The sequence below is a fragment of the Rhipicephalus microplus genome, chromosome 10, assembly GCF_043290135.1.
Source record: "Rhipicephalus microplus isolate Deutch F79 chromosome 10, USDA_Rmic, whole genome shotgun sequence".
Lineage (NCBI taxonomy): Eukaryota > Metazoa > Arthropoda > Arachnida > Ixodida > Ixodidae > Rhipicephalus > Rhipicephalus microplus.
The window spans coordinates 24,042,994-24,115,082 of NC_134709.1; the positions used below are offsets into that span (position 1 = coordinate 24,042,994).

Genomic DNA, 72,089 nt, shown 5'->3' on the forward strand with positions numbered 1-72,089 from the left:
AATATACTTTATAGTACAGCATGCAAATGCAAGCTAGGAATAGCAGTTCGGTTAAGGATATTGAACTGCGCCTCTCTGTCGGGGGAATGTAGGCTGCATGCTTCATTTTTTCAATTTTTGGATGTTGAGTTTAAAGGGTGTCCACGATAAAGTGCCCTGACCCTACGTCATGTGCGCTTCTAGGATGCTTGCTTTCAAGTTTTCACGTGGCAATGGTAGACATGCCCACATATATTAGGATAACTATACGGTCAGTTTCCTTGTACGCGTTGAAAGAACCATGTCTCCTCCTTGAAACCCGTGCCTGATTTCGCATCTGTATATCTTTGGAATGCTAGAGGTTCGTATAACGTGTGGAACTTAACGTTCTAACATCACGATATGGTTATGAGGGATGTCGTGGAGGAGAACTGAAAGGTTATACCATCTGGTGTTCTCCAACGTGCATTGGCTTCGCACAGTCCGTGCGCCTCTACCATTTCGCCTCCATTGAAATGCGACAGCCGCAAACAGAGTCGAACCCGTGACCTTCAGGTCAGTCATCGAACGCCCTAACCGCCACATCACCGTGGCCGATGGGCATGCTTCAGAAGCATGCTAATTGGTTCGAACACATTTTCTCACAAATGTATTTCCACAAAGCATGGAAAGAAATTACAGCTCAAACATGGCAGGACTACGGCATTCTAAAAATTGTTCTCATGCACTAGAGAGCCCAGACCATGCGTGGTTTGGTATAAAATAAATGCCAGATGTTTACGGCATCTAACATTTTCTGTCGACGTCTCCAGGCGTCAAACTTTGCTGGAAACTACATGATGCTATTGCTTGTTTTTTAGCATGAAGAATTTATTCTTTGAAAATGCTGGCCCACTTCATTGTACGGTAGCGAAAAGGTCAATAAAATCGGCCTAAAAACCCGAGTACGGCCAACAAAAAGCAATATAAAAGAAAATTAGGCATTTCGCTTTAGTATTGTTCTGGGTTTTAAAGCAACTGAACCTCACAAGTGTGTTCGGTTATTCACCTTTCATGGCCAAACGACTCGTGCAGTTCAATAAACAAAACCATGAGCAATCAAATAAAATAATTACTTTAGTAATCACTCGCCGCTAAGCGAACGAATATTAACGGTTGTGTAGAAGGTGTCAAATTCCATCTCAATTAGCTTATCTCGCAATGGTGTTGGTTACTGACGCGTTCAATCTTTTAATATGAAGCAGTTCTTAGAGCACCAAAGGCACTTAGAGCATTTCCATCTATCTATCTATCTATCTATCTATCTGTCTATCTATCTATCCATTCATCCATCCATCCATCCATCCATCCATCCATCCATCCATCCATCCATCCATCCATCCATCCATCCATCCATCCATCCATCCATCTATTTATGTGTGGATCTCTCGTGATCGCCTCCTTAACTTCCGGTGGACCGAAATTGCTATGGGAGGAAAAGAGGGATCGATAAATATGTATGGCGAGAACAAATATTGGTCATTTTAACGCGTGAGCGTTAAGAAAAAGCTTACTATGGCAGCTCTGACACAATGAATGCAATGAATAAACATCAGGGTCTCAGGAGGAATCAACCCAAGCATTCAAACCAAAGTCAGGGCTCGAGCTCGAAGAAACAGACTTACGACTGCTACGTATAATATTTACGTCATTACTGTAACATGCTCTTCTTTTTTATAAAAGAAGCAGTTTTGCTCTTACGTGAGCACTAATATTTGGTCAGTCATACGCACGATATCCACACACCTACTCCATTACAAAAACACGTTGATCCACCTCGGAACGCTGCACTCATATCCAAAGAATGCATGCATAGAAACAACCTCACTGGCTTCGCATGAAGCCAATTTTCACAATGAGCGGGACTTGCCGAATTTGTTTATATACCAAGATAAAATCATATTGATTCACTGGAACAGAAAAAAAATGTCCGAATTCACAGAATGTCGACTTATTGAAAATATTGTTACAAGGAGACCGACTCGGAAAAGTAGACACAGATATATTTACAGCCGGTTAAGCGAGCAGCGCCAGCCACACAGATACGCTCACGCCAGTTCTGTCCACTATCGTTATGTTCTTCATCCTGTATAAATCGCTATGCCACTCGTACGTGGCATAACCCTCGGCAGAGTAAGAACCGTACCGGTGTTTTTAGGTCGTCCTTAGAAGCAGAGCTGGAGATCGTGAGCCGTGACACGTGAACATCACTCCACTGAACTGATGACGACGGAAAGATGGGGCCAATCTCATAAGTAACAGGTGTTACCTGCCGCAGTACACGATAAGGTCCAGTGTAACCACACGAAAGTTTTTTTTTCAGATGGGCCCACCAACGATGAGGAAACCGAAGTAACACAAGGGTACCCGGAGCGAAATATGCATCGCGATGCGAAACATCGTAGCGACGTCGTTGCTTGCTCTGCAACGCCGGCAGACAAGCACAGGCGAGCTGACGGGCATGGTCGGCTCGTGCAATGGTGTCACGAGCATACTCGCTAGTGGACGAGGTGCTGAAAATTATGGTGTTCAATGGTAATTTCGGCTCCTGTCCGTACAGTAGGTAGAAATGTGAAAAACTTGCTGTGTCGTGTTGGGACGAGTTGTACGCGAACGTCGCGTAAGGTAGGGCAAGATCCCAGTCTCGATAGTCCAGTGATACAGTTTATTGCAACTATATCTGTAAGAGTATGATTAAAGCGTTCCGTGAGGCCTTTGGTTTGTGGGTGGTAAGCTGTGGTCACTTTGTGCTGCGTGGAACAGGAACGGAGGATGTCGGCGACGAGTTTGGAGATAAATATACGGCCATGGTATGTGAGCAGCGGTTTTAGTGCACCGTGAATCAATATAACGTCACCTAACAGTATGTCGGCAACGTCGGTCACGCAACTCGTCGGTAGAGCTCGATTACGCCACGCTTAGCGCGTGGCGTAATCACTAGCCACGGCTATTCACTTGTTGCCTACTGTTGATTCGGGAAAAGGACCAAGCAGGTTTATAACCCAATGCAGTTAAATGGCTTCGTGAGTATGTCAATTGGTTGGAGATGGCCAGCGGGTAGGAGCGATGGTGTTTTGCGACCTTGACATAGCTTATACTCCGTGACGTATCGGCGTACCGAGCGAGCAAGGCCTGGTCAGTAGAAACGGCGCCGCACGCGCTCGTGCGTGTGAGATACGCCAAGGTGTCCTGCTGTGGACGCATAGTGAAGTTCAGCGAGGACGCTGCGCCGTAAATGCTTGGGTACGACAATAAAAAGGTCAGGCCTGTTAGGTCGAAAATTGCGGTGGTATAGGACGCCCTCTTCAAATATCTAGTGACGGACATAGGTGTCTGTTGGGGAAGACTTCATAGGGCTGATGATGTCGAACAGGAATGGATCCTTTCTCTGTTCTTTCCCAATGTGAATGAAGTCGGACACTGAGAAGATAAAGTGCACTGTGTTCGTGTTGGGGTCAGCAGGATTGTCCACAGGGTATCGGGAGAAGCCATCAGCATCCTGGTTCAGGTGGCCAGAGTTGTACGCGAGTGAGTATGAAAATTCTTGTAGGCGCAAAGACCAGCGGCCAATTGATGATTGATTGATTTGTGGGGTTTAACGTCCCAAAACCACCATTTGATTATGCGAGACGCCGTAGTGGAGGGCTCCGGAAATTTTGACCACCTGGGGTTCTTTAACGTGCACCCAAATCTGAGTACACGGGCCTACAACATTTCCGCCTCCATCGGAAATGCAGCCGCCGCAGCCGGGAATCGAACCCGCGACCTGCGGGTCAGCAGCCGAGTACCTTAGCCACTAGACCACCGCGGCGGGGCGACCAGCGGCCAAGACACTCCGAAGTATCTTTAAGGGAATTCAACCAACAGAGCACGTGGTGGTCTGTAACTATCGGAATTGGGCGTACGTATGGCCTGAACTTGGTGACCACCCACGCGAGAGCGAAACACTCGCGCTCTGTGATAGAATAATTACATTCGGGCATGAATGAGAGGCGTCTGGCGTATGCGATAACACAGTCATGACCACGTTGTGGTCGGACTAGCACTTCATGCACCGATGCCATGGCCACTTGCGTCAGTACGATTCTCGGTAGCACAATAGGGTCAAAACGGGTCAAAATCAGAGGAGTAGTAAGGTGCGCGATTAGGTTCGAGAAAACAGATGCCTCTTCGGAGCCAAGGGGACGTCTTCTTTTAAGAGCTGCGTAAGAGACCTCGCTATGTCCGCAAAATTTTTGATGAAGCGACGAAAGTAGGAACACAGTCCGGGGAAACTGCGTACATCCTTTTCATAACGTGGTACAGGAAAATTTTTGACTGCGCTGATTTTGCTGGGTCGGGTTGTATGCCGTTAGCGTCCACTAAATATCCAAGAACAGTAATTTGGTGGTGCCCAAGGTGACACTTGGATGAGTTCAGCTGGAGGCCAATACGAGGAAATATATCTAAGATGAGTAATACGCGCTCTATATGACTTTCAAATGTAGGTGGTAAAACAACGACATTGTCCAAATATCACAAGAAGGTTGACCATTTAAAGCCTCTGTGCAGCGAGTCCATCATCCATTCAAACATGGCTGGAGCGTTACAGAGGCCAAAGGGCATGATCATGAAATTAAAGAGGCCATCTGGAGTAACAAAGGACGCCTTTTCCCGATTCATGGCATCCACCTCAATCTCTCAGTGCTTAGAACGTAGGTTTTGAAGGAGAAATAGCGGGCACCATAGAAGCAGTCGAGATCACCATCTATTCGTGGCAGAGGGTACACGTCCTTTTATGTAATTTTGTTTAAATGGTGATAATCCGACACAGAAACACCATGTACCCGTTTTTCTTGCGTACTAGAACGACAGGGGATGCCCAAGGACTGCATGATGGTTCTATGATATGCTTTGCAAGCATTTCATCGACCTCAGTTTGGATAACCTGACGTTCTATCAGCGACACACGATACGGGTGCCTATGAATAGGAGGCTCAAAACCAGTGTTTATGCTGTCGCTCACTCCAGTAGCTTTCCCTATGGACGGCCTCGGAGGTCAAAAACGTCGACGTAAGACAGCAGAATGCGGTGGAGCTCTTCAGCCTGCTGCGCTGTTAGATTAGGAGCAAACATTGACCTAATTGCACTGTCGGGGCAATGAGTTGAGAGGGTCTTGGCAGAGGGGTCGGAAGAAGCGGCCACAGTAAAAACATCCATTGTGCTATCTTCTAAGGTGGAAATCAGTGCCAAAGCGATACCTTGCGGCAGCACTTGTGGTGCCCAACAGAAATTCACAGTTCTCTGCGACAGACAGGATGGTGTGCGGTAGCGTATTACCACGGCGAATGAGGACATCGGCGATGGGAGTCCCTACATAGTCGCCGTCGGGAACTGGTGGGTTTGATTCGAACCGGGTGTAGGTCAGTGTTTGAGGTGGAAGACTAGAATATCCGGCAGTGCAGAGGCGACTCGGTCGTTGTTCAGCGGGGTCTGCGATGGGCAATCGGAGATGGAGCGTACTAGCCGAGCAGTCAGTGAGGGCATAATGCGCCGACTGGAAGTCGAGGCCTAGGATGACGTCGTGCGGGCACATTTCGAGGACGGCGAACAGAACAACTGTGTGACAATTAGCGATGCTTACATGAGCGGCGCACATTCCAAAGACAGATGCAGTTCCACCGTCAGCAACATGGACAAAATGAGTCGTCGCAAGCATGATCACTTTTTTAGTTTACGGCGAAATAAGTCATTACAGAAAGTGTCCACCAGAGCAGTCACATGCACACCGTCGATTTCCACGTCAGTAGGTTACGTTTTGTCTGTATTGTCTGTAGAGAATTTTCGGTCAGTCCAACTGATGCAGCACCACCTACAGGGGCTGCAACATTTAGTTTCTGTCGGTGAACGTCGATGGTAGGTGGCAGAAGGTGGGCGTTGGGGTTGTGGAGAACGATGCTGTCATCGTTGGGTGGATGGAGATCGGGAGTAGCGGTGATCTTGATGATTCTTGATGGGCAAAATGGCCGGGGCTGGTCGCCTGACGATAAGCAGGTTGGGCATTGAAGGAGCGCCGGAACTGTTGCGCAGTAGGACCCCAATGGCTTCTGCAATGACGAGAAATGTGCCCACTATGGTGAGAAGAGAAGCATATGGGCTTGTCATCAGGTGTTCGCCATGCGGAAGGATGGCAGAACGTCGATGGAGAGTCAGACAGTGGTGGACGTGCCGACGAGAATTGTTGCCGGCAGTCCATATGGGAAGGCGTCGAAATAGACAATAGAGCCATCTGGCAATTTCCTGTCGTACAACGGCTTGAATAAATGGCAACAAAATTGATGGAGCGGAGTAAGGTGACGTTGGTGGCACTGTAGCAGGGGCAGCCGCTTCAAGTTCACGCCTGACGAGTCGTGTTAAGCCGTCACAGGTGTCGGGTGGACGATATGGATCGAGGCCCAATGACGTCGCTGCTCTATTCGAAAGATGCTGGAACTGATGGGAGATGCGCTTGTTTTCAGCATGTTAGAGTCAGTGGCATTCTCGAATTATGGCATCAACCAAAGACACATCATTGAATGCATCGTCGGCGAAACCCTTTATAATATGCGCAACTTTGTCAGACTCAGACATGTTTTCGTCAGCTTGGTGGCATAGTGCGAGGACAGCCTGAATGTAACTGATTTGGGATTCCGTGGAAGCTCGTGCGCGAATCGACAACTCATTCTTCGCAGCTGCACGACGACTCAGCACCTCCACCAAATATGTTACGAGAAGGAGACCAACTCGGGAGAGTGGACACAGATATATTTACAGCCAGTTAAGCGAGCAGCGCCAGCCACACAGATTCGCTCGGGCCAGTTCTGTCCGCTGCCCCGCCACGGGGGTCTATGGTTAAGGTACTCGGATGCTGACCCGCAGGTCGCGGGATCAAATCCCGGCTGTGGCGGCTGCATTTCCGATAGAGGTGGAAATGTTGTAGGCCCATGTGCTCAGATTTGCGTGCACGTTAAAGAACCCCAGGTGGTCGAAATTTCCGGAGCCCTCCACTACGGCGTCTCTCATAATCATATGGTGGTTTTGGGACGTTAAACCCCACAAATCAATCAATCAGTTCTGTACGCTGTCGTTCTTCTCTTTGTCCTGTAGATCGCTACGCCACTCGTACGTAGCAATACAAAGTAAACAAAGAAATGCCTTTTGCATCAATATTTTTTTATTTTCTTGATGAATACTCAAATCTTGCACGTATAGGACTAGCAGCTCTTGTTATCCTGTGACTTCTACAATGCGACCATGGCTCAAGTTCCCTTGTCTTAATAAGCCCAAAACGGGCTCTTCACCTCTTTCGTATTACGTACCGTGAACGTTAAGACATATTTTTAAAGACAGTAATCTTTCTTGGGATACTGCAGAGCAGAGATGTTGGTCTATCCATCCATCCATCCGCTTATCTGTCTGTCTGACTGTCTGGCTGTCTGGCTGTCTGTGTGTCTGGCCATCTGTCCATCCGTCCATCCGTCTGTCCGGTGGTCTGTCAGTCTGTCTGTCGGCCTTCCATCCATCCGTCCGTCCGGTGGTCTGTCTGTCTGTCTGTCTGTCTGTCTGTCTGTCTGTCTGTCTGTCTGTCTGTCTGTCTGTCTGTCTGTCTGTCTGTCTGTCTGTCTGTCTGTCTGTCTGTCTGTCTGTCTGTCTGTCTGTCTGGCCATCCGTCCGGTGGTCTGTCTGTCTGGCCATCCGTCCGTCATTTTGTCTGTCTGTCTGTCTGTCTGTCTGTCTGTCTGTCTGTCTGTCTGTCTGTCTGTCCGTCTGTCCATCCGTCCATCCGTCCGTCTCTCTGTCACACGATTATGCAACCCGGCGAAAGTTATACCCTTGCCCAACGCCCAGCCGTCTTGGTCTGGTGGCTGCGTTTATACTAGCAAACTATGTCGATCAAAAATCATTAGGCATACCTGAGGTGCAACATCAATACTTAAGTATTCGGTGCTGTATTTCCTTAAATAAAATGCATAGATAAGTAAATTTAAATAATTTGGTGTTTCTTACGCTGCGCCTGCAATGCGCCACCGTGAACGAAAAAATGGGAGATTCCTACGCTTCGCTTAGACGGCAGGGAGCTGCCACCTACCAGTGCCTCTGCGTTTTATACAAGCTTTCGTTTCCCGACATTACTACCATATCGCGTCCTTACCTCACTCAGCGCCTCCCGACAGAAGACCATAGTGTTTCGATGACATTTGCAGCGGAGGACGTATACATACGCGGCCAATTTTTTTTCGCCTATAAGATGGCTGGCATCTCATTTCTCGTTTCTCGCAACGTAGAGAGAGAGAGTTTTATGCCAGCATATGGAGCGCTGCTGAAAGCTTCTCTTGAGCAGCTTGTGCCACGTTTGAGTTTTGCTACATTGCGCGTACATTGCAGCTAGTCAGAACTAATTGACTGAGTACTCCCACCCCCTCTCCTAATACGCTCCGTCACACTCACATGAATGAAATTTCAGAGCGAAGGCATTGCATTTCTTACATAATGGACTATCTCTCCAAAAGAAACCCTAATTGGATGTGAAGCAGCAGCCGTGCGCACGGCGTTGTTCCAGTTGAAACAGATGTCGATGCTTGTGCTGGAAGAACGGTTTTAAACGAAACTCGGTGTAGCGCTTACTCGAGTAAACGTTTGTTTGAAACGCAAGAACACGACAGGCGGGTTGGGTTTCGTGAAAGATAAACGAACCGAAAGAGTGTTATCTCTCGACATGCGGTCGAGCGTTGCGGACGCGGGAGATGTTGAAGCGAGAGATAAGTCTTGCGAGCGGGCAAAGGAGCCGGCAACTGCGGGAGCTGCGGCGAGCGCACTGCCGGTGAGAGAGAGAGAGTGACGTCAGCGAGCATCTGCGAGAGAAGCGTGCGAGGGGAGCGTAACCTCAACAAGCCGCTGCAACGTGACTTACTTGGCACCACTCCAAAACCTGAGGTGAGGGGAACACGGTACGGTGCGTTCGTACGGATGCACTTACGTACGTCGTTACACACGTGAGTCAAAGAGCTCCTTCGCATCTAAAAGAAAATTATTTTTTGTTTCTTTCATCAATTGTTTTGTTTCGTTTATTATTGTGTAATAAACGTTGGAAGATGACCATTTATTACCTCCATTGGTTTGCGTTTTCAAAATCAGACTTTACTGACAAAGAACGCATTAACCGCGGACCAGATCATTGACAATCTAAGAAATACTGGGTCAACGGGTGAATTCTGTGACCAACATTAACTCGTGGGCTGCATTCTCGGTGGTGGAAGCTCAAATGCGTTATTAGTGGCAAATAAACTGGGCCTAGTGTACTTGAATTGTGCATGAATAAATGTCACGCGTTCTTCGTCGCAGTCTGCAAAACTCTGTATAAGCGTTTTTTTAGTATGATTGTTAGGTTTTATTGGTGCTAGGGTCAGACGTGGCCAAATGGTGCTAACTACATTGTTAATAAAACAACATGAAGTGAATAATGGCAAAGCATAGCACCGCCAACCAAGGGACGAAGCATGGTGCCACAAGCATGGTGCCATTAAGCAGATTGACGTATTCACTGATCCCTTAGGAGCTATTAAAGAGCTCAAAAAAGTTCACAAGGAGATGGAGACCTGCGAGGCGATTCATAAAATGAACCATAATACAGCTACTTGCGTAAAGGTACATTGCATTCAAGGCCATGCTGCTAACCCATAAAACATTGCTGCTGACCAGTAGGTGCGCTGCCCTCCGTACTCAGACCTTCCAGCTGTTCCCCTTCCACCTCAGCCCCTAAACTCACTCCATACACGTAAAATTGTTCGCCGGCAGGATACACGTGCTCGCATTCCACCATGTGTCTGCTCTCTCCCCCCTAACCTTACTAGGGCGGAGGAAGTTGTGCTTACTAGGCTTCGGGCAGGCGTGGCCCCTACACCGGACGTTATATCATCACGAAACTGGTCGCATTTACCAGTTGGGGATACGTTTCCGTGTTGTGTCACTCCAGTGACACAACCAGATGCATAACACCTTGATTTGATCGATGTGTGGGCTTGAACGTCCCAAAATCACCATATGATTATGAGAGATGCCGTAGTGGAGGGCTCCAGTAATTTCGACCGCCTTGGCTTCTTTAACGGGCATCCAAATCTGAGCACATGGGCCTACAGCATTTTCGCCTCCACCGAAAATGCGGCCGGCGCAGCCTGGATTAGATCCCGCGACCGGCGGGTCAGCAGCCGAGTATCTTAGCCACTAGGCCACCACGGCGGGGCAATGCATACCACCGTATATGGACATGTCAAGGGTTACAGCCAGAACGCTCCCGTCACCTCCTTCAAGCTGGCCTTCGCTACAGCGACACAACCGGTTACAACCGATGGATACATGACGACACATTCAACATGACGCTATATACTTCACTTCATACAAAACACCGGTCTAAAGGCACATATTTAACAAACATACTCGCAATATATTATGCCATGAGGCCAAGTCTTTGTCGCAATAAATAAAAATAGGGGAGATCAACTAGGGGACGCTCTAACACCTAACGTAAGGCACAAAACGCATGTAATATCGACACTATTAAAATGTTAAAGAGGGCTCGCCTGCACTGTACAAACGCTCACCAAATTCTAAACAACATTTAATAAAAACGTAGCGACGCACAGCATATTTTATAAATAAGGTCGAGGTCAAAGCGGTATTGAATTGTTTTTGATGTGCATCTTGTACTTTCGCCATAGGTCATTGGCCACAATGTAGAACAAAGAAGTCATGGCACATGTTTACAACCTTCCTATGGAGAAAAAACTCCACACTACGTACTATTTATTTATATCTGAAAGTGAACTTAAATTTACACGATACAATCTATCTTTCAATACATGACCTCAGAGTTTAATTAAAAGGCAACAAGCCTCCGATGTTTGTGCAACTGTATAATGGCACACTGACGTCACACAAAGAGGGGTACGATTGTAATTGTGACAATATCTGTGGTTCTCCGCAGCGAAATTATTATGAGATTTTTAGGGTGGCTTTACTGGAGAGTTTCGGCAGGGTGTCAAATTTCAATGACCTGGTGTCCTTTAACGTGCACGGATATCACACAGAACACCATTGTCTACCATTTTGCTTCCACCAGATAAGTTACCGCCGCTGATGGGACCAAACCTGTGATCCTCAGGTCGACAGCTGAGCGCAGTAACGAACCACTGATCCACCGCGGCAGACAAAGGGGCACCTTTAACACTTTAATGCCTAAATTATGACATCGGCGAAAAATGAATATTGTTTTCATTTTCTAGCTTTAACTAGCGAGTTTTAATTTCATTCCGCAGTAAAATTATCTAAAATGCAACCTCAATGCACATTTTTAGGTACGTCGCGAATTCGCGACATGCCGCAGAAGAGAGATCTTGCAACACAAAAAAAAAGGTACTTAAGGACTACGTAACATGCCTTGTGTCACTTCTTGGATGTGTACATGCCAAATAAAAAGCATATAGAAATTTTCACTTACGTCCTTCACACAAGAAAGAACAATGAAGGAAAAACTGCTACATGGGCTTCACCAAGGAGGATTTCCTTGGGCTTCACACTCTCTGCCATCAGCTACGCAACACTTAGGCCCGTATTCGCAAACCAACCTCGGCCTTACCTCACGTTTTCCTCAACTTCCTGTACTCTCTACATGCGTTATAAAAGGCATAAAAAATGGAAACATGGCGAAGGATAAGGACAAGACTGATTTATCAATACTGGTCCAATTGTTTATAATGCGCAATAAAAGTTTAAAACCGGCAAGGAAAACTCGAGAAAATCTTGAGGTTGGTTTGTGAATATGGGCCTTAGTTCTAGCACAGAATATACCTGACATTGGACGATGCGAGATTTTCATGCTGGAAGCACCGGTCCCCGTGAGCACTTGACAGCCGGCATTGAAGGCTGCCTGACTTGCTTCCTCGAAGTATTTCGGTATGTCGTGATTACGCGACACTTGGCACTAAAAGGTTTATGACAATCTTTTAATGACCACGTTATTTTTGACAAAAGTATTTACTTACAGACAGACAGACAGACAGACAGACAGACAGACAGACAGACAGACAGACAGACAGACAGACAGACAGACAGACAGACAGACAGACGGACGGACGGACGGACGGACGGACGGACGGACGGACGGACGTATGCACCGACAGACGGGTGCACGGAGGGACGCACGGTCAGACGCATAAAAGCAAGAATGAATGGACGGACGGGAGCACGGACGGACTGATGGACGCTTCGCCCCACTCATCATCATGCATTCCGTGTATATGTGACTTTTTCTTAGTTTTTTTTTTTTTCAGCCTGCATTACCACCCACACGAAATCATTCTTCCTTCAGACCGTAAAGGAGTGAAATCGTCTTCCTGCTGACGAGGTGCACTACGCCAGCCATATATCTTTCAAAACACCAATGAAAACCATCATGGACTAGTTATGCCCACCTCTCATTTAATACCCCTCACGTGCCAATTGAAGTAATAATACTTACCTAAATATATTTATTTTATTTTATTTATTTGGACAATACTGCGAACTTTGAGAGGTCCAAGCAGGAGAGGGATGTACACATCCAGAAGACATGCGTACGGATGCAAGATCGACACATGAATGTGAGGGTACATAATCAACAGGTAAGTATACAATCATTATACATTGGATGACAGCAAGGGTGAACACTCTGGCAAAACATTCCAATCGGAAACAGTTCTGGAAAAAATGAATATTTATGAATAAATTTAAAAATAATAATTATTCTTTATTGTTAATTAATTAATCAATTAATTAATTAATTATTTATTAGTCCGCTTTGGTGAAACAGTGGCTAGGGTGCTCAGCTGCTGACCGAAGGTCTTCGGTTCAATGCCGGCCGTGCAGATCACATTTCAATGAAGGTGAAATGGTAGAGGACCATGTGCTGTGCAATCTTAGTGCACGTTAGAAAAGTGACAGCATATGCACGAAGTGAATGATGACGAGTGGGTGAAGCTCCGGAGGAGCATTAATATCCCTGTACATTGTCCACTTGATCATGGAAAGACGTGACAACACGTGTGTACAGTGTATACAAAATTTTTATTGATCACAACGCACACATGTTCATAGCCATATCAATATCCAACCGGGTGTCCATATTCATATGAATATACATATGGATAATTAGATGTATATGAATATGCTTATCAGTACACATATGGGTGTCCATAGGGATATCTATATGCATATGGGTATCCATAGCGTGTCACACCGATGGACGCTGATGACTCGACGCTAAATAATTTCGCCCCTAAAAGCACTGTCGTCGTCGTCGTCGTCGTCGTCGTTGTTGTTGTTGTTAAAAGGCAGCACGTACTCCCCCACCTTTCCCACCGAGAACTACCCATCCCTTTCCAAAACAAAGTGTGGCCAACGTTCATGCTTCAGTACCACTTTACTTCTACATAGAGTGACAACGTTAATCAGCATTTCTTTCAAGCTCGTCTCTCTCCAGTCATGCTGTCAATATTTTACCAAATAAAACACGAATTTGTTCGAAGGTGCGATACCCCGTTTCGCTTTCAGGTCGTTCCCATGACCCCGCAGTTTACTGAGTTAAAATGTTTCCTGAATCGTTTAATCTTCCCCCATCCTGTTCCTGTGCGTGCGATAGCAAACGTGTAGGTCATGACTGGCTAACGTCTCTCCCTTTCCTTCTTTAGTAATAACTGTCCTGTTCTCAATAACTCGACACACTTCATTACACATGCGCTATAACCACAATTGTTTGCAATGTAAAGCCATGCCTTTAACTACCATGATTACCCCGCTTGCCATTTCTTTTTTTTTAACTTCCTACTTCCCACAACTCACTTTTAGGACTTGTAAAAATAGTAATCATGTTTCCGCCCTCATTGGAAAAATTACCGATCATCAACGTTACAGGACGAGATTTATTCAATTAACTTATTAGATGTTCCTTTGTTGTCTTGGTGCTCTCTGTATGTTTATATTTACCTGCCTTACACCATTATATGATGACACTACCTTTTATTATCTTTCAGCCGTGAAGATACAAAAATGAAACAAAGCCAAGAACGCTGTGTCATGCCGGACGCGCACCCATTATTCGCGACCTCAAAGTACCGGGAAAGCGGCGAAAATGCAAAGATGAACATGAGAGATATATATGACTGTTGTTGTTGATGTGAGAAAAAAAGACGTCCGAATTACTGCGACCTTTGTGCCTAAGGGTGTAAACAATATGGCATGGTTTAGTAGGGCGCGGCATATTCCTGTTTTTGACAAACCTAAAATTGACGTCCGTCTTGAACCCTTACTGCGATATCACGGTAGTAATTATAAGGTGGTTGTTAATTATCTACGAGAAATGGCAGCTAAGTCATTAAGGATGGATTAAAAGAAAGTGCCACGCATCAAACCGTTTCAATACTTGTCCTGAAATTTCTGAATCACACATATATTTCATAAAAGAAAATAAAGAGGTGCGATACACTGCTCCTTCACACTTTCTATTTTACTAGGCCGTGGCTGGCGCTCAAGCAAAGTTCAGCAGATAAGTTTAAACTGAACATTGACTATCAAAACTGCAAACGCCATGCTTGATCCAGCGTATCTTCTGGGCATCGGCCTTTATCAAGAAAGTTTTTGTTCGCCAATTAAAAGTAATATTCCAATAATGACATCGTTGGATAGTTTTCCAAGGCAACAGCTGGCCCTATGATTACAGCTATTTAAATGCTTGAACATTTCAAGCTCTCTCATAGAACAAATTTGTTCACTTCAATTGTACTGAGGGTTCAATACATCACTCAGAACTGTTTCCTTAGCTTAGAAATAAACCATCTCCTTACACTTGTGAACGCTTAATACAAGAAATCATTTCATAAGGAATGTGTTAGCGAAACATGTCTGCACAGTTTTTTCACACGTTGAAAATAAACTGAAAATAACGTTGAAAACAACATTGAAATTAACATTGAAAATAATATTAGTCAGGTGAACGACGTGCAAAATGTTCATTTCTAAAAGCATGGTAAGCTACGTAACGTGTGCCTACAAGCTTTAAACAGCTGGCAATTACAGAGTTACAAAGAGTTTAACATATAGACGCGAAACAGCTTTTGTTCGGGGCTGTGTGCGTCCCCGTACACAAGCCGCTGTACGCCCTCTTCCCTCCCCCTCATCCAACTTCGCTTTCTCGCACCCTTAACATACAACGCTAGACACAGCTATGCTATGCTTTACCTTCTCTCTTGCTCTTCCTCGCACTTCTCTTTCCCGCAACTTTGCTACCACTAGCTATGTTTCATTTCATTTCATTTATTTACTTTCAGGGCCCGAGGGCATTACAGAAAGGAGTGGGGTTTCACAACTAAGGCGCGCAACAATACATTCAAAGCACTTCTTGATGGGTGATGACCTTGAAGTCATTTACATCTGTGATGGAGGCGATGGCGGCGGGAAGGTGGTTCCAGTTCCTTCTTGTTCGTGGAATGAAAGAGTCATAATAAAGATTAGTTTGACTAGATGGCACACCAACTTTTAAACCATGATCCAAACGGGATGAAATGTAGGAGGGGTTTGTGAAAAGCTGTTCTTTTAAAATGGGGTTGTGATGAAATATTTTGTGAAAAAGTGAAAGCCGAGAACATTTACGACGCAACGACAGATCAGGCAAGTTTAGGGACATCTTCATTGTAGTTACGCTAGAATGGCGGGAGTAGTTAGAAAATACAAAACGAGCTGCGCGGTTTTGAATTGATTCGAGGGCGAGGATTAGAGTATGTTTGGAAGGATCCCAGATGGCGCATGCGTATTCTAATTTCGGACGTACTAGCGTTTTGTAAAGAGTTAGTTTTAGTGATGAAGGTGCAGATGAAAAATTGCGACGTAAATATCCGAGCATGCGGTTAGAGTTGTTAGTTAAATAGTCAACATGCATCTGCCAAGACAGATTATTTGTGATATGAAGACCGAGGTATTTATATGAATCGACGTGCGATAAAGAAGCGGCATGAAGACTATACGTGCACGTGTTAGCAGTATTATCGCGAAGCGAAATTCGCATGCATTTGCATTTGGACACGTTAAGACGCATGAGCCATTTATTGCACCACTCGGATAGGTTGTTAAGATCGCTTTGAAGTTTCAAGGTGTCAGCTGGGGTAGAAATTTTCAGATACAATACACAATCATCAGCAAAGAGTTTAATGGTTGAAAAAGTGATGCAGTCGGGAAGATCGTTAATGTAAATAAGAAAGAGCAACGGCCCCAGTACTGACCCTTGAGGTACGCCAGACGTTACAGCACAAGAGGGGGATAAACAGTCATTAGCGGTTACGTACTGGGTTCGGTTAGAAAGAAAGTCATTAATCCAAGAGAGAACATTAGGGTCAATGTTGAGTTTGGTAAGCTTCAGAATTAGTAAGTCGTGAGATACAGCGTCAAATGCTTTCGCAAAATCAAGAAAAATGCAGTCAGTATCGAAACCTTGATCAGCGTTAACAAACAGGTCGTTAGTAAAGGACAAAAGCTGGGTGTCGCATGACACCATCTTCCTGAAGCCGTGTTGACAGTTGTTGAAAAAGAAATTTTCTTCAAGAAAACTAACTAAATGTGAATATATTATGTGCTCTAACATTTTACATGGAATGCTTGTCAATGAAATGGGACGGTAGTTCTCCGGTGAATTAGTGTTACCTGATTTGTGAACCGGAACCACCTTGCCATTTTTCCAGTCGCCAGGTAGGGATGAACACTGCAAAGACTGATGAAAAATCTTCGAAAGAATTAGTGATGAGTACAACTCTGTACATTTCAGTATTTTGGAATTTATGGCATCAGGACCCGCAGAACAAGACATATTCAAGTTGTTGATCAGTTTTCTAACTCCTACCAAATCTATTACAATATAGTCCATAGGAAAAAAATTATGGCTAGGGGCTGTTGGAACAGAAGACGAAAAACTGCGCAGAAAAACTGAACAAAATGCATCGTTTAAAAGCTTGCAACATTCATTATTTGGAACAGGTTCGCCACAGTGTGTTAATTGCACTATCTTGTTTTTGTTACCGTTCACAAGAGACCAAAATTTTCGTGGATTGTTTCGTAGATAAGAGGGAAGAGTAACGTTAAAGTAAGCATTTTTTGCATTAGCAACTTCATGGAGGTATTCGGCGTTAGCGTTTTGGTACTCGGACCAACGGCTGGGTCTGTCTACTCTCTTGGCAGAGCGAAACAATCGCTTCTTTTTGTTGCGTAAGCGTCGAAGTGTAGCATTGAACCATGGCGAACGGGGATTAGTGCGGACATTTCTTTGTGGAACGTAACGGTCAGCTAAATATAAAAGTTTATTTCTAAAAATAGACCATTTTTCTTCTATTGATCGTTCTTCAAAGTTCGCCATGAATTCATCGACAAATCGCTCCATTTCTTCTGTAATTGACCTGGTGTCTGCTCTAGAGTAATCCCGGATGGTTTTAACACTTTTGTTAGAAGAAACACGTGCCTTTAGATTAAAGTGTAACATGGAATGATCACTTATTCCTTGAAGGTAACTAAGGGAAGTAACCAAGTCTGGCTTCTTTGTTAGGATCAAGTCTAAGGTGTTGGAACAAGTAGCTGTAGTGCGTGTGGGTTTATGTACGAGTTGGGTTAGATTGAAGTCAGAACATACGTTTATGAAGTCAACACACTCAGACGAATTTCGAGTAAGGGTTACAATATCGCTTTGTCACTTTATGTTTGGTAGGTTGAAGTCTCCCAAAAGAAATAAGGGCAAATTCGGGTAACTAATAACGACACTGTTTAAAACATCATGTAGTTCGTCTGAAAACGATGGCGAGGCGGTGGGCGACCGGTAACATGCGCAGAGAATTAAATCTTGGCTTGGCAGACAGATTCGTACACAGATAAGTTCTAGGCCGGAAGATACATTAACCACATAAGATTTCAGAGCACTGCTGACACCAATCAATACACCTCCCCCAGAACGTACGTCACGGTCGTAACGATAAATGTTGTACGATTTTAGATGCGGAAGCATCTTATACTCGCGCCTTGTAGTGCGCCGTCCGCGCCGTCCGCACCGCTTCTCGAACATTCGACAGCTGACGCGCGCGCATGCGCCGTCGCGCCGTCGCCCACCATCTGTGCCGCGCGCGCTTCTCCTTCGAGAACATTCGACAGCTGACAGCGCATGCGCCGTCGCCATCTGTGCCGCGCGCGCGCTTCTCCTTCGAGAACATTCGACAGCTGACAGCGCATGCGCCGTCGCGCTGTATATATACTCAAGGTCGGCGCTCGCTCGCTCAGTTGCCGCTCGTCCGTTGGTTTGTACTCACTCTTCACTTTACCGACCACAAAGCCATCGTCCTCAAAGTTCGTCGCAATAAATAAAACACCGCCCTTTCGCATACGTGCCGTACGTGTTCACTCATTTAACACCCCATTTCACAACCACGTTAACCAATTTAGCCATCGACCCAAGTAAGTCGCACTTTAACACCCCGTTAACCAATTATATGCTCCGCATCCTCCTCAGTGTTCCCCCGAGGGAAGCTGCGGGCAATTTTTTTTCGCATTCAAATATTTCACTGTTCTTTATTTTGGCTGACAGCCAAGTCTCTGTACAAACAATAATATCTGCTGAACATGAATCAATTGTTGAAGATAACTGCACCCGCTTGTTCATCATGCTCCGTGTATTTGTGAAAAGTACAGACACGTGCTCGACATGTGGCTGCGATGAAGATAGCCATGGATGGGGACTGGCGCGGGGAGTATGCACTGACGCGCTACCACTCGATGCATGCGACACTTGGTTAGGAGTGACGTCACAAACCTCATCGGTCGCCGCGCAGTATACGTACGTTTTCTTGTTCATTACAAGTTTGCTGCTACGCAGTGAAAAACGCTGACCGCTTGCATTGCCAAATTCAATTAGCTTCTTGCGCGACTGTCGAGTGGTTCGGCAAAAGTCCTCCCCCACTGACACGCCTGAGCTTTTAAGTTTGGTTTTTCGTGAAAGGATGCGGTCCCTCACTTTGGAAGAAGAAAACCTGACGATGATGGGTCGCATTTTTGTGGCTGAAAAAGCGCCCAGCCTATGTGCTCTCGAGATACTACCAGAAAGTTCAGAACTTTGCATTTCAAGCTGAGAGGCTAGGTTACACACGTGTGCTTCAGATTGCTCCTATGTCTCCGTTTCATTGTCAGCTATTCCATAAAAGATAAGGTTGTCCCTTCTGGACCGGTCTTCAAGCTCGTCCATCCTTGACTTCAATTCCGCATTTTCGCTTTGGACAGCGGCGGAAACAATGTTTGTTATGTCAGCGGCACATGGTCCGCGGTCAAGGGTATCGACAATTGACTCAAGAGCGTCCATCCTAGTTGCTAACTCGGAGACCGTTCGCGTCCAATTTTCTTGATTCTTTTTAAGGTCAGCAAATTGCTGCAAAACATCAGCGTAACGCGACTCCATTTTGGCGGAAAGATTGGCGATAGCTGCTAGGACTTCCGAATTAGGCCCCGGATTCGTCTCCACATCGCCGCAAAGCAGCAACTGTTTTGTTACAAGAACGCATTCACAAAACATCGCGCAAAGGACACTTGGGCACGGAAAGAGCAGCAGGCAAACGTTACTAGAACGTTTACAGTACAGCGACGGAATTTCACTAACCTGCACAACAAAAAGCAGCGGCTTGGTCAGTGACGAACACATGCCTGCCGCTCCCTCGTGCCCACTAAAGGCTGGCGTACGATGCCCGTCCTTTAAGTATAGTTGGTGTCTAGTGTTGACCATGTCGATGACGCTTGCCTGCCAAGAAAGGGCTTGAAGGCGGTTTCAAGATCCGGTTGGTGACGAAAGCATGGCTCGTCGATAATCGGCGCCGGAGGCACCAGCTGAACTTGCAGGACTGGAACAGTCGATGCGTCATGCTGTGGTAGAAGCCATGCGCCAACCAGGAAAGACTGCACAACAAAAAGCAGCGGCTTGGTCAGTGACGAACACATGCCTGCCGCTCCCTCGTGCCCACTAAAGGCTGGCGTACGATGCCCGTCCTTTAAGTAGTCGGTGTCTAGTGTTGACCATGTCGATGACGCTTGCCTGCCAAGAAAGGGCTTGAAGGCGGTTTCAAGATCCGGTTGGTGACGAAAGCATGGCTCGTCGATAATCGGCGCCGGAGGCACCAGCTGAACTTGCAGGACTGGAACAGTCGATGCGTCATGCTGTGGTAGAAGCCATGCGCCAACCAGGAAAGACTGCACAACAAAAAGCAGCGGCTTGGTCAGTGACGAACACATGCCTGCCGCTCCCTCGTGCCCACTCCTCCGTGACGTTACACGCCACTTCCTCCGTGACGTCAAGCGATGACATGGGATGACGGCACATGATGACAGCATACTCCCTCACACGTTATCCTCATTTTCCTTCCCCTCTCCCTTTCCCTACACGACTATATATATATATGCTATACAGTATTCTGCGTGCTTTATTCCATTCACAGCTACGCTATGCTTTACCCTCTCCCTTCGCTTTTCGTTTTCTCAAGGTCACTACACTTTTCCACCCCCTTACTATCTATACACGGCTATGACGCCAATTTCTCATATTTCCGAGAGAAAACATTTTTTGGTCACGTAGTTGTCTTCTGAACTTATTGGAATGTCGTTTCGATATTGTTTGTGGAAAACTTTGTTTTAAAAGCACTGCTCCTTGTTTTTATACCAAACTTTGTCTACATGATTAGTAAAGGTTTTTGTGTAAGGTGTTTGAAGCTCAGTAATATTAGTGCATTTTTACTGGCACATACGCCTCCGAGAATTCAACCAAATTGTGTTATATTTACATTTTTTTCTATTGCGATACTGTACTTTGTATGAATATCCTAGTAGTGAATACTCACTCAACAAAAGTTTTTGAGAAAAAAATATATTTTGAGACCTCTCAAGCTGGTAAAGTTTATGAAAAAAAAATAATAAATTTTGCAAAATTGTCAATTTTGTTCATATTGAGACGCGAATTGCTCCATTGAGTGGTCCAATTAAAAATCATTTTTAAAATTATATCGAAAACAAATAAACAGTTGTTTTATATGCCACATTTTATCATTACACTTTTTTGTTTTAAGGAAGAATATCATTTTTGAAATTTGCCAGTGATGGCAATGGAGAATTTTAAGGTGGCAGCTGTTTTATGACTGAATGGGAAGATAGGCGCCGATGGTAAAGTTCATAAATTATTTTCTTCCTTAAAGCAAAAAAGTAACGATAAAATTTGTTATATCAAAATAACTCTTTTTTGCTTTTGCTCTATGTATAAAGGTAATCTTTACTTGGGCCACCACATGGTGCAAATCACGTCTCATAGGAACAAAAATGATGATTTTGTGAAATTCATTATTTTTCTCGTAAATTTAGGAGCTTGGGAAGTCTCAAAATATTCTTTTCTCAAGATATACCTTTTGTGGAGTAAGTATTCACTACTCAGGTATTGATACAAAGTGCAGTATTGCAATAGAAAAAATGTGAACACAAGACATATTGGCTAAACTCTTAGAGGCGTATGTGCCAGTAAAATTGCACTAATATTACTCAGCTTCAAACACCTTACACAACAACCTTTACGCAACATATAGACTAAGTTTGGTATAGAAACAAGAAGCAGTACTTTTTAAAAAAAATTCCTCAAACAATAATACTGCAACGACATTCCGGTAAGTTTAGATAGCAACTACGTGACAAAAGCTTTTTTTTTCTTGGAAATATTCTACCGTTTCACTGTTTTCAATGCACTAAATCAGTACTTTTTTTTTTCAAGGGCACTTGCAATGGTCACTAAAATATCTAAGATGTTTGGCGTGGAATGACCCATTAGTGAATCAACAAAAGTTTGTGCATCACCATCCTATTGGTTTATGTGTGCAGTTTAACGTCCTAAAACGACCATATGATTATGAGAGACGCCTTAGTGGAAGGCTTCGGAAATTTCTACCACCTGGGGCTCTTTAACATGCACCCAAACTTGAGTGAACGGGCCTACAGCATTTTCGCCTCCATCAAGAATGCAGCCGCCGCAGCCAGGATTCGATCCCACCACGTGCGGGTCAGCAGCCGAGTGTCTTAGCCACTAGACCACCACGGCGAGGCTATCGTCATCCAATCCGATACAGATGCGCCAACCGTCATTCTAACTTCTAATTCACTGTACTCTAACCTCACAGCAAAAAAAAGGAAATAAGTAGTGTGGTTTAAAAAAAAAGGTTTCGCACCCCTTTCAAAGACGCGCATAATGCTTTTTAAGTCACTTTTGCCACAGTACGCATTTGCTCTGCGAAAAAGTGCTTTATGATTTGGAGATGCCTACTCAATACTCGCTGTCACATGACACAAAACCTTCTTTTCCCTTTATTACTCACGCATGCAGATGTCATACAATTACGAGTACTAATATGAGTGGTGGCAGTCTTTCAGAGTAATGTAGGAGGTTTCTGCGGCCTTAAAAAACAATAAAGAAAATCGTATGCCACTTTTTCTTTTCTTTTCGTCATCACCTTGAGCTTCTCTTTCACGAATCTCTCGAATTTCCGGTTCGCATGTCAAACAGTTTGACAAGCTCGGCAAATGCTATTGTGAGTTTAAGCTTTGTCTGCGTTGTGGGGCAGTTCTAGAGACTGCTTTTATTGAAACAGCTGCACTCTCGTGTATTTTGAATGAACTAGCGGATGCTGAATAATTTCTACATATATTTTTCCTTTTGCCTAATTCAGACTTATTTCTTGTACTACTGTAAATTAAGAATTTCAGGTTAAAAATGCTGCGTTTATTTTTTTTGAAACCTGCTCTAAATTTAAATGTTCTTCCTGGAAAAGCAAATATGATGCTCCAAAATATTGCTCCATATCCTAGCTTGGCTGTTGCACCTCTGCTAGCTGTAGGTGGTTACTCTTTCATTCTGCTTTTGCGTATTCATTTTATGTTCTTTGATGTTGCATTGTTTCAGGGCGACATGTTATATGTGATGCACTTAATATTTTACATCTTTACATCAACTATTCTGCATGGTTAGCATATAGTGACCCTGTAAAGTCATTGTAATTTTGCCTATTGTTTTCAATCTTGTATTAATGTTTCTCCAGTGTTCTGAATCTCTGAACACATAAGGGTTATAAAACTGTTTTAAGACTGTTTAGTCATCATATTCATTAGAATACCACTAGCCTTGCATATTATGCATAAGGCATGTCACAACACGTGCAAACTGGGGCATATCAATGTGGCAATTGCAGTGTGTTTTCATGTATTATTTCAGTATATTGGAGAATTAAGGCATGCTGCATTGCACTACTGTTCTTGCTGTTTGTACGCTTTACTGCACTGTACTTTTGTGTTGAATAGAAGCATATTGAAAACAGATTTATTTTTAAGTGCAAATAAAGGCTCTTCTGTTGTACACTGATACGCATGCCTTGGTCGTTAGAGCTCTGTGTCATTCCATTCACGTCTGATTTCCGGTCATTTTCGGCGGCCAATGGCAATCCGCTCTGCACACTCGAGAAAGGCTTTTGATCAATCTACAATTGGTATCTGAAACCTGTATGTGCTCACTGCTTAAAAAAATAAAACTTGATTTCATTTTGCACTATGGGATAACTTTGTCAACGTCGTGTTATATGTGACAGCTCATTTTGAGTGATGCCTTTGTATTCAGCTAGGATTACATGTTAAATGTGAGAGCCTTATATGCCGTGCTTCATATATGCGCCATAAAAGCAGTTCTGGGGCCAGGATTTCCCCACTGTGGCAGGAGTCACTACAATAAGACATCTGCGCCTGAAAGGTCTAGATAAAGGGTAAGCTTTCTAGTGCTTCCACGGGGGCCTACTGGAAGTGGGTAACACTTGATCTATGATATTTTTTGCATGAGTGTTGAGGCGTAATTCTGCATGAACACCCCCGCACACTTTTTGTTGTGTGGGTGTATTACACCCCTACACTACTTTTGTTGTTTGGGTTAGAGCCTCCTATATTTTTTCATGCCCGCCCAGATGCGAGCAGAGCGAGGCGCTCCACCCATACCTTCTAGTTCAAGCGCTCGTCACTACACCGCGCTGCCACCCCATACTCAGAAATTAAGCAACGTGGAATAGGTAGGCTTGCTTTAGGAGCTCACGGGAATACACCAAATCAGGGAGTACAAGGTGATATGGGATGGACATCATTTGAGGGCAGGGAAGCTAGCAGCAAGATAAAATTTGAGAAGCGATTGAGAGAAATGGGGGAAGAGCGTTGGGCTAGGAAGGTTTTCAGCTACTTGTACATGAAGAATGTCGATACAAAATGGAGGAAGCGAACCAGGAAGTTGACTGGTAAATACTTAGAAAACAGCAGGTGGCCAAACCAAAAAGAACTATCGGTTAAGAAAAAAGTGAAGGAAACGGAGACTGACATGTGGAGAATGGGCATGATTAAGAAGTCCGCACTAGAGATCTATCGAACTTTTAAGCAGGAAATTGCCAAGGAAAGGATCTATGATAATGCTCGGGGTAGTTCTCTACTGTTTGAGGCCAGGACGGGAGTACTGCGAACCAAGACATATCGGGCCAAATACGAAGGGGTCGACACAGTATGCAGTGCGTGTGGAGAGGAAAAAGAAACTGCCGAACACTTGATAATGTTCTGTAAAGGGCTTCACCCTATAGTTCAGGATGATGGCGCAGAGTTTTTCAAAGCACTGGGGTTTAGGGACCGGGAGGGCAAAATAAACTTTAAGCGGGTAGACTTAACTAGAAGGAGGTTATCTGATTGGTGGCTAAAGTCAAGGCACGAGTGAAAATTAAACTCTTCACTGCAAAGTACGAATCCTCAAACTCACTTTTTAAGGGAAAAAATAAATATAGTTTTTGGTTCATTAGGTATTACGGCTTGGTGGCGCTAGCCACCGCCCGATCTAAAGGGTACAGCCATATCCATTCATCCATCCATCCATCCATCCAGTCCAAGAGCAGACGACGCGACTACGCTGTTGCAAGCATGCTTGTGGAGAGAAACTTGTCTTCGCATTAGAGATGCAACTGTAAAATAAATGCGCAGGTTGCATTGGTGTTTGTTTATGATGTACAGCGGTGATGAGAAGAAACACAAACAGTGCGGTTCGATGTTTTCATCTCGCTGTGTCCTTGGAGGAAATAAAAAGATGCTAGAATAGTTATTTATCATGCAGGCTACAACCACTCACAAATGAACTGTGAAACAGCAGAGAATGTCGAGGTCGCATTGTTCGCGTTTCTTTCGATCCCCGCACTACATTGAAAGAAAGCAACACGAGACATATTGCGAAAACTGGACTTTTCACTTAGGACCACAGCTGTGAGATCAAGCTCACATTTTCAAGGTCTTTCGCGAGAGTGGCTTTATTTCGAAAACTTTGGTGACGCTTTGCTTGTCTGCCGCTATCAAGCCGAAATTGGTGAATATTGAGCGAAAGAACTTTGTAAGCAGTAGTTTGAGCAAATTTGCGCAAACTATTCTGAGTGTTATCATAGGTCCTTTCCTTGGCAATACCCTGCTTAACAGTTCGATAGATCTCTAGCGCAGACTTCTTAATCGTGCCAATTCTCTACATATCGGTCTCAGCTTCCTTCACCTTCTTCTTAACCGATTATTCTTTTTGGTTTTTCCTCACTGCTGCATTCCTGATACCTTTAGTCATTACGTATATTTCGTGTTCCCTTCGGTTCCCTGAAATCTAACCTATCTCCCTCATTACCACAGATGCCCATCAATCTCTGCAAATCTTCTTTGTTGTCATCCATTAGCACTATATCATCTGCGTAGATCAATGCTGGTAGTGCTCGTTCAATTACTTTTCCTTGTTTGACGAAAGAGAGGTTGAAGCCAAGTCCACTCCTCCCTAATTTTGCCTCTAATCCTTGTAGGTACATCAGGAATAACAAGGGTGACAGGGAACACCCCTGCCTAAGCCCCCGTTTTATCTTTGTGGGCTTGGACACCTATCTTTTCCATTTTATAACTACCTTCTTACTTTCATAGATATACTTTAAAAGCTTACTGACTCCATCCTCCCCACCTAGTGTGCTCAGTATTCCCCACAAGTCCTCTTGAACCACGCTATCGTACGCTCCCTTGATATCCAAAAATGCTAGCCACCGGGGCCTGTATTTATTTTCTCCTATTTCGCCGCACTGCGTCAGTGAGAACTGATTGCTTTCCAACCTCCTGTGTTTCTGAGAACCAATCTGCAGTTCCCCAAGCACCCCCTCATCTTCTATCCATGCCTGCAGTCTTCCCTTTATAATCTGCATTCCGAGCCTGTCCACCACTGATGTCACTGTTATAGGACTTTAGTTGTTTATGTCAGCTTTGTCCCCCTTTCCTTTATAGATCATGCTCATCCTGCTAAGTTTCCATCCACCGGGAACTTCACCATCGATGATTATTTTGCTTACTGCCTATCTCAAAGCCTGCTTAGACTTCGGACCTAATGTCTTTATGAGCATAATTGGAATGCCATCTGGGCCTGTTGATGTACTACTTGTAACCCTCTTCTCAGCCCTTTCCCACTCTCGTTGTGAAAATGAAGCCGTTGCGCCACTTGATCCATCTTCGTCTATTAAGATGCATAAGATACTTCTTTGTTGATATTTTTCTCTCACCCTTGTTCTTATATATTCAATCGCTTCGTCCCCTTCTAGTCTAACACCTTGAGCTGTAGTTATAAGCCTCTGCTCTAGGCTTGTCTCTTTTCTAAGGGAGTTTAGATGGCTCCAAAATGTTGCAGTTCTAATCTCTTCATTCATCAGAAGAGATGCATTCCTTCTACTGCTTAGAAAGATTTTCCATTTTCTTTCAACATCATCTATCGGTTCACCCCGCTGCTTAACATGTCTATGTTCCCTAGAGGCTTCCTGACGCTTTGCTATGGCTCTCTTAACTTCCTTATCCCTCCAACTTTTGGGTTTGTGTCTCCTTTTCCGGAGTGACTTGTCACGTGCCTTAGCAAGCTCTTGCTCGAACAGTCTAATTAGATTAGTGTGCCTCCACACTGTTTTATTATCCTCAGTGATTACTTTCTCAATTTGTTTAGAAGCTGTTTCTATTTGACTTTCTGAAGAAAATTTTTTCTGTAGTAGCTCATGTTGTCTCATTCCCGTTTTTATTGCTCTTCTAAAACTTAGCTTGACACGTTTGTGATCACTACCCAGATTTCTGGAGCCACATTCATCTATGTACATTACCCTGAGCCTATCATACATCCTATGTGACATCAGTGCATACTCTATTGTCGAATGCAGCCTTCCTATCTCCCATGATATTTGCCCTTCACATTTCTCAGTACTGTGTCAAAGTATCAAATCATGCCTTTTACACATATACATGATCATTTTGCCTGTTGGCTCAATAAACCCATCTATATCTTCTATGTGGGCATTCATATATTCTAGTATGATTATCTCGCCCTCTCTTTCTAATTCCTCAACGTCATTTCTTATACACTCTACCATTCCTTCTTTTCCTCTCTGGCCTTTACTTCCATCCACAAGTACACTAAACCAAGGAGTGTCAATTGCCCGGCTACTTTCCCTTTTAACCATAAATGTTCCGTGTGTCCCTGCTTGACTCTTTGCCAACACATAGCTTTATGTATAAATTCCCCTATTCCAGCCCCCTCTTTTTTTGTCGCCTTCTGTTCTTTTGCAATATTCCCATACGTATAGTCCGGATTGCAAGGTGGTTGCTCCATGTCCCGAAGGGGCGTCTTCACAACCCCATATACCATCAGCTCCTCCTGCATTAACTGCTCTTCTATCTCTTCCCACTTCAACCTATTATCGCCACACTTGCATGCCACCCTTGCAGCCTGATTTAGCTCGACTTTTGTGCTTACGTCGATTTCTCCTTGCATGGGCCTCACGTGGCTTGAATATTGGTTTCCCTTTAGAATCGTCGTTGGCAACACTGTAGGCCTCAGGCCTCTGGGGCCCGCGGGCGCGCATGCATGTTCCACGACAATCATGATCATATGGTGGTTTTGGGACGTCAAACCCCACATATCTATCAATCAATCAAGCTTTCCTTGGGACTGTTCGTCATTCGTTCTTCGGACGCATATATCACACAGGCACCACAATACTTTCCATCATTCCTTCGTTCGTTTGTTCACTCATTGACTCTGACTCACTGGCTTACGCGCACCTCACAAGCATCGTAGTTGCATCGCGTTGTGTTTTATTTAACGCGCATTAACATCGCACAATATATACGGACGTCTAACTATTTGTCCTCAATTTGAAATGCGACCGCCAGGGCCGGGATCTAATACAAGGCTTTACCTGCGTTACGGCAAGTGACGACGACGAAAGGCTATGACAGCCGCAACCCTTTTTAATGTTGTCTAGCGTATGGTATGGGATCTGAAGCGCTTATCAAACAATGCACAATGGAAAGATGTTATTCAATCTTTGTACATAACAATGTCTTCTTTGAAACAAGTGTGCGTCTTTCATGGTCATGACAGCATTGAAAAACATTGCACTTGCATATAACACGTGCTACATGGAACTTTAAAGGATATGAAATTTGTTTTTTTGGGTTCGTAAGAGATAAGCGTTTTTCTCTTTTTAGAAGTAGACAGAATGAGAGAGGTCTGTAAGTCTCGGTCGACTCTGAAGCAAGTAGCAATAGGGGTGGCTGTTTGATATTTTGTGAATAAGAGAGGAGGTTGTTCGCTTTAAGATTTTATGACAGCAGCGACAAACAAGTATCTTATGTTCACAATAAAAAAAACACAATGTCATTTGTTCGAGCAACACAAATGAAGCATTAGTCTTGTGTTATCTCTTAAATGGCTTTTTTACAACATTTTGCCACCGTCATCGTAGAGGTGTGGTCAGAAAGTTCACCATGCATATTTATTTTTTTATAAAGGATATGTAATTCACATTAGGCCTGAACAAAACAATGGTGTTTTATCCGGGATTTCACTAGCACTGTTCATTTACATTTTTTTGGCATTTAACTATTACAATCAACATTAAGGCAACTTCTTTTTTAAGGCATTGGAAACATTTTCTGCACCACAACATGGGGCTATGCCCGATGGCCACCGTGCATAGCACCCCTCGTCGCACGTTTCCCTCTGGTTCCCTAACACAGGCACACATATCTCACAATGTTTTGGTCACAGACAAAACAGTCCGTGTCCCCAACTTGGCAGAACAGCAGCTCCGTTGTTTCACCAAACTTCATGCAGGGGGAAAGTGGGGTAAGTTTTTTTTAGGAACGAAGTTGTTAAAGGCGTGCGTTTGTTCATCCCTTGTATGTATGTACGTGACCACTTCCATTGCAAACCGACCACTACTTTGTCCTTGCCAACATTCCAGTACGGCCCATCACCGATCCACCATTTCACTGACCATAAAGCAAATACTGTTGAGAAGTAGCTAATATGATATACAAGATGGTCGTGTATTTGTATCCAGATGCGCGTTAGAGAACCATACATATTGTACCACAATATCCATTCCTTATTTGTATGTTACCGCCTATAGTTCAACCTTTGCAAACTGCCCACTACTTCGTCCTTGCAAACATCCCACTACGCCCCATCGCCGATCCACCACTTAACCGGCCATAAAGGCGTTATAAGGAAGGGGGAATGGAAGCGACCTTTGACTACCACTTACGAATAATAAAATTTCGTGTATAAATATATACAGAGTTTGTCATGCTTTTGATGATGTAGTGGGTGATATTCGCGGATAGTTCGTGGTTTAGCGATGAAACCCCCCAGCGCTTCGCCCCTCTCATCGTCATTTACTCCGTGGATATGCTGTGTTTTTTTAATGGCAATGCATAACAAATATGGAATGTCCTAGAATGTTACATAAGTTATACGTGATTTAGTGACTCTGCTTATTATCTCTTCACTAAAATACGCACATGTCCAAACATATTCTGACTATCCGAGGCAATAGTCACGCCACATAACAACTGGACAAGATCAAATACAACGTGGCTATCTTTATACTCGAGTGTATTCGATGTTTTGCTCTCTTCCTCGTTTTTCCACGTACGGTTTCCCTTATACGCCTTTCAACCTTGACAGACCTTTGCTGCACCGCAGCAATAAGGGTAAGGGGCGCAGGGATCTATGTTGGCGGCAGCACACTTCGAGTCCTCATACCCCTGACATCTGCCAGAAAAAAAAACGAAATCATCACTCGCCATACACTCTGAATAAAAATCGAGTGATCTCATTGAGTAAGCGGATATTTTAATTGAACAAAACATTCTCACATGCTAAACTTTCAAATGATCAGTAGAGCCGTGGAAATGAGCTTCAACTCTTGCATTCTGTTTGATTCGTGCGCCGTTTGTTTCAATCACAATGACGCTTCTCACTGTTTAATTCTGAGGTGTAAACATTCTGTCGCAAGGTCTTCGTTCTGTGGGGAGGCAGTTATTGCAACACGCTTGACAGCAACGACCTCAAAGAGCATCGGAAGTGGCTTAAGGCTATACGAAAACAGCAACTTGAAAGCACCATAAAGTATAACCATGCTTATTACTACAGTTAACATAATTCTGCCAGCCCAACCACTGTACCCATCTATATAGCATCGGATACACTGAAAATAAGTCTATAAAGTCTTGGCATTTCTAAAAGAATCTCACTGAAGTTTTCTCACTGTTCATTAGGCATACAGAAAATTATTGGCTATTGTCGGAATGTCTGTCTTATATTGAGCCCTAAGACACTATTACGAATCTTTATCATCAATGTCCCGAAGGACAGATAACACTCTTGAAATGTACAATCGCACTCCCTGCTACCTGAAACACGCATAACACGTATACGAACGAACTGCCAAAATGCACATGACATTCACTCACACGTGTTTCAACAACCAAATGTTGTTAGTTTGTTTCAGGTGACTTCAACATGAAGGGACATCGTTAACTTGTATAAATGTGAGTAACGCACCAACGTCTGCTGGGTTTCAACATCTCAAAAGCTGAATATGTTCATAAGCGACGCCTTAGTGGAGTGAAACATTGACCACCTGGAGTTTTTAAACATTTACACGGGCGTCTAGTATGTCATAATAATAATAATAATAATAATAATTATAATATTAAGAAAAAGAAGAAGAAAAGAAAAAGAAGAAGAAGAAGAGAAAAAGAAAAAGAAGAAGAAAAAGAAAAAGAAAAAGAAAAAGAAAAAGAAAAAGAAAAAGAAGAAGAAAAAGAAGAAGAAAAAGAAAAAGAAAAAGAAAAAGAAAAAGAAAGAGAAAAAGAAAGAGAAAAAGAAAGAGAAAAAGAAAGAGAAGAAGAAAAAGAAAAAGAAAGAGAAGAAGAAAAAGAAGAAGAAAAAGAAGAAAAGAAGAAAAAGAAAAAGAAGAAAAGAAGAAGAAGAAGAAGAAGAAGAAGAAGAAGAAGAAGAAGAAGAAGAAGAAGAAGAAGAAGAAGAAGAAGAAGAAGAAGAAGAAGAAGAAGAAGAAGAAGAAGAAGAAGAAGAAGAAGAAGAAGAAGAAGAAGAAGAAGAAGAAGAAGAAGAAGAAGAAGAAGAAGAAGAAGAAGAAGAAGAAGAAGAAGAAGAAGAAGAAGAAGAAGAAGAAGAAGAAGAAGAAGAAGAAGAAGAAGAAGAAGAAGAAGAAGAAGAAGAAGAAGAAGAAGAAGAAGAAGAAGAAGAAGAAGAATAGTCAGCCTGGCTATTTCCACTGTAGGACAAATGCCTCTCCCATGTTCCACCAGTCAATTCCGTCCATCACCTGCTGCTGCCCCTTTATACCCGCAAACTTCCTAATCTCGTCTGCCCACCTAACTTGCTGTCTCCCTTTAACCCACTTGCTTTATCTAGTATTTCACCTCTGTCAAAATGCAGCCGCCGCGGCCGGGATTCGATCCGACAGTCTTCGAGCTCTATCAGTCGAGGGTCTTAACCACCGGACCACCTAAGCAGGGCAGTTTTAAAAAGTGTGAATGGGACCACTGTCGTGGAGCTCGTATGACCGCGATATCCACGTTGCAAGTTGCATTGAGTGCGTTTGTACATTTTCTGGTAGGTGTGTTATCTGATTAAAAGAACAGTTTTATCGCAAGCCATTACCGATAAGGGCAAGTTACTTACGTCTGTGTAACGAGCGTTCCTTCCTTGCAAACGTACCGCACGCATGGCTTCGTTGAGTTCAATTCTTGGCCGTTCTTTAACATCCTGTTGTCGTGGGTTTGACACATGACTGCGTATGGCACAATGCGTAATGATCAGTGGTCGTTTGGTCACTCTCGAGGAATATTTCTTGTTTATTTTTTTTGAGACACCATTTATATGGACACTGTCGCGTGGTCTATACCGTCGCTGTCATGGCCCGTATATATGTATATATAAAGCCACAAAGATAAAGTAATTCTATAGAAGCGTGAATTCGAACGGGTGACCTACCACCCCGCCACATGTGGTGGTAGACGGCTCGCCCATGAAATCCTTTGTCCTTCAACATAATAATGGCGGGCTATTTATATACACAATTTACCACTGGCGCACCACCAGCGATAATGCTGGTTTCTTGTTTGTTTGTTTGTTTGTTTGTTTGTTTGTTTGTTTGTTTGTTTGTTTGTTCAGCTGCGTTTTGCAGATCAGCCACCTCTAGCACAGCCATGCCCACTACGCCATTATTAATCATAATTTCTGGGTAGTAGGCCAGCGTCCACTATGTTATCTTTTGTCACTCTTCGGAGAAGCGTGGCATCGGCTGAGCGCTTGCAAGGAATTTCGTGCCAATCATTCATGCCGTGGCCGAAGACGATGAAGAATAATGCCTGAAGTCGGTATGCGCCACAGTTAATCGGTGGTCAAGAACAAGCTTTTGTAATGGGTTGTAGCATTGGACGCCCCATGCGTTGCGCTATTAGCATTGTGTGACGTCTGGTTATTTTTTTGCTGTTATGAAACCCTTTATCACTCATATCGACGCAATACCTTTCACGACATCACGCCTATCTAAGGCGAGTTCGCGAACAAGTGCCAGGCGCTGGCGTGGCTCAGTGGTAGAATACTGGGCTGGCACGCAGCGGAGCCGGGTCTCAACCTCACTGTGTCCTTGATCTTTTTAGGGGCGAAGCTCCTAAAAGTGTGGGTCTGTCAATTCCTTGTATGTATGCACGTGACCGCCTATAGTTTCAGCAATGCCAATTACACACTACTCAGTCCTTGCAAACATCCCACTACGCCCCATTACAGATCTACCACTTCACCGACCATAAAGTGAATACTGTTGAGAAGTAGCCAACATAAAATGCAAGATGGTCGTGTACTTGAATCCGGGTGCGGGTTAGAGAACCATAGATTGCCCCGCTGTGACCATCCCTTCTTTGTACGTGACCGCCTATAGTTTCATCTTTGCGAAGTACCCGCGATACTTTGTCCTTGCAAACATCTCACTACGCCCCATCGCCAATCCACCACTTCACCGGTCATAAATCCGTTATAATAAATGGGAGACGGAAGCGACATATAGCGACCACTTACGAATATTGAAAATTTCTTGTATAAATACATGCAGTGTTTGTCACGTCTTTGATGATTTAGTAGGCGATATTCGTGTGTTCACAGTTTAGCGATAAAACCCTCCAGCGCTTCGCCCCACTCATCATCATTCACTCCGTGGATATGCTGTTTTTTTTTCTTTACTGAGTTTTTTTTTAATGTCATGTGATAGTGGATACGGACACCGGCGGCCGCGGACAACTACGGCACAGCGCGTAAGCCGTGTTGTGATCTCCTATACCAGCTGTCGCAATAAAAGTGTTGCAGAACCCCTTTACGAATAACGAACTTCCCGCAAGTCACGAACGCTAACAAAAGGAAGCGTAGTAATGTTCAACTAAGCCATGCACACAGCGGTATTGGGAAGTAATATTCAAAAATGACACAAATGCTGCAAGGACTTACATTGACTTGGATTACACACGGTGTTACAGCACTTTGGCAAGGGATCATTGCGAAAGCCTATAGTGTCACAGTGATCTGGAAGTTCGGCACACCTAGAACATACCACCACGACATTTAAAATCATGATTTCACCATGCTGGAAAGGAATGCGAGTTATTTACACTTAAATGTAAATACTTCATATAGTGCTGTATTTTTGGCGGGGATTTCAGTAGAACTTAGTAAAAACAGGGTAAGTTGGTGATGCTTTTTTCTTTGTTTTTATTAAGAACGAGTTAGATACTTCGTGTAAATTGTGTTCTTTTCAAACTCGACTCTCACATGCAACATGCACTGGTTCTGCATTTTATGGCCAATGATAAATGATATTTGCCGAGGCATACCAATATCTTCTCGTCAATCCATCCCAAATGCAATGATTAGAATTTCGGCAAATAACACATGAGGAAAGTATTGTAAGCTTCTGATTCAAACGGCTAGATGCGGTAGAAATATTCAAATCAAGTTTATTCAGCTTAATTTAATAATAAAGTACTAAGTCCTGCCCGACTCTGACCGCATACACGTGTGACGTAAAAGTATGTATATCGTCTCAGAGTGCCGTGTAACATATTTCTTATAAAGCGTTTATAAAATGTAAAATGTAAAAGAGGTTGGTGTCAATGCATGGCGCCAGCTACTCCTGTGCTCTTGCACATTAATTGTCGTCGCAAAGCAGAATACAAATACAAGTTTATACAAAGGCATGTAGTTCAACACTTACGCATTCAGTCCAAGTTCTTCAGTACAAAATTCTGTCCCCGCAACACAAAACTTCACAAAAATCCAGTATTGGCGCAATTGAAATGCTCTTACAAAACAGAAAAGTTCACTAAAATATTGACATAGCCCATTATGACACTTGAAAAATTCTCCTAAATACTGTACTGTTACTGCAACAATTAGGTCTTCACAAATGATTTCCCGCCCGAACAAGAACACAAGAATGGTGTGGCCAAGCATAGCGGTTAACAATAAGTAGAACAAAATTTTGTCGGGATTTCTACTTTGTGATTGTTCTCATTTCTCCATAAAAGGCGCTACTGCACGTGCAGCGGATGTCTCTTTCTCTCTCTTTAATTTCTTTTGGCCATCGGCCCATTTCTTCACCGTACCTGCTGCTTTACGTTGTACAAACACTGAGTTGTGGACCTCATTATCCCTCCCACCTTCGACACCAAGAGTCATCATCATTATCATTCGCCTGACTATACGCCCACTGCAGGGCTATAGTATATATTCTAGGCACTATAACAGGGCCAAAACCTCTCCCATGATCTGCCAATCAACCATGCCTTGTGCTTTCTGCTGCAATGGTATACCTGCAAACTATTTGATCTCACCGGCCCACCTAACTTTCTCTCTCCCCTTCGTGCGCTTGCCTTCGCTGGGAATCTAGTCTGCGATCCTTGATGATCAGCGGTTATCCTGCCTTCGCGCTACGTGCCCGGCCCCCAACACTTCCTTCTTAATTTCTACCATGATGTCCTTAACATGTGTTTGTTCCCTGACCCATTCTGCTCTCTTCTTGTCTCTTAAGGTTACCTCTATCATTTTCCTCTCCATCACTCATTGCGTCGTCCTTAATTTAAGCTGAACCCGAAGGCTTACGAGGGTAAGCCTTCTAATTTCTGCTTCGTATGTAGGTACCGGTAAGATTCAGCCGTTATATACCTTGCTCTTGAGGGTGAGTGGCAGATTACTATTCGTGGTCTGAGAGTGCGTGCCGAATACGATGCATCCCATTCTTATTCGTCTAGTTATATCGCTTTCATGTTGGCTCCGTGGTTACTATACCTGTACTAAGTAGACATATTCCTTCACATATCATAAGTTTGGGATGAATGCGTCTTCTATAGGTTTGAATGTTCAAAACCAAGTCCTGGGATATACGCACGTGCAATACCTAAACTTGCAATTAGTTACCGATATCGGTAACTAATCCCTATGAGTATAAATTTTGTTTATGTTTCATCACCACAGTTTTATGCAGCACATTCACGAGTTTGTATGTCTGTTCAATTATGGCATCTCCACGCGGCTCAATGCTCAAACTATATTAAAGATTACCATGTGAACCACTTTACGCACGTACTACAAATAGGGCAACGACAACAGTTCGTAAACCGTTTTCGTAGCCCGTTGGTTGGTCGCTTTGGAGTTTCACACTCCTTACTGCATCTCGTAAGAAATACAAAAAGCTTCGAATACGTCTCGCATTACACATATATGTTTTTGCTGTTCATTTACAACGCAATGAACACAATTAATGCGTAACGTAATCAATATGGGAGCCGACATGAAGGAACACGGAGTGGCAAAGATAGGTTTTCTTGTCGAAACGTCGGCCAACCTGTCTGAGGCCCTTTCACTGTTCACCTTGATTAATTTAATAAATTAATGCGTAGTTTTACGATGACACCAAATCTTTAAAAAAACACAAAATCCTCGTATGAAACCAGAGTTTCCTTGCCAAATTTTTAGTTATTTTAAAAGTGTGGTGAACCCTTCCACATTAGGAACAATGACTTTATCAGATCATATGCTTGTCTAACAGAAAGCATAGAAGATATGATAAAGTCACAACGCCCTTTTTCAAAAATTGGCTTGTTTTCTATTGATAAGATCAAAGTGCACTGAACAATCGGTATCATTCGTTTGAAGCGTGTCTACTGTATACATGTACTTATTTCGTGTTGAGCCGTCATCTATAGCTGCATAAAGAATTTCTACATACTTAACCACCACCACAGTGTTGATATTAGCATAACAGGTCCATCTTTCACACTTGTTTGGTAATCGCATTCGTCCTGTAAAGTTCCTCCCAAAAAGATAGCAGTAATCTGTAAAAAAACACGATAGAGCATCGTACGAACATATTATCGTACAGACATCATACAGATATCGTACAAAAATATATTCATAGAAGCGTTCCTTTCCAAATAACTTTGGGTCGTAGTATTTATCGATGGCAAAATGTCAACACGCGAATGAAATCTGAAAAAAAAAAACAGCTGCGATAATTTTTTTAATTCATGTGGGAAATACGCACCGGCTATCTAGAGATAGCGCCACGTGCTGCGCAGTGGCGTTGCGCGTGTCCCACCTGCGTGAAAGGGTCAGCCTTCCTGCTGCCCAGGGAAGAGGTGCCTTGGCTGCGCCGAAGGTCTGATGCTGCAACCTGCGCTGGCTAAGTGATGGTGCCCGGAGCTCATGGTTGCCGCGCCGATGTCTCGGGTTCCTGGACCGACTCTGCTGTACACCACGTTTAGTTATAATAAATTGTGTTTGTTTTGACTTGAACCCTTCGTCTTCCCTACTTGGACTACGGACGAGACGCAGCAAGCCGGATACCCACAGCTATGAATCCTGCCTGTCTGATACAATGAGTTAGGCCATCTGGAAGTCGCTCCTTGATTTGAAAGGGACAAATAAAAAACCAGCAAGTTCTTCAACTGGTTAACGACTGTTACAACGCTTCTGGAACGTTTCGGCAACTGGGACGGCTTTCTGCTCTTTCATAGTAGAGTACCAAATACTCTCAATTGTTGAACACTTTTTTTAAACACACGTTATTATTCAGCGCAAGCTGCTACTCTATTTGAAGAAATTTCCTTTGCAAGTGCGACGCCAATAGCGGTGTACATTCTTGATTGATTGATTTGATTGATTGATATGTGGGGTTTAACGTCCCAAAACCACTCTATGATTATGAGAGACGCCGTAGTGGAGGGCTCCGGAAATTTAGACCACCTGGGGTTCTTTAACGTGCACCCAAATCTGAGCACACGGGCCTACAACATTTCCGCCTCCATCGGAAATGCAGCCGCCGCAGCCGGGATTCGAACCCGCGCCCTGCGGGTCAGCAGCCGAGTGCCTTAGCCACTAGACCACCGCGGCGGGGCGCGGTGTACATTCTTCAACTTAGGCGGTCCACCGCAGTGGTACAGTGCTTACGGTCAACAAAAGCTCACAGCGTTTCTCATGCTCTCGCCTAAGATGACTCGAAGTCAAAAACCTTCTTTTCTTCAAAGTCGATGTAGCGGTTTGCCACCCCGCCGCGGTGGTCTAGTTTCTAGGGTACTCAGCTGCTGACCCGCATGCTGCAGGATCAAATCCGGCCGCGGTGGCTGCAATTTCGATGAAGGCGAAAATGTTGTAGGCCTGTGTGTTCAGATTTGGGTGCACGTTAAAGAACCCCAGGGGTTCGAAATTTCCGGAACCCTCCACTATGGCGTCTCTCATACTCATTTGGTGCTTTTGAGAAGTTATACCCCACATATTATCATCATTATCATCATCATCATCATTATCAGCCTGAATACGTCCACTGTAGGACAAAGGCCTCGCCCTTGTTCCGCCAGTTAACCCGCCAGACCCCACATATCAACCATCAATAATTCTAAAGACCATAGTGCTTCTTAGGGTGTGATGGAAATGCAATTCTGTGCACAAAAAAATCTTCTGCCGACGACAAGGTGCTGTGACCTGCCAGTGGTCCCGAGTTCTGTACAAGCTCCTGTTTCCTGACATCTCTGCCAGATGGTGTCCATGTCTCAGCAGCTCGTCCAGACAGAAGACTATCGTCTTTCGACTACATTTGCAGCGAAGCAAGCAGGTACGCGGTCATTCTTTATTCCTGCCTTCGCCAAATACTTCTACAGCCAGCCAAGGAAGTCAAGACCTTCTCAATTCAAGGTTGTCGCAGAGTATCTGAACCAGCAACGACGTCTCGTCATCAGGCATAAGCAGGCAGCGAAGGCCAAAGGCACACTAATTGAGAAGACCTCCCACTTAGACTGAAGTGGGACTAGGAGTGCGATGTAATCTATATTAAAAAAATCTATATACTCTTCCGCCGCCGCACTCGTACAAGCTAAGGTGACCTGAATATATAAAACAAATTTTGAAGGCAAGCGGTTTGGCCCATTCGTCCCCTTCCTTACCCATAGAAGCTGAACTCACCTCCGAAAGTAAGGACGTCGTTAATTGGAACAACTAGGACGTTGTTAAAAAAGATCATTGCTTTGGCGAGTGAAAAGCAAGAGAGGTATACAACAACCACTCCTTTGGTAAACATGATTGAAGCTTCTGTCACGTTCGGCAAGAATGATCTGAAAATGTTCAGACGCGGGTAACGAATTGTAGCAAAGAGTAGATCATTCACTAATCGCACTCATGATCACGTCACTTTTGATATGTTCAGTGTAAAAATATAGTTGGGGTAAGCCTTAATTACATGCGGTTTACAAGGCAATAACTCAGAAGTTCAGGTACTGAGCTTACAAGCTACGTAGCCCTAATCTATGCACAAGTGCACAGTCTGACAAGCAGGAAAGTATCCACCAGTAAAACTGGACAAACAAACTGTCACCCATCCGAAAATGACTGTGTCATATGTGTAAAATAATCCGCGTACGACTCACAATCACTCATATTTAGGCTTTTATAAGTAAAGCTAACAATTCCTTTTGTGGGAAAATTGGTGATAACAATCTACGTATCAGTAACACTTGGATGTGCGGTCAGCCATGTCCTATCAACGATTGCTAAAAACTGGCACTTGCCGACTCGTATACGACTGGCCACCCCGTAATTTGCGTCAATAAATTTAGTACCATTGCGTTTTACAATAATCAGAAGCCTTCTGTGAGTGAGAAACCTGGCGCGCTCTTTAATCTTAGCCGGCAGTAGTCATGTCATCATTTTCTTCTTAGCTAAGAATTCCTTGCAATACTAAACAAGTAAACTTTTTTTGCGATCGCATTGCGTACTACCTACTATGGCCTAAAGGGGAAAAGGGGGTGGCGTCCTTTGAAGAATCGTGTACAGGAAAAAAAAACTTGTCTACGCTGTCAAAAAAAAAAATTCTTGGGAACACGGGGTGGCAATGGCAGCCATGAAGAAGACGCGTTAGCTTGTCGAAGCGTCAGTTCCCCCACTTTAGTAGCTATTCAATTTACAATGTCGTCTCTAATTGTGAAGAGTATTTTCGTACTTGACATTACATTACATGCATGTTTATGCTAATCCGGAAAATTATCGTTCATTTTTCTTGTGTTCTCCGGCATCGTCCGTTTTTTAGAACACTTGCGCAACCTGTGTCTATCTTTCTCTCTCTCTTTTACTCCCCTCTCCTCCTCCCCATGTGTAGGGTAGCAAACTGGACGCATAGTCTAGTTAACCTCCCCACCTTTCCTACATTCCTTCTCTCTTCTCTCTCTTGCGCAATAATATTAGAGACGAGAAACAAAGTTGTACAGCTTATGCCACTTTACCAACTTGATGACTAATTCTGCCACGTAGATCCATTGTTCTGTCTGCACTACTGCGTTTGTTTTCTTCAAATAATTACAAAATTAACTCCCCTTTGCCAACTATTATGTTCATCCTAATATTTTCCGTAAACGTAAAATTTTGTTGACTCCCCACAATTCCAACGATGAGGCGTGCATTAAAAGAAAAATGTAAGTGTAAATTAACACATAATAAACGGCCTGCGCCTCACCTCTTTTTCCTCGTGGTTAACGCAATCTCTTCATGAATACTCACTAGTAAAAAATAGGCTGGATCTAAGCCAGAGCAAGTAGAAGTTAGCACCTGCACAGTAATCACCTCACAACAATGACTCAACTGCCCTTTTTGTACGCCAGATTATAGAAAGCCGTTGTCTCAGATCTTGTCATTGTCCAGTGTTTCAGTTGACCACGTTAACATTGCTGTTTTGCGAATTGTCACGACAGCCTAATGACAAAAGAAACGCTACAACGAAACTCCCAATGTGGGTCATGTCACGGAAATCTATCATCAACAATGAACACAAAGGACGTCTTACGTAAGGTTATAAACAGGAAATGGAATTCTCGGTTTCTCGGATAATAAACGTTAGAGAAAAGTGGCACATTTTTCTATCAAGGCTAAACAGAACACTAGAAGATTTGGCTGACGACAAGTAGCCCGAGAAATTGTGCACCATATATATGCATTTCTGTCATATATACTTCTCGTTCCATCGTTAGCATTATTAAATGCGCAGCATTTCTTAGCGAACTTCGGCGACTTTGAGAGTATCTATCTATCTATCTATCTATCTATCTATCTATCTATCTATCTATCTATCTATCTATCTATCTATCTATCTATCTATCTATCCATCTATCTATCTATCTGTCTATCCGCTTATGTTTGGGTGCTCTCGTGGCCACCCCCTTAGCTTGGCGTGAACCAAAATCAGCATGGGAGGGTTAGATGGCTCGACAAATATGACGCGCTGGTAAATACATCAATAATGTCCCAATCCCGTCGCGCACGTCGTCAAACACTACCCGCCAAACAGTGGCACATACCCACGGGAAGTTATGTGCCGCTGGTATGTGGGTATGTGCCATAGGTGATTGACACCCAGTATTTACCCAGGAGCGACGAGAACACACACGCGATATTTTAACGCGTGAGCGCTAAGCAATACCCGACATTGGCAGCGTCGACCAATGAAGCCATAGAATAAATGTCAGTGTTAAGAAAAACCTCACATAGGCAGCGTTGGCCCCTCGATTAATGCAAACAATAAATTTCAGGGTCCCAGAAGGAATCGAACCCAAGCATTCTGCGTGGCAGTCAAGCATTCTACCAAAGAGCAACGCCAGGTCTCGGAACTACTTTTCAAATAGACGCTAATCTTCGTTAAACGTCAATAGTAATTGCAGTGCTGCCTACCCAGTTTTATAAAAAATACATATGTACTCCTTTGATACAGCCGTCACGTCGGGTTAACGTCAATTGTGGTGTTGATTTATGTAGCAGTGTCCGGGGCCACCATCTTCGCGAGCATCAGCACTTCATATCAGCTTGTGGTGTTGCTAATACGCATGTTCCAGTTGACATCGTCGCAAAAGTGCAAACAACTGGTTATATAAACATCTGCAACTTTTCAACATATGTCTGCGCGTGCAACATTTGTACATATATTTAGCGCCATTTCATGACGTGTCGGTCAATAAAAAAAATTGCAACACGGTCACGTTTCCTCCGTATGCTACGCATAACGTCGATTACCAGGTACGTGGGACCTGCCGAATTTTTATTTTTCGATTTAAATATTATGGTTTGCCTCGGTGGATATTCAAAACGGACAATTGGGCGAGTTGATGTGCTTCCATCTCGAATGAATATTAGCGTGTCATAAATCAGCGGAATAAATAACATCTGGAAAACCTAAGAAAGAACCATCACGCATGCTCAATGTGTCAAAACACAACAATAGGTCAAGTGGCTGATGAGACGTGCGAGGTATCTGAGAGGTATGAAACTTCTGCCTCCAACATGGCTAGGGAAGTCTGGCTGATACGGTAATCCCCTTCCAGTGAGATGTAAAACGCCTCCACGATTTCTCGTGAGCGCTGGTCTTAGTGACAATGCAAGATTTCCGGTTTATAAAAACAATAACTACAAGAACTTCTTTGACATTGAATGGCCATTAGGATCTAGCGCCTACACTTTGTGCAACAACATGAATGTCTGTGTCAATTGCTAACCGAGGAGCCCGCTCATAAAAGCAAAATTCACTGCCGAATGACAGAACAATGGGCATTCTTAAATTATTACAAGCTATTCGGCGCAGTGCTTCAAGTGAAAAAGTCACAATAATTTTGTTTGGCCATAGCTAACATATGGGGAGCAAACTTGGAAAATAACAAACTGTATGAAAAAAAAGTAGAAGCCACTTATACGACTGGGAAATCAGAGAAAACAGAAAAGCTGACAAGCGAGCGCTTTCACTTGGCGCACGAATACCGTGTTCTTTCTTCATCTCTTTTATTTCATCTTTCACTCTTGCTTAAGCTGCTCCTGCATGTGCTTACTTTTTATCTCATTGTTTCTTTATGACCTTCTTTCTATATTCACATCTCTTCTATTTACCCACATACTTTCATATCACTCCTTATCCTCATCAATTGCTTTTCCCTATGTCTCGCTATGCAAGGTTATGCTATCATATATATAGCAGCTGCTAGGCACATACCCGCTCTTTGTGGCACTTACCCACCATGTATTCTTAAGCGCGAAGCTCCTTAGGGTCGAGCCATGTCCCTTCGTCGGCGTGACGTAGTATGTCCGTTGTCCTAGCTTGCACGCACTAGGAGCGCCAGCCGCAAGCACGCCGATCGTAGGCAGCGATGTTCCGTACTACGCCGAAGAATTCCCATTGAAATAAATGAAAATTCTCTATTTCGAGAATTTTCCCCAGCAAATGTTGACGAAATTTCCAGCCATTATTATCTGCACAACGGTACTAATTTACGCCCCCATCCACGCACACGCATACTATATTTACACGTGCCTCGCGTACTTCCAACTGTTCAAATAATGAATAAACCCTTCATTTCCGTACAAAAAAAGTCTGACTTCATTCATTCATATACTGTTGGTACACTGCACGTTGTGGGCTTCAATATCATATACAAGTACCACCATCTAGCGGACATTCAAGGAACTAAACGAGAGGTGGCTCTCAACGACAACTTTCTGTGGCAGCACAGCCAAGGCTACGAATCCCAAGTGCGCCCTTTTAGTTGCAAAGCAGCTCTGACTAGCCTGTGTAACGTTGTCCCTCCGTCCGCACTGCGATCTCCAGGCCACAGGTGTTGGGGCAGTGCCAAGTAGGCCATGCCTTCCCTCGCAGTGCGCGCGCGTTGACGTCGCTCTCTCCCTAGCCTGTCGCCGCTCGCCACGTGTCATCTCTCTAGCTTCACCCTTTTCACCACTCGCAACGTTCGAGCGCACATCCAGTGAACAGTCCCTCTTCAGTGCAACATACAGAAAACCCAACCCGACTCCCGTGTCTTTGCGTGTAAAATAAATGTTCACTCGAGTAAACGCTACACAGAGTTTCGCTTCAAACCGTCCTTTCAGAACCCGTGTCTACGCCGGTTTCAACCGGGTCAACGTCGTACGCACTGCTGCTGCTTTGCATTTAATCAGGGTTCCCTTCGGGCAGATGGTCCATAATTTTTTTAGGCTTCTGCATGTAGTCCACGAGCGCTAACATTTATATACTGCGTTGCACAAAGGAAACTATAAAACTAAAAGATATAAATATAATGTTCAAAATTGTTCCCTCTGTTATTAAGAAGCTTACGCCATGCAGGATTTTTGTTCTTTGCTGTTTTTTTCTACTTTGCAGGTGTCATTTCACCTTTTCGCTGCCCCGGTAAACAACGATAGCGTCGCTTGGTTGCAGCAATTTCACACCGAAGCTTGTGAGTGATAACAAGTGCTTGTTCATTATTTGATATGTATTCATCATGCAGAGAAACAAGGACAGTGCTGCGTCATGAATTATTTCGTTTCCCGCACATGTAATCACCTAGAATTTGTGTGCGAGTGAAACATCAGCGAAAGTGGAACTCTCATCGCAACAGCCACCTTGACAGCGACACCGGTGACGTGCTAGCCTTCAGCGAAATTGCGATCGGAAACTTTACGTAAAAGCAATGCCTTTTTTCCTAAAATGCGTTGCATACGTCGTCGGCATTTCGGCTGCCTGATCATCACACTGATGATGATGTATGTATACTGTGGCACCGTATCCGTCGGCGTCTACGGAGGAAGCGACTCACTGCGCTTTTCGATGACAGCAATTTATGAGGAGATAAAATTACCAGTGCAAAGCTTCTCCTGGGCAACAGACGCATTCATCTGCATTATGCTGTTGACTGTGTGAAAACAGCGTTCTTGGCCGAGTAAGGATTGTGTTTCACTCAAGGAGGATTAAAAAAATTGCTGGAGTGGAAATGATTGCACAGAAGTGAAGCCGTTCCTCTGGCAAGATGGCGGTTGTGGCGGCCATCTTACTTGGGGCATCATAAAGCATCACCGTTCAGCGATTAAAAATGAAGCGTTTCCCTCGTACGCCCAACGAGTTTAATGTGGGAACTTTGGCGGGTCACATAGTGCTCCAAGTGCGTCTTACAGTTACTAGTTTTCCTTAGTGAGCCTGCAATTGGAGGCAAAGTTATTTGAAGATTCAGTTATCCATACTCGTTTCTGAGTGCTATTTTGTCGGGAACAACTGTCTTTAATATAGAACTAGCGTAGCATTCACATTATATATCAAAGCCACTTAATCTTTAAAGGGCCACTATCGGAAAAGAGCATGTTTCTGCCATCTTGGCAGTGGCAAAAGGTGGCTTCACTTCTGCTGGCAAGGCATTGCGGGAGCTCCCACTCCAGCAGTTTTTCTTCAATCCTCCTTGGTTTCACTCACTTGAATTTACGAGCGTCAGACGCCGGCTCGTGACAGGTCATGGCCAAGATTCCAGCTATCCATCGATGCACTCACGTCCCGTAAAAAAATAACGGCATATCCACGCAATGAATGATGATGAGTGGGGCGAAGCATCCGTCAGTCCGTTTGCGCTTCCGTCTGTCCGTTCATTCTTGCTTCGGTCCTTCTATGTGTCAGTCCGTGCGTCCGTCCCTCCGCCCATGCGTGCGTCTGTCTATCTAGTGAACACTCCAAGTACCGCCATCTCACATCTTTTCATATTTGTTTTTGATATAGAAGTACCGCCATCCAGCGGACATTCCAAGGACAAAAAGAGAGGTGGCTACCTATACGACGACGACTACTACTATACATCGCGAACGCACGACACACGGCTTAGTGAGCTGCGCCTATAAAATAACTTGAGCGTGTCTAGGAAGTTCTTGCGTCTGCAAAAGGAGAAAGTCAAGAATGCCGAACTAGTATATATGCACCGAAATTTAGGAAATGTTTTCATTTCGTTGTTTTTCCAGTCGCCTCGTTTCTGTTAGGAGGTGCCTTTGTTTTTTGAATAAAGCTTTTTGTTCTTTTCGATTAAGGAATGAAGATTTTATTGATTTTTTTTAAATCTAACATTTATTTATAGGTCTTCGTACAAAAACGTACATGCTGAATGCACTTGCACGCAAACTGACCACTTCGCGTAGTAACACATGTGCATACGATTGATATGTGGGGTTTAACGTCCCAAAACCACCATATGATTATGAAAGACGCCGTAGTGGAGGGCTCCGGAAATTTTGACCACCTGGGGTTCTTTAACGTGCACCCAAATCTCCACATGTGCATACGCTCTGCCCACGTAGCTTTGGCTGTGCTGCTATAAGTATGTTTCTCTATGGTGCTGCCACAGAGAGTTGTCGCAGAGCATACATACATCGAGGACACACGATTCACGGCTTAGCTTCGCCCCTAAAAACGGCTGCTCGCGCCACGCCACCATATCCTGGCCACCCCGTAAATGTATGCACTGAATCGCGCTTTAGAAATCCATTCAAGGACAGTGCTGGAGTGGCTTTACGTCCTCCCATAGCAGAATGCCAAGCCCTCTAAATCGTCAAAAATTTTTTTCTAAATACCGCCATTTGTTCCAAACACACGGTTTGCCCCTATACACATCACATTCGCGGACAAAACACGGTAAGCGCATAAATTTTTTCCATATATAACGCAAACTTCTTTTAAAAGTTCAGGCAGCTTCAAACAAGGAATGCCAAAGCTGAAGGCCTAGCGGGCTTGGGCAGCCTTCCTTTTTTCTCATCGTTTTTTTTATTCCGCCTCTCTTTCTTTCGTTTTGTCTTTAATAGTTTTTCTGTCTTTTTTTCTCTTTATTTATACCTATTCTTCCCTCTTTTTATCTCTTTCTTGTCCTTTCTTATTTTCTTTCTATTTTTCCCATTCTCTGTCTTTCTCACGCTTCCTTCATATTTTTTTTCTATTTTTATTTGTCGTTTAGCCTACGTCAAGTCAAGTGATGGCTGCATACGACAATCCAGGCCTCTTAAATGTTCCGCACGTATCATCAAAGCGCTCGAAGAACAAGAGGATGAAGATTTCTCTATGGCGCAAGCGAACGCTCACTTATCAAGGCGCTGGAGGAAGAACAATTATCCTCGGGGCGAGCACGCGCTCAACATGAAGCGCTACGCCAAGCTACCACGACGGCATACGACCACAACATACGCCAACCCGGCTCCCTTTAAAGTGTTCCGTATTTGAAACTCATTTGCTGTACCGGCTGCTCACATATTGAACATGTAATTGAATGATGTATTGTAGAAAGTTGTAAAAGCATTTGGTGATGCATTCGCGACTAGAATGATCTTCAATATTGACATCGAGTTTTCAATGTTAAGCCCCTAAGCAGTGATATATCCAAGTGATCTTACTTGTTCCCTTGTTTCTCGACTGAATTTTGCTTGTGTGCCCTGAAGCTTTCTTGTTTCATTCTGTGAGATTTTTTTCCACGTATTTATCAATTTAGAAAGTACTGTTGGCCAATGCATTGATTCTGATTCTGTTTTACCAACAATAAATCAATGTTATGGATGAATAAGTGAACAAAATTGAATTAAACTGATTTACTAAACAAGGAAAGGAAGAGAATCTGGCTATGGTCAACAGCGGATCTAAGCATATAAACTATGTGTATCTACAGCATAGAGTTTCCTAAATATATGCTATAGAGGGAACTTTGGCGCTAGTGTCTATGGGAGCTGCAACGCATGGCGCTTCAGTGAGAATGAGAAGTATGGGTATGACATGAGTTTGCCTAGTCTTCGTACTTCGTACTGACATCGTACTGACATCGTACTTCGTACTGACACGCGAAACCAGAACGTTCGTTCTGGTTTCGCGTGGCTTAAATTTGCTCTGTGACGAAACAGCAATCGGAAAATGTTCGGCAGTTACGCTTCGCCACCCTAATCTTTTAGGCTTACCACTTCAAATCGGGCCACGATGTGAAAAACGGTTCGTTTTTTTTTCATTCAAAACAAAACCAAAACGCGGAAGTAAAGGAAGCCAAGAGTGCGTTCGCTGCCCTCAAGCACGAAGACTAGGCAAATCCACGTCATATTCATAATTCCTAAGGTCACTCAGTGATCGCCGTGCCAGAGTCCCTTTTGGTTAATTTTACTGAACTTTATAATCTACATTATCATCACTTCTGCTTTATAAAAAGTAAAAAATCTCTACGCATACTTGAAAAGCTCCTGCGGAGGTTCTGTGTAATTTTCGTAGCTAAGTGAGGTCGCACATATATTCATGTGTAAACACGAATCGTTTTTGGTTTCTTTTAACAATGACTACAGATTATGTACATTTCACTGGAGTCGTATCCAAGCGTCATGCAGAAGGGTCCATGAATCCTGGTGCCTCAGTCACAGGCGAGAAACAAGTTTAGTTACACAGTGAGTGGCGCAGGGGTAACATGCCGATCACAATAAATGAGCCATGCTTCTGCAAAATATGCCGTTGTCTTTGCGACGGAATAACGAGCAATCCCTACAGCAAGTGCAGAAACAGTGATAAAGTACGCTGAAGATATCATCCAATCGATCAGTTTCGACTGCAATCGTCGGCATCCCTCACATGCTTGCACTCGCACATGGAGCATACAACACGCAGGGGATGTTCTCAATTCGTGCTTCATGCGCAACCTCGTGGTGGTGCTGACGATGATAGCGAAAGTAATAACTCTAAAAGCAGTCACAATAAGAACTGATTTTTTGCATTCAATATACAAGCACGTTAGACCACAGAGTCTGACACTTCAGCTAAAGGCTATATCAATTGAACCTCTGTATATCAACAGGGTCGTACTAAGAGTCGGGGTTCCGGTGCCCGAACTCCCAAAATATTTTGTCCGTGCTACGTAGCCACTTCCACTCTACGTTTACGTCTGATATACTTGCACAACACATCGCTTAACAATTACTGTGATGTTGCTGCAAGTTCAGAAGCTGCCGTGAGCATATTTCCGTCGACCACCGGTGGCTGCGGCTTAATGTGTAGCCTGGACCCGGGCAGACAGTCTCCTTCACTTCATGTCTTGGGATGCAGAGGCGAGCGGATGATTTAGCGTAACATTCCGCCTGGAAGAAACTCGTACAAGTTTCACGAAATTGACGCAATCATTTTTCATAGCGCTAACATTTCTCGCCTTCACAATTTCCCGCTGTATCTCACACAAAAACCCTCATTTTTTTATTTCAGTAATTGTTGGCGCATGTTCTGGTTCGTCTGCGTTTTTTTCTTTACGAGTGCTCTTTTGTCCGCAAATATATGTCCCTTAGGAATCAGATCGATAGAGATCAGGTGTATACCCTCATATTTTCATGTAGATACCACAATAAATAATTTTCATGTAGATATCACAATAAATGAAACAATAAATCCTTCATTTTACCTAAAGCAGTAGAATAACTAGGATATTCCATGGATTCAGGCCTCCTTTCTTAATTTTACCGTCAGCGTTTAACACCCCTTGAAAAATATTTCAGGTTTTAAGACAGTACACGAATCCCACTGGGGCTCCTACACACACGCTTGTAGATCAGTGACTAAGGTGTGAAGATGCGGAGCTCTACAGGACCCGGGTTCGATTCTATGACATGACGTTCCCACCTTGATGGGAGCCGAATGCTTATAACCACAGTGTACTCTGTGTGTACCACAGTGTATGCAAAAGTGCCTCAGGTTATGAAAACGAATATGGGCTTCCCCATTCAATATATATATATATATATATATATATATATATATATATATATATATATATATATATATATATATATATATATATATATATATATATATATATATATATATATATATATATATATATATATATACCTGATGGTAGACTTGCTCTGTAGTAAGCCAGAAAACACGAGGCACGTAGAAACATAACCTTTATTAAGCACGAACGTTTCAGCTGCTTGCTCAGCCTTCATCAGTATTTTTTTATTTATTTATTTATTTATTTATTTATTTTTCGAAGTTGCAATCATTTTCATCTATGTTCTTGCACTGAAGCATCCACACTTTGTCACTCATCACAATACCTTTTGGGAGCTAAATGTTATAAAAAAGTATTTTTCTTGTATTATTATAACGTTATATTGCATTTACCTGCAAAAGAACCCAGCTGTTTGTGATCCCGCAATACGCACGCTCAAGAGATTTTCACTTTCAAGCTTTCTTCTTCGGTAGTTCTGCTTTATGTCGATTCTCTTGCACCAAGTCATGTTCAAATATCACAAGAATGGTTGGCGTTATGGTGACAGAAGATATTAAATGACCTCGAATTTGACCAGTGAAAATTTATTAAGTCGACAGTCACTCAAACTCCACAGAGTGAGAATTTGGTTTATTAAAATTTATACTTATCTACACCATACATTTCGAAACATTCGGCTTCCGCGTGTTGAATAATTTGATAAGAGCCATGCTCTAAACAAGCTAGGTATTATGCATATTCAAGCTCATATTTTCTTACAATGGCTCTTCGCAATTACCCTCCACTGCAAAGAACTGCGCCACAGCATCCAGGATAACGTTGGGTAGGATCAGCCAAAGAGACTTTGCATTTTGGGTCTTTTGATGCTATAGTTGAGCTGAAACACCTATGAATAAAAAAGTATGTTTAAATGATCTCTCTCTTTTAGACGCTCTTTCATTGACGTGAATCAGCGTTTTTACTATCCAAGTGAAATATAAGTATTATGATGGGCAGAGTTACGCTAAAGAACTAAGCGCTGAAACTCTGTTTGAAAACACTTGCAGATGTGTTCTAAATTCTCTGGTTGGCTCCAGTCTCACAAAACGAGTAATTTCGATACCTTTCACCAGCGTAGTCAAAGGATTTTTTTTTCTCAGTCGACGTACTATAGTCGACTAGGAAAACAGAAACGCCAAAATGACTTTCTCCTTCGAAAGAAGAAGCCATTCGAAAAAGAAATTCGGGGAATCGGTAGGCTATGGTAATGAAAATGTTTTCGCTATATATACAAGATTTTATGCTAATTTTAAATATGTAACTAGTTTTGTAGTAAGTCGCATAGTTTATGATGATTTGATATGTGGGGTTTAACGTCCCGAAACCACCATATGATTATGAGAGACGCCGTAGTGGAGGGCTCCGCAAATTCCGACCACCCGGGGTTCTTTACCGTGCACCCAAATCTGAGCACATGGGCCTACAACATTTCCACCTCCATCGGAAATGCAGCCGCCACCGCCGGATTTGATCCCGCGATCTGCGGGTCAGCAGCCGAGTACCTTAGCCACTAGACCACTGCGGCGGGGCTGTAATTCTTTCTTAGATGTGAACTGTACTCATCATTGTTCTTCTTAATGTTTATATGCTGTGGTTGTATATTTAACCTTATCGTGGACTTTTTCTTCTTCCGACTGCCATATTTTCTCTCTGTATTTCAACCAGCAGAAGAATTTCATTTTTTTTTTACTTTGTGCGCGCCTCTGTACAAGCTCATATCATTTGGCAAACTAAGTAAATTGCTTTACAGACCGACCGACCAATCAACTGATGACTGACTGATTGATTGGTTATGCACTAGAAATAGAAAATATACAAAATATACTAATGAACAATGCAGGGAGCATATAAAATAACGAAAGGAAAGACTCAACCTAAAAACACGCTAGCGTGCCAACAAAGAACAATGTAAAATCACCGAATGAGCCGGGACTTCTCGAGATACACCCGGAAAAGAGCACAGAATAAAACAAACAGTTACGACGAAGCAGAGATCTTCCACGCTTTTTTGTTTCTTGAGCCCTGCCTTTAATTTTAGGCAAACACTTTTTTTTTCTTGAAAGAACTGAAATAATGAACCTACAGTGTCATACAGAAATCCCAAGTATTCATAATCAATCAGTCAGCTTTACTTTCTCCTTGATAAACATGGGGGTGGCGGGAAAAAGCCGCTGTACTGCGGCTTGACAAAGTTCCAGCCTCTACAATGCCTATATAGCGGCAAAATTATCCAAGTAGAAGTAATAAAACACATTTGAACTAAATGCACTATGACAAGAAGTGGCTACATATACCGAAAAATTGATAAAATATCGAAGTATTTGTTTTTTTTGTGTGACTCATTATACGTAGTGAGACGCGTTGATGCGACTCATGAGACTAAGGGGGGAGTGGGGTAAAAGGAAAGAAAAACGCATCGCAGTTGGAAGTAAAGTAGCGTATACAACATATGTTGATAACTGAGCCAACAAGAAGCAACAAAAAACAAAAAACAAGAAACCAACAAGAAACGAAAGTAAGGAAAGCATAGCGGGAAGAAAAAAAGCAAAACAATGAAAGAAAACGTCTTGTGCCGAATAGATTAAGAATACTTAGCATTCCGCAACTGATCATCACGACCAGGCTATAGTGGAAAAGCGAAATTTTATCATCACACGATAAGACTGCGCTAACGGTGCCTGTTGAAAACGTCTCAGCGAATAACTGATCGACTTACTTTTCAGTCGTGAGAGTTCCGTTTATGCAAAAGTATCCAACGCATGGTTTACGACAGGTCTTATTCTTCGGGCGTCTCTGGCAGTTTGGTCGCCTGCACCATGTTGACACTCCGAAATCTGTCCAAAGAAACCATGGTCGTTGACCCTGTAATTTGCTATTCTACGTCCCTATGACGCATTCGTTTACAGAATGTGCATCAACTTTACAGTTGCCAGATCATACAATGCTAACAAGCGAATAAATGATCACAAAAGAAGCGCAAAATAGGATGAAATTACATTGTTTTTTATTTTTCAAAATAATTTTACATATGATAAAAACATGTTGCTCGAACACGAAGTGACTTGGAAAACTGACTTCATTTCGTTCGCATTGCGAAAATATGCGCAAATGTAAACGAGGCCACTTCTTTCCTCTTTTGCATTGTCCATTCGGTTGAATGCACGTTTATCAGTGCGTGATTAATAATACTTGTTGACTACCCAAACTATATTTGACTTTCGCATGAAACTACTCAGGGCCATCGACAAACGTGTCACTAATGTATGACAATTGGTGAACGTCATGAACAGTAAAGTACCTATATTTTATTGAAAAATACAAGTAAGCCCAAAAAATGTGGCAAGTGACCAGATAATTGCACAAGTGACTCGGAGAAACAAGCAGCCCAAAGCTGTTTATTATACGCAGTATTTGGCCACTCTCATTGGCTTGGATATATACTTCGAGGTGTAGTACACAGAACTATGAAAAGCAATCTCTAAACTGGGTCATGATAAGCGGCCGTATACGCGAAACAGTTTTCAACGGCGGAGCTGTTCAAGCTTGAAGCACCATCGCAAGGTGTGCGAAAGGAAATGCACCAAGAGACGCCGAAACAACACGTATAGCAACCACCTGGCATGGCTGCGCCTAGAAAAAGCAACGCAACAGCTCGGCTGGCGCAATCTCTTCGTCTCCTTCATCTTCTACTTCGCTTCCGAACACGCGCGCTCCTCGAATGCTCTTCCGTTGCGCAGATTAGTTCGGCGTGCAATACAATAGCTCAGATAGGCAAAAGAAAAAAAGAAAGGAAGGAAAAAGAAATAAACGAACAGAAAGAAAGAAAAAAGAGATAAAGAAAGAGGGAAAATTCGGCAGATCCCACGTACCTGGGAATCGACGTTGTGCGAAGCATGCGGAGGGAAGGTGACCATAATGCAATTTTGGTATTGAGTGACACGTCATGGAATGACGCTATATATTTGTACAAATATTGCACGCAGAGACATATGTTGAACAATCGCAGATATTTATATAACCAGTTCTTTGCAATTTTTCAACGATACCAACAGGAACATGCGTATTAGCAACACCAGAAGCTGATATGAAGCGCTGATGCTTGACAGGATGCTGGCCCTGGACACTGCTACATAAATCAACTTCAGCGTATGGCAACTAACCACAATTTGCGTTAACCCGACGTGACGGCTGTATCAAAGGAGTACATATATAGGTTTCGTAACAGTGGGTAGGCAGCACTGAAACCACAAATAGACGCTATCTTGGTTTCACGAAGATAGCGTCTATTCGAAAAGTAGTTCGCAGACCTGGCGTAGCTCTGTGCTAAAATACTTCATTACCACGCAGAATGCTTGGGTTCGATTCCAACTGGGACCCTGACATTTATTCTTTGCATTCGTCGGGTCGACGCTACCGATGTCGGGTATTTCTTAACGCTCGCGCGTTAAAATTGCCCATGTGCGTTCTCGTCGTTCTTAGGTAGATACTAAGTGTCAATCACCTGTGACACTTACCCGCATACCAGCGGCATATACCCGCCCGTGGGTGTGTGCCACTGTCTGGCGGGAAGTGTTTGACGACGTACGCGACGGGACGTACGGGACGACGTACGCGACGGATTTTTGGTCGGGACCCGTCGAAATAGGGCTGGTCCGGCCAAGCCGTCGAAATAGAGTCGACGTGTTTGTTTTGGTAATGGCCGATGCTGTGCCTTTTAAAATGAATTCAGACTGGAATTACGAAAAAATGGCAGCATATCCACGGAGTGAATGATGGAGGGTGGGGCGAAGCATTCGTCCGTCCATGAGTTCGTCTGTGTGACCGTCCATGCGTCTGTTTGTGCGCCCGTCCCTGCGTTCTTTCGTGCATCCGCCCCTGCGTCCGTTCATTGGTCCATCCATGCATCTGTTTGTGTGTCCGTTCGTTCATCTATTCAACGCTCCAAGTCCCACCATCTCGCATCTTTTTATCATATATTCCCCATATAGAAGCACCGCCATCCAGCGGACATTCCAAGGACTAAACGAGAGGTGGCACACGCACACTTTCTTACGGCCTGCGCTTTGGGTCCACTTCCCACCTTTAACCACCTCGAGTTCATGGTATATTCTAGTTCACTGTATTCATGGCACTGCGGCCCAACGCTCGCTAAACCTTTCTAAAATCAAGGAGGTTACGCCCAGCGAGTATAACGTAGCAACCTTTCTCTGTCAGATAGGGCTCAATTTACATGCCAATGGCTGCTAATGAAAAATGAGAGACAGGAGAATTCGGCTTTTACTTTCTTACGGCTTGCGCTTCGTATCTACTTCTCATTTTTAACCACCTTGAGTTCATTCATGGTATATACAAGTTCATTGTATTCATGGCACTGCGGCTCAACGCTCGCTAAACCTTTCTAAAGCTAAGGAGGTTACACCCAGCGAGTATAATGTAGCATCCCTTTCTTGTCCGATAGTGCTCAATGTACATGCCAATGGATGCTAATGGGGATCGCAGCGTGCGCGTTGACTAAAAGCCGAATGCTCATGTCTCTCATTCCCCATTAGCAGCCATTGACATGTACATTGAGCACTATTTTTTATTGTTAAACAACGCACAGAAGAAATCTCTCACTGGCACCACCTTGGAGGTCAAGCGTTATACCTATTTCGGGTATGTTCCACTGGTGGTTACATACGAGGGACGCCCAAGCCACGCCATAAGGAGCTTCGCTCCTAAAACAAGCAAGCCCTTCGTTACCGTTCACGGTAACTTCGTGATATCATAATGCACATATTATTACATTACATCCGTGTCTGTCACAATGAGTGGTGACAAGAACTCACCGCTCCAGTCGCAGAGCGAAAATCGTGGACCGTTCGCAGTCCGTGTGAAACGAAACCGCCATTAGCGACGGTTGCAAACAGAATATTTTTTTTTTCGCTGCAATAGTGGCATGTGAAACAGCCTTAAGTCGCATTTCGCGCCGGTTGCCGCCGGGCCGCGCCGACGGACGCTGGTGGCGCCTGGCGTCAGACTAGTGTGCTCGAGTATTGCTAGCGCAACGTCACTGTGCCCAGCGTGCACGAGTGTCAACCTTACGTCGGAGTGTATTGGCACATTCGTGATGCACCCGTGGCCGTTTCGGTAGCTCTACATATACCAAATTTGGTATCAGGTGACGTGAATAGATTACGAAGGTTAATGACGCGTTCAAACATCATAATCATGACAAGGAAGTCATGTACGGCATAATTTACCTCCGCCTCGTAACGTTGTGCTAATTTTAAAGTGACATATCAATCTTGCTCATTCGTGGTTCGCATATTATAGATTCCCACTGTACATCCCACTGTACATAATCACGGTGTATCGTTGTGGTGAAATAAATTTCAACTTTCAACTTTCAACTTTCAACATGGGATCTGCCTTTTTTTTAACTAAAGGTTTAGAAGTTCATCAGTAATCAGGGCTTCAGCATATCCTTAAGCTTTCACTGTATACCAGAAACTCCAGTAACCGAAGACCAAGCTCCGCGGAAGAATCAAAAGAGAAGCTTACATCGCATCAAGTGGTAGCAATCAGTCCCTTCTCATATAGCACTACAGCGTAGAAATGGACGCTTTATGAATCGGCAAATCGTTGCAGAGCGGACCACTGTGTGCGTGTGTGCGTACCCAACTGCTGCTACCTTCATGGGAATGGGAACTCTGTCAAATGGGTAGTCGCTTTCTTCCCACCCCCTCCAAAGTTTTCTTTTGTACTGCTGGTAAAACGAGCATTTATTATTATTGTTGTTGGTATTGTTGGTATTCTGTTTACTGTTATTGTTGATATTGACATTGTTACTGTTATTGTGATTATTGATGTTATTGTTATTGGTTTGTTGTTGTGAATGGGATTGTCGTTGTTTTAGATCATGTGGGGCGAAAAAGGAGATTTACCACTCTTAAACAGCTTCGGTGATAAATCAAATTTAAGCCATAAGTGCTGCCAGTAGTAGTAGCTAAAGCTATAATTCTGATCCAGTTAGGAATTGGTGTGTTTAGGCTACTTACCACTTGAAGAATACAACATGAAGCTAAGCACAATAACAATGGAAACAGTGGCCCAGTGCATTTTCCTGAACAACTTACAAATTCCTCCTCCACCTACCTGCAAGAAGAAAACTGCATCATTACTTTTTACATTGAACACGAAAAATGACTTCGAGTGAGGGCATAAATGAATTACGAGCTTAGTGCCTTTTTTGACAAGAACACGAAGCATTAAACCTTTCTTTTAACTTTGATTCATACATTATGTACAGCTTATTAGGTTAACTAAATTGCCTTCATGCTCTCGTCTGCACTGGCGATATACTTTAACTTGCCATGCTACTCTCGACTTTCTATCTTCTCTTGTTCCTATACCAGCTTTACTCGCGACTTGCCCATCCCTAATGGCTCTGAGCCATGCTCCCAATACGGGAGCACGGCTCGATGACAAAATCATCGTGAAGTTATTGTCGATGAAATATTTGTGAGACCTAATGCCGTTATCAAAGCATCACATCTCACAATAACTTCGTTTCAGAAACGGTTGTCGACTCAGTTGCGTCGGGACGGTACGGAAGAATGGTGTCGTTGCCACTTCAGCCACGTACATCGCCTTGGCCAATAACCTAACGAAAACGTATGCGATGATCCCCACAGTTAAGCACAACGTGAACTACGCGTGTTTATTTTGATAAAACAAGACGTCGAATGAAACATTGGCGTTAACCTCAAACACGATGACAAGCACGGCGACGCGAAACGTTTTTTCAGTATTTAAGGCAGCACAAGAAGCGAAATTCGCTAAGTCTATCTGAGACCGCTTCTCCATTCTTCGCTGTGAGTCATGGTTGTCATAGTCACAAAAAGCAGCGAAGAAACCTGGTAGCGAAAGTTTAGTAAAAAATGCAAACAATTAAATAAAGTGTGATTATTTCCCCTGTTTCATTTTGCGAAACCGCAAAAGAAGCATTTCGAAATTTTATACATTATATACGTGAAATGTGGCATTGTTTAGTACAACCTCAGGTACTGCACAGAAACATCGCCTTCGAGCGATGTGCATTGCTTCTTCGTGGACCCCGAGATGAGCGCAGTGGGGGGGGGGGGGGGTGCGATTTAAACAACAGACATATTGCTACGCCGACCCGTAAGTCCGCGCCTTCTCAAGTTTATTTATCGAGCTTTGGATTCTCTATTTTAACACCAATCAAGTATTGTAAGGTAATGGCTCTATGCTTAACAATTATGGCCATTGTTTGGGAACTACTTCTCTCATAGCGCGGAGGCATGTAAAATAAGGGCAATGAGGCCACGTGGGTGGAGCCTGTATTTATTCTTAGGTTGTCACCGTCTCTAGGTCTTTCCATTCTCGTGCTATGCGTCTTTTTTGCGCTGGTTGTGTACAACACGCATCGAATTCAGTCGCCCACCTCTCTATACCAGTGAGCCACGGCCCTTTAGAGCACGCGACAAAATCACGTAACTCCTCTTGGATTCAACGGATGCAAAAAAAAAACATTTAGCGCGATAGATTCGAGAGAAACTGCGACACTGATTACACTATTGATAACTTAGAAAAGCAGTTCATCGTACCTTTTGAAAGCGGTGGATAGTAGTATAACAGATAACATATATAAAACTATACCAGTGCAAGGTTTACTAACAAGTCAGCGTGGCGTTTGACGTTGCCTTTTCAGTTGTCGTTTCTCTTATCACGTCGCACCCGTGTTGTTCGGCCATGTGAAATCGTTACTAAGAAGTACACACTGCAGCATATTCACTACCAAAGCTCGAAATCGCATATAAGGTCAAGCTTTAAATATGTGTAAATGTATGATAGTTATGACAACCCTCAACAAGTGACGCAGTAATACCGACGAGGCTTTTGCTTATAGCGAATCTTTTTGAGAATATACACTCACCAGTACAGAACACGCCGTATGTTAGGGCCAACAAAAGCTCCTTCCCTTATGGACTAAGCAGTGCAAAACAGCAACGCTGTACTCCGCAGCGTCAGACAATGACCCGTATATATCATGTTCCGTTACGTCATCACCTTAATGCGTTTTATATTCCTTCGTTCGATCATCTCGGCTCCTCGCATATTATACCATATACTTTCACGCTCCTATTCTTCTTCTCACGAGCGTTATTCTTCTCATAATCACGGTATAAAGTTCTAACAGCTAAAGCTGTTCTCTCTTCATGCGTAACGATGATCAAGATGCGTGACTATCGCCCATTACGTGGAACGTGCTCGCATATATAGCAGGACCGGTCACAAGCCGAAATTCTCAACCCTCCATTAATATAAAATCTTATCAGGGCATGCATAGAAGCTCTATTGAAGCCCTGCAAAAGCTGTTTAATATTTAGATGGATGGATGAATGAACTTTATCAGGTTCTTCGGGACACGCTTTAGCATCTGGCGGATAGCTCCCACGTCGGAACAGAGAGGCAAAGCCTCTGTGCTGCGTCTCGGGCCCATTGGACTGCCCATGACTGTTGTTCGAGTCCGGAGCTAGAAATAGCGGCCTCCCATTTGTACGGCGTGAAGACTTCATCACAGCGTGATGCGCGGCGCGCCACAGCATTTGCTCTAAGTTAGTTGTATTATCGCAGAAGTAACATGTATTACAGTCGAACCCTGCTACAACGAACGCCGCTTCAAGAAAATTTCCGCTACAACAAAAAATTCACGGTTCCCCGTCAGCAGTCCTTAGGAGTCAATGCATGAATATTGTCGCCACAAGGAACTTTTTTTTCTGCTGTGCCGCTTCAACGAAATTCCACGATGCAATTCCAGGTTCAAATATTTATTGCTATACAGAAAACCTTTCTTTAACATTTTGATGCATTTCAAAACCTGCAAATACGTTGACGAAGTCTAAAACCCGCGTTGGCACCACCGGAAACCGGCGCTTTTCAGCAAGCATGAGCGCCGCACTTGCTCGATAGCAATGGAAATGAAACTGCCCTGGCAGACCCTGCTTTTGCCACAGGCTTGTCTTCGAGCCACAGACGATCCGAAGCTCAGTCACCCAGTTCATGGTATCCTTCACGCAGCTGCCGCAGCTGCTGAGTGCAAACGCGGAGCGATGCCTTTTCCGATTCCAATGCTTATCATCTTATTCGCGCTTGGCCAGTGTGGTACCTAATCAGAGCGGATACACTTCGACGGCGGACAGATGCTCGTGTTAACGTGGTAATGCAACTGTTTGGAACGTTCACGAAAGCGGTTGTAGGCGTTGTTCCAGCGTGGTTATCACCGTGGCCTCGCTATACATGACTGTGAATCACGTCGTCCCACTGCTGGGAAAGAATAGGAAGCAGCGGACACTTTTTTTTTATTTTAAGAATACACGTTCCTTTGTTTTGCTAGCTCAGATTAGCCATATTTTTTCTATTTCATTACAACAAAATTCTCGCTTCAACGAAATCTTTTCGCGCCCCATGAGTTTTGTTGTAGCGGTGTTCGACTGTTAGTTGACTTTATTTCGGGACAAATCTTGTGCAATTAACATTCCTTTAATTTAAAAATACCTGCGTCAATCACTTGTGAACAAGCGATGTGCCCTAGCTTGTTCTCTCCTCCCGTTGTCGTGTTTGTGCTCAGTGCCATTAATGAACTCAATGCTCTCTCCTGTTTCCTTTCATGCAGGGAGTTCAACCTTCATCCGCGTGCTTAGCGGGACATTTTCTGCAGGCCGCAGAGCAACAAACACCATGCCACCAATATACAAACCTTGTATATATATGTACTCCAACATGGTCGCTGCAGAGTTCTGCCCCAGGATGATCTCTCTCACTATCAACGCCGTCGTGCCACAGTCTCACCACACCATCTGTAAAGAGCCGAGAACAATGGCATACCTGCCTTCTTACGCATTTAATACCACTCCCTTCCTAATGATGATTGTTGGCGCGTGGCTCTGAGATCGTCTTCGTCTTCCTTCTTTTACTCCGTCGTTGCTGCCTCATAAATAAAATGAGCTGTGACAAGGCGGTCGGACCATGTACTTTTGAAGCAAGGAAAGAAAATTCTCTGCTTAACAAATAGCTAGAAAATTTTGAACGCACTGAACCAAGCGCAGCAGTTTTTGGACTGCCTTGGCGAGGAGCAAAAATCTGCGTGGTAGGGATTTTCTATCGCTTGCAACGTTGCGATGACAGCGTGCGCTGTTGATATGACATCACGTTATATGACTTCACAGTGACGTCATGATTCATTCAACAACTATGGCGACCTCATCAAGTGATAAACATTTTTTGCATCATTTGTGTTGTCGCCACCAACAGCAACGTTTCACCAACGATGACGCAGCCAAGCCCTTCGTCCCACAACAAACGACAGCAGAAATGCGAAACCACCTCCTAGATCTCCGCGTATCCACAACACCAAATACTAGTAATATTAATTTTTCTCTTCAAGGTTTCCCTTCAATGCACTTGGCTGCTGCCCCGAAGGTCGCAGGATTCAATCCCGGCCATGGCGGCCGCATTTTCGATGGAGGTCAAAGTGCTTGAGGCCTGTGTGCTTAGATTTAGGGGCACGGTAAAGAACCCCGGATGGTCGAAATTTCCGGAGCCCTCCACTACGGTGTCTCTCATATACATATGGTGGTTTTGGGACATCAAACCCAACAATTATTAAAAAAATCACATATCACGGGGTGAAACATCGCATGGAGAATCGTATGTTCTATGTGCGAATGAAAGCGTGCGAAGGAAGCTGATGACCGCAGAGGAAGTGAAGATGAAACACTCCGGCCATCTTTCTTCGCACGAAAGGCCTATGGTTAGTTCTGCAGGAGGCTTCTGCGTCACTCCGACCGAACTTGTGTCCCTTGACCAGACAGACGTGGTCTCACTTTGTTAAGAGTGATCGTCTGTATATTACCAGACGGCTCATACTATTGTGTGTGCGCTGTACTCCGACCGCTTGGCTTACGTTGAAGCGTAAGGCTGCACGATCGGTCGTTCCACTCGACGCAGAAGACTTACTTTACCCCGGAGGCGTTTCGTTGGCTTACGCCACCTAATGCACCCTAATGCACCCTAATGGGTGCTCATCAGCAGCCGTTAGTTGTTGCACCCTTTTTGCACCCTAGTTTCCACCTTTTTGATGTGTTCACCCTTTAGATTCCGCTTGTAGGGTGCTGAGACGCGAATAGGGTGCTCAAAGGGTGTGCTTAAGGTGTCGGCACCCTTTTCAATGCCCTTAAGGGTCAGAATTGGTTTACTGTGTACTTAAGTGCAAGATTCGGGTGCAAGTATCATCTAACCTTCTAATTTGTTTATATCGCATTCATTGCTTTGTCCTTGCGGCACGTGCCTGGTTAACCCTGTCTTGTTGCCCCTCCCCCCCCCCCGGAATACGGTGAAACATTGTGCTGAAGAACAAAGACAAACAAGATAAGAAGAGCCTCACAGCTTCAGAATTCAACTGAACGCGTAAACGGTCATTTTTGTTTCTCTCGCAAGTGGTGCCCCGTCCTCGGACTTCTGTGACCGTGTTTTCATCTTTCCTATCTCTTCTATCCCCTCGATATTATTACTTTTCTGTAAGAAAATAATCAAATGGGTGAATAAAATGTTCTAAGGTCGGCAAAAATGTTAAGCTCAAACAGACCCAATTTGAACTCCCTTGGACTTTTTGTCAACCGTAGACATTCGGTCTAAGGCTCACCTTTATCTTACTAACGAGTACTCAGACTCAGAGTCAACAACCAATCTGAGTATGAGCGAGTTTGTTGACTTATGCGGACGATCGGATGTGGCTACACATTCGAACGTGTGTATCTTTCTTCAGTTCCGCACCAATGTCCCCCTCTTCTGACTCGCGCAGGCTCTCGCCGAGCAGTGCACCGGCAGCGAAGGCGAGTCCGACCACGACAACTACCGGGACCGATTCACCCTTCGGTTCCCAAACACGGGCCAGAACCTGGCCTTCAGGGGCCGCAATTTCCCCTTCCAGGAGAACGACTAGTCCGGCCGCGTTCGAGAGTGGTTCATCGAGCACGCCGACTTCTCGCCGGAGCGACGTCGGAGCTTCCGCGTACTCGCTCAAGACCGACGAAAGCCGACGGGCCACTTCACCCAGCTCGCGTGGGCCGAGACGAGCTACGTGGGCTGCGGATTCGTCGAGTACAGCGTGGCGAACGCGACCCGCCTGCCGTACATGCAGTACTACGTGTGCAACTACGCCGTGACTGGCAACGTCTTCAAGAGACCCCTTTACCGGGAAGGCGAGCCCTGTACTGCCTGTCCCGCTGGCACCGTCTGCGAAAAGGTGGTCGGACTGTGTTCTGTCGAAGGAGAAACAGAACATTATCAGCTCGGTAAAGGCCGCGAGAAATCTGAGCGAGCTGAACCGAACGCTGCGGCGGCTTTCGCGCTACTTTGGCGAGATGCATTCTGTATGGTAGCGACCACAGCTCTTGCAACGTTGCGAGGAGAGCGTGCGACGTTATTTCTTTAGGTACGTACGCCTCCTCCAACTGCACTTTCTGTCAATCCGATCGAAACACGATCTATAGACGAGGGATATCGTATATATGTAACTGTGCCTTTGCGAGACTTGCGAAGTGTTTGCCTATTCAAACATTTTTAGTGTAAGAAGTCATGTATGTGAATTCAGACAAAGGGCCCATTGATCACTAGACTTTGATGGTGCTTACGAAAGCGGAAACCTTAATTGCCTTATCAACAGCGAGAACAACTCCCTGGCGCTCACACAAGTAAAAAAATAAACCTGATGATTCACATGCCTCCAAAATTAGTGACGTCATCATGACTTCCCATATTGCCGCGACAGGTTGGCCACGTTCAAGTAGCCCGCCGCAATCATCGTGGCACGAGCACCAGCAAGACCCGGCTGGCATGCGCCACGGTGGTGGTGAAAACATTTAATAACCATTAAATGGTTACAGAGAGGTGATTGGGTTGGGGCCTTATTGGCCTCCTACCCTCACAGCACTAGGTGGAACCCCTATTCCGGGGCTCCATTGGCAAGCAACGCCGCCCGCGCCCGTTGAACCAGAGCCTCTTGGGCCTTCAGGTCTTGACAGCCGAGCAGGGCCGCCTCCCAGTCCTCTCTCGTGGGATTGGGGTTGGGGGGGATAGATGGATTAGACTGGCACGCCCAGACGATGTGAAAGGTGTCAGCCACCTCACCACAGAACTGGCACGTGCCATCAAAGGATGAATTGAAATGTTTTAGCACCGCCGGGCACAGTACAGTATTGGTAAACAGTTTTAAAAGGAGGCGCTCGTCAGCGCGATGCAGTCCCTTACAAGGGTCTGGATAGCGCCGGTGCTCCTCCTTGTAGTAATTGGTAATATCTTTGAATGAAAGGGCCGAATTGTCTGATTGCGAGTAGGCTTCCAAAGACAGGGAGATAGCCCGAGAAGAGAGTGCGCGGGCGGCCTGATCGGCCTGTTCGTTACCCCTGAGTCCTTGGTGACCGGGTGCCCAAACCAGATTTCGCGGAGTTGGATTAACGTATCGGCAGCTAGGTTCCAGTATGCGCTGAGCAAGCGGTGAAGCCCACCCTAGCTGATAGTTCCGACAGGCCCCTCGTGAGTCGGTGATGATATGTTTAGAAGAGGGATAGGTGAGAGCCAGAGCGATGGCAATCTCCTCCGCGTGTGTTGCGCTGTAGGCTTTGAAAGTGAGCCCGTTTACGGTGTTTGCGTTGTGTATGACTGCGGCAGTATACCACCCCCCATGGTGCGGGCCGGCAACGTCCACGTAGCACACGTGTTCCTCTTGACCAAAGTGTCGCTGCAACGCTTCCGCGCGCGCCGGGCGGCGACCACTGTGGTTTTCTTTGGACATGTTGCGGGGAAGGGGTCGGACCCGGAGGGCGCGTCTCCAAGGTTCTGGCACTCTCACCCTTTCCTCAATATAGTAATCGTGTTTGATGTGTATTCGGTCCAAGAGGCGGCGACCGGAATGTGTCTGTGCAAGGCGCGTTTATTGGTTAACGAGGTGGGCTTCTCGAAGTTCCCGGTAGGTATTCACCACGCCTAGGGCCAGAAGTCTCTGGTTGGACGTGGTGATAGGGAGGTCGAGAGCCCGCTTGATAACTTTACGGTGGATGACCTCGAGTTGATCATCCTCGTGTTTGCGTAGGTGCAAGTAGGGAGTCGAGTAGAGTATTCTACTCGTTACGAAAGCATGGGCAAGCCGCATTGCATCCCTGCTTCGTAATCCGCCCCGCTTGTTGGAGACCCGGCGGACCATACGGCCCACCTGGTCTCCCACCGTGCGAAGTTTGGCTATTGTGGTGTCGGCCTTGCGTTGGTGGTGTATGAAGAGGCCAAGGACGCGGATCTCCTTGGCTTCACGGATCGGTCCCGAGGGAAGACTGATATGGAGCTGAGTTGTGTCCTGAGGGGAGGGACGTACGTGCACAAATTCTGACTTAGCCGGGGCACACTGGAGTCCGCAGTAGGTTGCGTAGTCGTCGACTACAGTCGCTGCTGCTTGCAGGCATGACTCCATGTGACCCAGGTTACCTTGCGTGGCCCAGATCGTGATATCATCCGCGTAAAGAGCGTGATGTATCCCTGGTAAAGAAGCCAATTTGGGGGGAAGATGAAGCATGGCTATATTAAATAGGAGGGGAGAGAGGACCGCGCCTTGAGGAGTTCCCCTCGAGCCGATGACGTAAGGCCCATGTTCCTCATCTTGTGTGCGTATGTAGGCTTGACGGTCTGTAAGAAACTGTCTCACATAATTGAATGTTTTATAACCACAGTTGGTCTGACTGAGGTGGTCAAGGATTACCTCATGCTTCACGTTGTCGAATGCCCCTTTAAGATCCAAGGCCAGGACTACCTTGTCATTGTGGGGGCATTCAACAGGATCTAATATGTCATGGTGGAGCTGTAGAAGTATATCCTGGGCTGACTTCTGAGGGCGGAATCCAAACATGGTGTCCGCAAAATTGTGCTGTGTTTCTAAAAACTCGGAGAGTCTGTCGCGCACCATCGTTTCCATCAGCTTGCCGACACAAGACGTGAGGGAGATGGGGCGAAGGTTCTCCACGTCAATAGGTTTACCTGCCTTCGGGATGAAGGTCACGAGAGCTGATTTCCATTCAAGAGGGAGAGGAGTTTCTCCGTCCCAAATGCTATTGATGTATTTGAGGCGCGTGGCGTAGGCTGCGTCGGAAAGATTGGCCAACAGTTTGACCGTAACCTGGTCACGCCCTGGTGCAGTGCCACGCTTCATCTTGCGTAAGGCCGCCTGGAGGTCGTGGAGCTGGAACGGGGTGTCCAACTGCGTGTTCTTTTTGCCTGCGTAGGAGTATGCGGCCGTCCGGGGGTCCTTGGTGGTGCACAGGTATCGGTCCCTGAGCGTGTTTGCCAGCTGTGTTGTCGTTCCTGTAAAGTTGTGCATGACCTTATGTAAGTGACGTTGAGTTTCCGTGCGTGTTTGTGTTGGATCGATGAGAGCGCGAAACAGGCGCCACGTGTTGCGACCAGACATCTGGCGTGCAGCCGTGTTGCACCTGTCCACCCAGTTAGTGTCGGCTAGCTGAGCAGCATATTCCGCAGCTTGCTCCGTGAGTTCTAGGATGCGTTTCTTGAGGCGTCTGTTATGTTTCTGTTTTTTCCATCGTTTGGTGACATGCGCCACGCGTTCGTGCGCTCGGGCTACGAGGAAGAGGAAGGCAGTTGGAGCCTAAATGGCCATAGAGACGCATTCGATGCGGTGTGTAATTTTATTCAAGACTCTAAACGTGTTTCAACATAAAGCCCACGTTTACAGATACTCAAAAAAATAGCAGCTCGAGAAGTAATTTTCGAATCTAGATAAATCCACGACATACCAAATTGATCAGGTTTGGCAAAACCAGCTGTCTGGTCGGCTCCCACAATCAAGGTATAGTTATTAGTGTCTATTTTCTTGTTGATCTTTTTATAGTCTCACATGGACGACAACTGCACTATTGCTTGCAACAAAAAAGGAAAAAGAAGTTGTAAAATGAAGACAGTATATTAAAAAAAAGAAAAAGATTCAGAGAGTGAGTTCTCTTGGCCGATCCCCCAGAGTGGGTATGAGCCATGGATTCTATCTAGGCTACAAACAAACAAACTGTGTAACTCAGCTATTCGGACTTTGACGATCACAGTCACTATAGACTCGTGGGCACAAGTTCACCCTAATGAAGACGTTTATTGCCCAGATGACTGCGAGGCACTCTTTTACAGCTGCAGAGTAGTTTGCCTCAGCTTTTGAGAGTTTACTGCTGGCATAAGCTAACACTTTCTCTTCACCATTTTGCCTCTGCACCAGGATGGCGCCGAGGCCGACATTGCTGGCATCGGTATGGACTTCAGTGTCGGCTGTCTCATCAAAATGGGCTAGTATTGGTGAACCCTGTGGCCTTTTTCTTAATTCGTCAAAAGCTTTCTGTTGTTCGCTTTCCCATTTGAAGGGCACGTCGTCTCTTGTTAGTTTCGTAAGAGGTTTCGCGATATTTGAGAAGTTTTCCACAAATCGTCTATAGTAGGCTCATAAACCAGACAATCTACGGACTGAATTTTTGTCTCTGGGTGTTCGGAACCTCTGAACTGCGCCTGTGTTTTCGGGATCCGGACGAACACCGTCAGAATTGATGACATGTCCAAGGAATCGCAGCTCTTCGAAGCCGAAGTGGTATTTTTCGGTTTTATTGTCAAGTTTGCTCACCGGATGGCTTCCAAAACTGTGCATAATCACTCTATATGTAGGTCGAACATTGCAGAGAATACCACCACGTCATCCAAATACACTAGGCATGACTGCCATTTCAATCCAGCGAGGACAGTGTCCATCATTAACTGGAACGTCGCTGGCGCGGAACAGAGGCCGAATGAAAGCGCTTTGAATTCGTAGAGGACATCTGGGGTTACAGATACCGTTTTTTCACGGTCCCGCTCGTCGACCTCTATTTGTCAATATCCGCTTTTCAGATCCAAGGACGAGAAAAACTTTGTGGATCGCAGCCGATCTAGTGTATCGTCGATACGTGGCAAGGGGTAGACATCTCGTTTATAGTTAAACTGTTCAGTTTTCGGTAGTCCACACAGAATCTATGTGTGTTGTCTTTCTTCTTAACGAACACTACGTGGGGACGCCCATGCATGGACTATTCGAAAGCTGGATGACATCATCTGCAAGCATCTCCTCTACTTGCTTCTAATTTTGATAATGCCCCGTTCTTTTTGTAACACTCGATATGGATGCTGGCATATAGGCCTTGTGTCGTCTTGCGTTATAATTCTGTGTTTAGTAATTGACGTGCGCTGGACCTTCGAGACAGTTGAGAAGTAATCAGACAACTCTTTTAGCAAGGCAAAAACCTGTTTCTTTTGACTGTCCGGGAGGTTCTGGTTGACGATCACGGATGTGTCGATGTTGCAGGCCACTGGTCGAGGGTTGACGTCGTTAAGCTGCATAGTTCAGTCGCCATACAGAAGTCATGTAAATAGGCAATAGCCGTGCCTTGAGCGATGTGTTGAAGATCATTGGAGAAATTTGTGTGTATAGAGAAAGTAGTGAACGAATTCGAGTACTTCGTACTCAACTATGGGAGTGCATCGAGTCGTTCTTTTGTGATTAGGACATCTACACGGCCATTCGTCAAGTGAACAAGACCCCGAGCTACGCAGACACATTTGTTCAAAAACAGCCCTACATTTGTATCCGCTATGCCTTCGCGGTTTTGCAATGCGTCATTCTCTACGATCACCTTTACACTGCAGCATGGCGGCACAGTTACGTCATCATGAATAACGCGTAGAGCAGTTAGGCGTTGTTCCTCAGATTACTCCACGGGTATAGCTCGTTCAGTCGAAAACGACACGCTCGACCTTCGCAGGTTAATTACGGTACCATTAGCTCGCAAAAGTCCATTCCTATAATGAGTTCCCTTGAACAGTCTGGTAGCACAATGAACTCGGCAACGTAAACAAAGCCCGGTATTTCAAGTCTTGCAGTGCATCTGCCAAGGGGCTAATAATGTCGCCACCTGCCGTGCTATCTGCGATCCACTCCCCTGTGTCACAACTTTGTTTAGCTTCTTCCTTATCTTGTGACTTGATTGATTGATTGATTGATTGATTGATTGATATGTGTGGTTTAACGTCTCAAAACCACCATATAATTATGAGAGACGCCGTAGTGGAGGGCTCCGGAAATTTAGACCACCTGGGGTTCCTTAACGTGCGCCCAAATCTGAGCACACGGGCGTACAACATTTCCACCTCCATCGGAAATGCAGCCGCAGGTCGCGAGATTTGATCCCGCGACCTGCGGTTCAGCAGCCGAGTACCTTGGCCACTAGACCACCGTGGCGGGGCATAAACATATGGTGGTTTTGGGGCGTAAAACTCCAGATATTGTTATCAACTACTGCCCGGAAATGGGAAAAAGTATAACTGTTAGTGACAGAAAAAGACACAGCAGAAATAGAGAATAGTCAAAAGTAACCAACTCTGACCAAAACTGTCGTCTAGAGCTAAATAACTTACTAAAAAAATGAGACCAATGCGAAGAAAGAACCATGCATGCAATTCGAAGAAATAAAACGAAGGAACGCATGTAAGTCTGGGATGAAGACCTCGTCAGAAGACATAACAGTCTTTCTTCTTACCTTGTGGTTCACACTGGGAATAATGTATATGTGTATGTCTGAAAAACAAATTGAAATGCATTGAAATATAAATTGTACCTAACGAGAGAGATATATAAAGATGTAAGGATTGAATGTAACGAACCGAATCATATGGGCAACAACTTCGCCTTTTCGGTGGTGTTCAAGTAGAAGCAGCTCGACTTTTTTTTTTTGGTTCTCCCGAGAGTACGTCAATCTGAATCGCTTCAGGGATTGTAATTATGTTCATCAGATCAGCCCTCTTCGTACAATGTCGCCGCCACTGTGACTTCCCGTTTGAGATCCATCTGTGCAACACTCGGAGCCAACAAAAATATAGGAACGCCGGAATATGTTCAGTGTTGATAATCTAGTAGCGTGTGAACATAATGAACTCACGTATCCAACTCCACTCGACGCTCCGTGCAAACCAATAACAAGCATTCAATAGTCCGCACCGCAAGACCGTCACACGCAATTCCACGCGTACACGAAACAATGTTTTCGCACCTGACCGAAAGAAACTCGATCCGTCATTATTCGGGCGAAGCTGCGAAACAGCAACACCTGCAGCTTACAACGAATCCCGCGACGCTCTGGGTAAACACGGCGAGAAGATCCGTCCGTCGCTGTTTTGCATCGGATCCATGGAGCGCCGCGACGGGCCAGTCGTAACTCGTCGAGGTAATGCGAGCGAGTTACCCGGGTTAAAAACATTTTCTTCGCCTCGTACACGCATACTCCGTGCGCTTGTACGCACATTCCTTGTGTAAGCGTCAAAGAGAAACCGCTCCTGTGGATATACGTTGTTGTACCCCCCCCCCCCCTCCTGCAGATCCGGTCGGTGTTTATTCTAGAAACTCGCGACGCGACCGTAAAGGTTTGCGTGTTGCGGCTATTCTTTTGTCTCCTCGAACCGAGCCGCGCCTCGCTGTACTCATAAGCCCTACGTGCACACAAGCGCACGGAGCAAGTGACGTATCGGCAACGTGTCGAGAAGGAAGGGAAGGGACTGCTTGTGCGAGTATACACACGTACTATACGGCGGTTTCGGCCTCATTTGCAATCTGGAAAAGAGATATGAGCAGCGAGGTGTGCGCTAACGCGATTAGCGGGTGCCGTACGGCCCGTTACAGACGCCCCATTGGGCGCCGTGTAACCTGATTACGGACGGGGAGGCGACCGCGCTGTCAAAACATCGGCACGCCAGGAGGCGCCGGCTACCACTCCTCCTTCAGCGTGTCTATCGTCGTCCCGCGTCTGTTTGCGCACGACACTCCTCCGCCTTCATTGTGCCTCTCGATGAACTCGCGGCGTTGGCGGCAACATGGCCTGCGGCGTGTGCTTCTGGTGCCTCACTTTTTTTTTCTCCTCTCTGATTGAGGGCGTATGTCGAGCGGCTGTGCGTATAGTCACTATGCAGTGCGATACGTGGTACTCGCTAACAAGCTTCCCCTTTTTGGTCTCCTCCACCTTCGTTTGTGACCGCTTTTAGCACCCCGGGCGACAAGCTTTTTGACGGACGGGTGTCAACGTGGTTGGAAAACTTTGTGCTGGAGAAGCGACAATGAAGGACCATGCCTTTACAAGAGGCGTTTAGTAACTCTAGAGTAACATTCGTGCCCGCAAGCATGCCTCATGTGCGAGAGCAAGTAGTCATGTCTATAGTCGCTAAAGGCAATATGCATTAAACTTCACCGGCACGGAAGGTAGAACTATGTCGGTGATTGACGGCGATTGGATCAGCCTCGGAATAGTCTTAGCAGCCACAGGGCTCTTCCAAGTGATTTAGAGGGTGAGAGATAGTCATTTCCAGCTGCTTACTGCTCTACAACATAACCGATGTGGTGTTATTCATTACCTCACGTCCATCGCACGATTAAGTAAGATTAAGGTACCCTTGTTAAACGGGCAGCCTAAACTACGGTTCGCCTATCTTACACGGTACGTAAACCTGTGGTTAAGTATCTAACCACGCGTGTAGTAAAATGCTCTTGTCAACAAATGAGTGGCTATCTGAGCTAGTTGGTATTATATTGTAAAAGACATTTACTATCTTATTGCGCAGAACATTTCGGAAAAGAAGTCAGATAAAACACAGCTCTCACAACCACATTATTCCTCAGATGGTTGGTAGAATGTAATATGGGTGTAGTGTATCGCTTTCCTCTTGTTATTTTATTAATAATATATATAAGGAGACGTTAGCGTGTAAGTAAGGCACCGGCTACACCTTAACCCTTGAGTGAACATGTACACTTCATAGATCTTAAAGGAAAAATTAAGAGCACTTCTTGTAAAATAAAATACACTGGCACATATTTGTAAAAATACACTCATACGCACATATCAAACAGCACCAATACAATGACAATGAAATGTTCGAAAGTCAACTATTATTGTCTATGATAATGTATTTAGCTAACATTGGTCAGGCGGGTCGTTATCTGAACCATCGCCTTATGGAGCACGCAAATCTCATGCGTGGATTAGTATAGGCAGCCAATGGCACCCAATTGTCGGTGTACCCCGATGTTGAATAAATGCCAAGTAATGACAAGATATATAAAGAAAGCCCGTGAAATACATGAAGCGTTTTTTATTATTATTATTATTCGCAAGGCAGGAACTTAAAGTGTAAGTGCCCTATCAGTTAAGTTGTTGGACAATTAATACAAGTTTATTTTCAGTTAAGATGTAATTTCAAGATTCGAATAACATGTTTTGCGCATGCTATAT

At 44.5% G+C, this 72,089-nt stretch overlaps 1 protein-coding gene and 1 long non-coding RNA gene across 2 annotated transcripts; both read right to left on the reverse strand.

Annotated features, from left to right (window-relative positions):
• Nucleotides 1-30,077: 30,077 nt before the first annotated feature.
• LOC142774187 (uncharacterized) lies at nucleotides 30,078-39,163 on the reverse strand. The gene is made up of 5 exons (XM_075874579.1): nucleotides 39,038-39,163; nucleotides 36,810-36,915; nucleotides 34,034-34,125; nucleotides 32,213-32,321; nucleotides 30,078-30,274 (listed from the first exon to the last, which is right to left on the reverse strand). The coding sequence occupies exons 1-5, from the start codon at nucleotides 39,150-39,152 to the stop codon at nucleotides 30,175-30,177; spliced, it is 522 nt and encodes a 173-aa protein (XP_075730694.1). The 5' UTR covers nucleotides 39,153-39,163; the 3' UTR covers nucleotides 30,078-30,174.
• Nucleotides 39,164-50,390: 11,227 nt separating this feature from the next.
• On the reverse strand, nucleotides 50,391-58,719 carry LOC142774188 (uncharacterized). The gene is made up of 4 exons (XR_012886352.1): nucleotides 58,622-58,719; nucleotides 56,721-56,817; nucleotides 52,397-52,514; nucleotides 50,391-50,527 (listed from the first exon to the last, which is right to left on the reverse strand). It is a non-coding gene; the product is annotated as an uncharacterized LOC142774188 (long non-coding RNA).
• Nucleotides 58,720-72,089: the final 13,370 nt, after the last annotated feature.

Excerpts from the sequence above, each read along its gene's own strand:
- LOC142774187 (XM_075874579.1), bottom strand. The coding sequence starts at position 39,152 with ATGTTTACCAAAGGAGTGGTTGTTGTATACCTCTCTTGCTTTTCACTC. Across the intron at positions 32,322-34,033 it reads CGTGTGTAATCCAAGTCAAT|TCATGTGTCAAACCCACGAC; the intron begins GTAAGTCCTTGC and ends TGCCATACGCAG. Across the intron at positions 30,275-32,212 it reads GGAACGCTCGTTACACAGAC|ATGTCAGGGGTATGAGGACT; the intron begins GTAAGTAACTTG and ends TTTTTCTGGCAG.